The sequence below is a fragment of the Metopolophium dirhodum genome, chromosome 2 (assembly GCF_019925205.1).
Source record: "Metopolophium dirhodum isolate CAU chromosome 2, ASM1992520v1, whole genome shotgun sequence".
Classification (NCBI taxonomy): domain Eukaryota; kingdom Metazoa; phylum Arthropoda; class Insecta; order Hemiptera; family Aphididae; genus Metopolophium; species Metopolophium dirhodum.
In genome coordinates, this window is record NC_083561.1 from 7,491,181 (window position 1) to 7,552,128 (window position 60,948).

Here is a 60,948-nt window from a genome sequence, read left to right on the forward strand (position 1 = left end):
CAACAAATATAAGCCCCGGATTCTAAACGTCTAATATAATATTAAAATTATAATTTTCTGAATTGGGAAATTTTTTTTAAAAAGATTCCTATTACCTATACCTTTTTTTATTTTTATTTTAGCTATACTTTGTATTAAATAATGAATAAAGCTCTGATACTACTTTTAATTATATTTACCGTACATTTTTTTATAAGCCCGTTTAATATGATTGATGTTTAAATTTAAAATAATTTTAACACATTAACTATAGGTACTTATATATTAATCAAATGATGTATACTATGTTTCATTTTTCTTTTTCAAAGAAGAAAACTTAGCAATACACATTTAGATCTCGTGCTGCGTTTTCATTTTAATTTACGACCATTACGAAATTAGATTGATCCAGCCGCGAAGGTTCCTATATCAGTTCCCATCCCTCAACAAAACATAAATTGGATACCTCCCTTGGATAAAATTAACGAAGAAATTATGCATACATAATGGACAAAAATATAATAGATTATATATATGTACAAAACGGTCGTTTTTCCTTAACAAAATTGATTTATAAATTGAAACTCAACTATTATCTTAAATATTAATATAAAACCAATAGTCCTTCGAGATTTAATAATTGTAGATTTGATAAGCATAAATTAATCAGAGTATTGTACTAATGAATAGGCAAACATCTAAATAAATATTATAAGAATCTAACCAGCTACATAAGTATTTATTATTGTTGAGTTTAAAAATTTTAAGTCAACGATTATTAGATTCTGAGTGGAACGATGAATGTATTGATTTTACAATGATGTGTGTTTTTTTTGTGTGTCTGTCTTCACCTTTTAGGACAGTAAAAGTGCTTGGATTTTCTTTAACAGTATCTTTTCTGATAGGAATGTGAATCTAGTTGGTACTTAGGGGGGAGGGGGGGGGGGTCAAAAGTAAAATTTTTCCAGTAGTTTTTCCACTAGAAAAATTAAGGAAAAACGGGAATTATTACACGAAATCTGTTTTTGAAAAAATCGATTTTGGTTTATGGTGCAATTCTTAAATAAATTACCGTAGGTACATGAAATGTTAACTGAATGTTTATATTTATTACATAGTGAAAATTTAATGCAAGGCTCCTGATATATTGTTACAATAGCAGTTGAAAAATATTAAAAATACATAGGCACAATTTTTTTTTATAAGCATTTAAAGTTCAAATTTTGACAAAATTTATCAAATTTAAATAATTATTTTGCAGTTAAAAATTTATAAAATGTTCAACTTTTGTAGCTAAGGATTGAAAATTTAAACAAGGCTCCACGTAAATAGGTTATACATAAATTACTTTATTCACAATAATATCATCAAATATACTTCATAGGCTGACTGACCGTTTTCGTTCAGAATCGTTTTTCTTATACGATGATATTATATCATTGAATTCAAATTTAACACCATCCATTACAGTGAACCACTTGTGACCTACTGTACAGCAGAGCGACATCCACTTACCCACCTTTTTCTTTTTGAATTTAAACAAAATCATATTATTCCAAACTATTTACTAAATAAAATTTGGTATCAGAAACCATCCTCAAAATTGAAGATTGAAACAAATCGTCTGCTCCAAAACGTGATAACAGACACACACATGACACATGATTGTTAAACTGCAATACAATTCTCAGAATTTAAAATAATATTATACTATACATTTATCATTTTGAATATTTTTAAAAGCTTGTGTATAAGTTTCAAAGTTTTTATTCTTCAACAAACAAAAAACAAGAGGTACATAAAAATTGTTCTTTAAGCCATGAATGGTAAATAACTGAGTAAAATATTTTGGACAATATTCAAACGTTCCGTCGACAAAAATTGTGTGTGATTTGCATAGAAAAATTAAATTTGTTTCACAAGAAAATATATTGATATTTGTTTCTTGGTCGTATATTAACAAAAAATCTTCGACATTTGAGGTAGATGTGTCAGTATTATCTATTGCAGAATGTAACTCATCTAATGACGAAGGATTAATTGGAAATGAATACATTGACGAATAGCTGATACATCATTGACCGTAAAGGTTAAAACGCTGTTATTTGATTGAATTTCATTCAAAATTATTTTTTGAGTTCTTTCACTGATATCATTTACTGCTTTTCGCTTACAAGCAGTCGTCAATTTTTGCCTATCGATATTAGAACATGGCCCATTGCATATGTGATCTACAGTACAAGTAATTAATACGTATCTAATTAGTTTTAAAATATTGAAGAAAAAGTAAAATTAAAATAAATAAATTTTTTAACATACCAGTTATACTGATTAACTGATCTAATTGATCAACATAAACAGTTGCGGTACAAGTTTTGATGAAACAGCGATAACTTGAAATATTTGTTTGGACCGATTTGTAAGAAAAATTAAATTTGAACTCATCAATCACAATCATTTTGTTCCCACGTTTACTCGTTATGAATTCCATAATATAATATTCCAATATATTCAATAATTAATATACGTATATTATTCACGCTTCACTCGGACGCGGCTAAATGTTGTAATATTCGGTTAATACTCCCAATTTCGTCGTTGTTACCACAGTACTCACAGATCCGATCACAGAACTCCGATCCCGATAGCACAAACACTGTTGATATATCTACACGTGATATAGGTTAAATCAATTTATATTTATTTATAATATTATGTAGGTATTTCTACGTTTAAAATCAATTATCTCTGTATGATATTTTCAATATTAAATGGTTTATCGACATAGGTACATCGATGGTCGAAACCACTACAGACAGACTAGGGGTTCTCAAACTCCTGCTCAATAATATAGGTAGAAATTGATTTGGTGGAAATTAAAATCGAACCTTTTTCGTTTTGGCGAAAACAAAAATCGAGTTTTTTGGTGGAAACGACTGACGCCCTCGAACACTACAGGTTTATTGTAAAATTGTATAAATGGTTAAAAGCTATTAGTCTAAATATTTTTAAAATTACTACATTGTGTTTAGAAAATGATAATTAAAGTAATTAATGTTTAAAGGAATGTTTCAAGGTTGTATGATTAATCATTTTTAATTACAACAAAATAACAAAAACTGTTTGAGTAAAAGTCGTTATAATACGATTAAATATCAAATTTCGTCAACATTTGAACTTCGAACGTGCACGTTAATACATATATAAAAAAATGTAGGTATGTAATTTTATACTAAACTTTTTATTAATTTCAGTAACACCAACTGAATAGGAATCTTGTATTGTGTTAGTGTTATATATTGTATTATCAACTACAAATTTGAATAACTTTTAAAACGGCTTTTACATAATCCAACAATTAATGCTCAATAAATAACGTCCAATAATATTGATTGTGATTGCTGTGCCAACTTTAAAGGTAAATATTTGTGCTGGATTAATTTGGGAATTTCAAGTATTTTATGCCGTGACGGGGTCGGGGATATTTGTGAATTAGCAAAATAGTTTTTTTAAGCAACTGATAACGATAGGGTTTTGAGACTGATCGTGCAAATACATGATAATAACATGTCAAATATTGGCACAGGAAAAATTTGGAAATAAATATTGTCGATGTAGGTATGTAGGAGGAATTGAGACACATCAGGCTCTTCCATTATTATGATTTAACGGTTTAATAAATAACTATAAGAGCATACAAATTACAAAAAAAAAAATACAAACTAATTGCAAGCTAAATATTTGTAAAAAACTTTTGGATATATTTTTCGTGAGATTTGCTAATTTCTGACTTGCCACTTGCGTCCCTGATTATATGACCAATATGCTATAATATATTTCTTTATTATACCATTCGTAGCGTATTGTTCATAATTTTTAATGACTAGTGACTAATGAGTACAGTATAGGTACCTATATCTTACACGCGCAATTATTGTAATATTATAGGTACGGTGTTAGTGCTTTGAGTATATTGCACAGACGAAACAGTAAAAACTGATCTGCAAGAAAACTTAAATCGCGTATCCACTCACACACACACACACACACACAAAGCATTTCCGTGGACGTCACTGGTAGCGCCACTGCTTTTACTTTCAAGCACGTTGGGCTGGGCGAAAATTTCGCGCGTTCCGCCCAGCGCGCAGATATACGCCGCGATGCGCGCAAACACGCGTTAGCGCATTCGCATTCGTCCACGCGCGCACACGGACGGACGAGTGTTCATCACCTTCTTCGCGGAGCCGCGCAATCAACTCTACCAACGTACTCATACATACATGTATATATAAACGTATTCTCCCGCCACAGCAGCAGCAGCAACCGTCGCGGCCGACAATAACGTCCCGTCGATCACGCACGCCGGTCGTCCACATAATAATAAAATACTACTCTACCACCGCCGTGCGTGTGTGTGCGTGTGCTCATCGCCGCCGCCACCATCGTCGTCGCGGTCGTATCGCCGGACTTTACTCGCTCGACGTCATCCCACCACTACACATCATCCGTTACCGCTATACCACCACAATCGTTGCCGCCGCCACAACAACCACCACCACCACCACCACCACCACCAACCACCACCGCCGCAAACACCACCATCAACACAACCATCGCCACTACCGCCACCATAAATCCTCCGCTGCTGTAACCACCATCATAACCGTCACCACCACCACCGCTGCCTAAACCCATCCTCTCGAGTACCCGTTGGATGGCTAGCGGCCACCAAACGTAATTTAATCGGCTTGATCGTAAATAATAATATAGTGTTTATCCACATGACGTCTTACGTGTGATGTGGATAACCATAATTAAACGTAATACTGTAATTTCGTAGCGATAGGAATTTACATTTTAATACGTCTGTATGCCCGATTAGATAATTATATATTATATTCGTACCTATGTCTGTACTTAGGTAACGGCAGCCAAAATTCTTGTTCCCGTCATATCACTGTAGACGATACTCCCCTGCCGAAGCTCATCGCGACCCAACCGGTTCCAGGACATTTAGGATATATCTGCTGCCGCCACTACCGTCACCACCACTACCACCACTACGATAACCACCTCCTCAACTACCGACACCGGAACCGCTATCACTCGCTTGATCAACCACTACAGAACCACTTAGCGTACACGCAATCGGACGCTGCAAACCAACAGTCAATCAAAGGTAAGTTATTGGACCAATAGAATCTATTTCATTTTTCACGCAAATAATCATTCTACAAAACAGAGTAAGGACATAATTCGGTGTACCTATATAGACGAACAGCGTGTTACGTGTAAGGCAACGCGTGTTATAAGTTATAGAGATTCGCTCATCACGATATTACTTTAGTCACCGTTGTCTTTTATATCGGTTTATTGCATAGTAGTTATGCTATATACCTTATCAGATACATTTAGTTTAAAAATAGAAATAAAAAATAAAAATATTTTACAAAATCACTTTAGATAAATTTGAACGAATCCGTAATTTTTGAGATATAAATGATCCATGAGCGTGTGATATGTTTTAAATATTGATTATTTTTAGATGCATATGATGTTATCTATTTTAATTTAATAAATATTTTTACGTCGATTTATGAGTAGGTATTATTAAATGGGTTCGAATTTGAAATACTATGAAGTAATTTATTTATAATATATTTATCTTCAAAGTATAATATGGTTTATACATTGTAGGTGAATAGTTAAGTACATCAATTGTTATTTACAAATTACAACACTTTAACTTAGCAGATAAACCCAAATCCCGACCAAGTAATATCTAAAATAGGCATTAACATTTTTTTTTACTAAACCCCCGTTCTTTTTGTAGGAAAACTTTGTCTCGATTCTATTTATCTTTTAGAAAAATTTTTAAATATGCAAATACATTTATTTAAATTAGTTACCTCTTGTGAGTTGTTATTCATTATTTAAATGTATTTTATAGTTTTTACTCCAAAAATAGTTTGTATGTTATTTATTATTATTAATAGGTATTTTAAATATTATTTTATTAAAACAAATATTATATTAAAATATATTATTTATTTATTAATAATATTAATTATTATAATATTATTATCATACCAAAATGATTTTATATACAAATAGTGTAATAAAATAATGTATAATATCCACATGTATATAAAAACGAAACAATATACCTAATATGTATGCACTTACCTATATAAAAGTGAAAAAATTGTGAAATATGAAAAAATATTAACTCCTTATATAATGAAAAATATTTGTGATCTTAATTATGTTTTTAACTTCTATATAAAAAGATAATAACTCCTAAGGGCTAGAAGTTCCTAGCCCTGCTACAGGCTACAGTTATAAGATTTCAATGTTAGGTACATTAAGTTTTAAATGGTAATTTTTTTCCTTAATTAAGAGCAAAAATAAACAAATTGTATAACTGAAAATAAATAACTTATATTATTACTGTCGTCTTGAAAGACAATTAAAAGCTCAATTTCTCTTTTTCACGATAAAATCAACACAATAAAATTGAATCTTATTTCTTTGTGTTTCACGTAACCTTTATAGAATCTTATATTAAATTCATTAATATTGTATTTGTATGCATAGACTATTTAAGTCACTTACTAGTTACAAACTTATAGTTGCTACCACATATAGGTACCTATGACTATATGAGTTTGTTATTAACGTCTAAGCGAATAATTTCTAAATCAATTTTATGTGAAAGTTAAAAAATACATGCAGTATAATAACAGTTACAATTTTAAACCTGATTATTGAGGGTTGAGTTCTTCTATTTAGTATTTACTGACTATAAAATGTTGGGTGTTGGAAAAGAGAAACCATACCAGTTACAGTTAATGGGAAGCCGCGTAACTATATTATCAGCTGTATCACCATGAATTAATTGATTTAACTGCCTAAATATATTTTTTTAAAGTGAGTAGGTACATTATATTTGCAGACAACTTTCTTAAATACATATTTTATCATGTGCGTAATAATAATTCATAACGTAGTGAATGCATTTGCGTCTCTTGCACAGGGTTTGTAAAATCCTATTTACCTCCAATTATAATAGTAGGCCCCACATTCAGGTAAATTCAGAGGAACAGTTAGTATTTTTACCATAAAAATAATATAATTCCATCTATAATTAGGTACTTACACCAATAATATATTATTATCAAGGCGTATAGATTTATAGGATTCTATAAAATTAGAAATTATTATCAAATTCAGAAATTACAGTTGAATATAGTTAATATTTAAAACATGCTATCCCTTAATTATGGCCACTTGGAGCTTATTAATGAAGGGCACCATGCCCCCATACAGCGTTAGGTTAGGTTACAGGTTAGTATGTCTACAGGACAGTAGGCTAGTCCAACGCTGAAAAAGTTTTAAAGAAACAACGTTCTTAGAGTATTTATTTTATTTGAGAGAGTTAAAAATAATAAGTAATTTAACGTTGCAAATGCATTTTTCTTTGTATAATGAAATATTAATAAAAAAAAGGTTTATTTGTATTTAATTTTGTTGTTATGCGTTTTTCAATTCGTATTTTAAGATTTTTAATTTGCATATGGATCACAACGGACGTTTGATTACAAAAATACAAAACAATCGAATTTATGGACGACTGTTATTCCTAAAAAGTATTATTCAGCCATCTAGATAAATAAATTTGAACATTTTACTATTATTTTCGATTTGCTGCACGTTGAATTTTTAACGGTTCATGCAACAAGTTACAAGTACAACGCGTTTGTATAATATAACATTAGTAAGTTACTACCTTTACTATAAAAGTATATAGGTATGCCTTATATTCGTGATATATAAGAAATCGTCTTGAGTCTTGCCCATTTAAGGTATTGTAACAAGAAAAACCTAGCCACGAAGAGAAATACCAAAGATTTGGGTTAAATATAACAAGTGCAAAAACTTTATTTGATCAGATTTAAGATTGTGGTACCCCGCAGTGTAGATATTCCCTGGAGGTTTTTAAAAACTTACAGAGCACGTACGACTACGGCACCGTCAACACGTACGTTTAGTTTGGGGTGATTTGAACTAGAAATGTCTCAGAGAAGTGAAATTTGTCATGCATATATATATTATATTCTGTATATTATATGACGAGGGAGGATATACATTATTCGTCTAATATCCCGAAGGAACGGTGTGTGGCATGACACAAAACGTTTGGATTGCTAAATTGCTTTCTGACCCCGTAACTTCTACACCGATCCGTAAAGAGAAAAAGAAAGAGGCCAAGTGTTTTTGTTATTGTTTTTTTGGTCAAGTTCAACTTAGTAGGTGCCTATTTTATTATTGCTTGTTAAAATGTAGCGTATTGTTATATCTTTGTTAGTAAAGGTGTTTAGGGATATCTATTTACATAGTTTACATATTATACTACTGAAGACTGACATAATATTATACTTATATTGATGATATTATTTATCATTTTTATTCGAAAAAACAATATCGCGTGTCATAATTTGCAACAAAAAGAGAAATGTTATTCTATTTTGAAAAAATGTTTATTTAATATTATAAGGTTTTAATTTTGCAAGTTTGAAGCATTCTTTCGTTTTTAGGTTAAATTACCGTTATAATTTAAATAAAATTATTACATTTATACACGATAATCTACGAAACGTGTATTGAAGCACGTATATAATATTTTTTTGAATAAAAAATATGGTCCAAGGACTACGAAAGTTCTTTTGACGACAATAATGTCGGAAACTTTTATTGTTCCTATAATGTGTATTACGTCATACACTCATACGTAATGTATATTATACCTTATCTTCTATAAAGCTGTTATTTTTTCATCCTACGATCATTATTATTACTGTTATTATAAGTGTTGTTTTTCAACGACCCGTGTGTTTGCGGAAGTGCAGCATCGCACTCATATCGGTCGAATGAACCATGAAAACCTAGTCCTGAAGTGTAAGGTATAGTAGTGCGGGAGAGGGGCTGTAGTGAGAAAGAGTAGTTCTAATAATGTGATATTTTCACGTCGTGTGTGCGCGTGCCAGACAAAGGGACGATGGAAAATAATCCCCACGTCCTTGTCCATATACGCCTATATTGCGGAAATTGTGACTTATGCGTAGTTGAATGATTAGTGGGAAGGGAGACTGGTAGTTCACTCCTAACTGTACCTACTATAAACACACGTCAATATATAATAATTTATATAGTGTACAGAAGTTATATAAGCTGATTCAGCCATAGTAACTGTTATATCCTATAATAGCCGCGTTATTGATACTTTATGACTACTTATAAAATATGTATTCCACTATAGCACAATCTCATAATATTATTTCAAATTAACAACAACAACAAAATATCGGATATGTTGCTCTGCAATATGGTAAATTTCGAGAATAGGTGGTCATCATTGATTTGGTCACTGACTACATAATAGACCATGTGTTAAATTTGAACTCGATGATAAATCAATGCATACGAAAAATGATTCCGGGCAGAAACGGTCCACAAACCTATATTTCATTAATATATTTTACTATCTATACATTTATATTGCTATTAGTAATTCATTTTAATATTATTAATACGGTAGGTTGAACTAATTGTTGCCAAAAAAATTGCATATTAGGTAGGTACCTACAATCTACATATTTATTATATCATTGTTATTATTCTATATAATACATTAATACCTAATATACTAGCTACTAACTTGTAAGTCAATACCAACACACTGGTTGATACATTGTGTCAACAATTTAACTTCAAACGCTTATAAAAAATTGAGACTGTATTTTTAATATTTTTTAAATTGCGATAAGAACAGCTTGGACGGTATTATGTTTTTCAAGATTTTTTACCTAGCCTAAAATTGTTCAATAACATTTAAAATAAAACTAAAAACTTATAAAATTCCAAATGCCTATAAATAATATAATCGAATCTAAATTTAGTTGCATAAAAATAATAAAAATTTAAGTAATATTGAAATTTTTTAAATTTCTACTACTTTTATTTTTTTAATAATGTAAAAACAACAAAAAAATCGTTAGATAATAAATCGTTATTACCTATAAACGTTTGAATATCTAAAAACTATCATCAAAACTTGAATTTTAATATCAATCATTAAAAGTGTTTGTGGATTTGCGTAAAACTTTATTTTATTGTCCAGTTATAATTTATAAGAAGAATCATGTATTAAATGTTCAAACCATACCTAGGTGTTAAAATAAAAACATAAAATATAATTAAAGATATAAATTTTCAAATAAAAAAATAATTTGAAAATGTTTATTATTACCTAAGTTTAACTTTATAAAATTTGAACTTTAAACGCTTATAAAAATTGTGACAATATATATTTTTGATATTTTTTAATTTTTGTAAAAAAAACTAAGGAGGAACTCTCTTTATAAAAGATTAAGTTTTTAAGTCCGTTTACTCGTACTAGTAAATTTTAAGGACTATCGTCCTAAGTATTAAAATCTGAATAAATGAAAAACTATTCGTTCAAATTTTGAATTAAGTAAGTACATCAACATTCAACATTTAAAAAGGTGGGTAAATTGATGTCGCTCATTCAGTGAAATTTTCAAGTATTGCAAGTATACAGTCATTCGTTTTTTAATTACAATAAAATAAGAAAATTGTTACATGAGAAATCGAGAGAATATCAAATGTTGTAAAAATATAAATTTCAGACGCTCATAAAAATTAAATTTAAGTTTCTTGTAGACATTTTTTTTTTTGATAAAGTTAGACAAACTTATGAGTAATCTTTTATTACATTTTCAAATCTTAGATTTGAAAAGAAAAAATTTTATGAATTCTCAACTCAAAATAATTTGCTAATTTTCGTGATTTTTCTGTATTTTCTCAAGATTTGAAATTTAAATGCTTATAAATAAAAACTGTGACTAAGGATTTTTAATTGTTTTCATCTGCCTTTGAAAAAATAACCTAGGAGCCTTCTATTAAATTTTCAAGTTTTTTTACTCAACAGATAAAATTGTATTGATATTTATAGAAAAAAAAACTAAAAAAATGGAAATTGACAATGTTCGTAAATAGCTCAAAATAAGTCAAAATATTTGGAAAATGTAATGGTGTATAGGAAATGCAATTATAAACATTCAGTCAAAATTTCATGTCCCTACGGTCATTTATTTTAGAGTTACACCAAAAACCAAAATTTTGTTTTGTTTATACAATGATTCATCTTTCAACAATTGAGAAAACTACGAATAGCAACAAGTCACTAAAATGATTGCTTTGTTTTTTGTAAAATATATTACAGTTCTTTGATGGTTTTATGTTTAAAACTTTGAAACTAAAACCTATTGAATTAAAAATAGTTATAGTTCCTGATCTGAAATTTCCAGTATACAGTATTCAGTATTATAATATAATATTCTGTTTTTTATTTAAAATGGCATTTTTTTTTTTGTGATATAGTGATTACCTATGTATTTAGTTAAAGGTATAGCTTATTATTTACTTAATCATGATTGTCTTTATTTGAGGCATAATGCGTTTCTAGATAGGTACAACTATTTACGACAGTTATTTAATATTAATGTATGAAGATTATCCAATTCTTTATATTTTTGTCCATCCTATTACTTTGGTTCTCTGATATTCATAATATGTTTTAAAAACTTAATTATAATAATACATTTTGTAACTACTAACTGTAATATACTATATATAAATGTTTGTGCATGCATCAAAATGCTTAATTGTTAAATACAATTGTAATTTTATTGTAAATAAAACAAAATTATTTTGATTGATTGTAGTTTTATAAACTAAAAAGATAAATACTTTTGTACCTATGTTGCTTAAAGTGTGAGACAATAAAAATAGAAAACCTAAAAATTATATGATATTATTTTTAATAGTACAATATTATTAAGTAACAGCTACTACTTCCTGATAATATAGTAGGTATTATATAGATACAACTTTTATAGACACCTATTGGCCACTCTACAGTTTTACAGTTTCTGTAACTGTTTTATGGGTTTCTTGTGCAGTATTGAATATGTCATATTATATAGGGATACTATTATACCTACTTGTATTACGCGGTGGAAATCGATTATACAGATAGGTTTTGGCCGTCTGCACAATGGAACATCGCCGACGTTTGTTTGTTTCTACTACTAATGAACTAACATTTTATTCTCTGACATAACAAAAATAGACACATATCTCCGTCTTGCTCATTCCAATTGTGTACGCTCATCTTGTTGCGGCCTAAATAGTTTAATGTTTAAATCGGCGTGCGAATTCGTTGCTATTTCCTATCACTGTTTTGGCACCGTCTGCTGTCGCATCTCTCGATGGTTTTGTCGCTGGAATTCGCCACGTGGCGTGAAGACTGAAGAGTGACTAAATTTAAAATCAAAAATATTCTGATGTTTGATATGTATAATATAATTCGTTTGTAAAAGTACCATAATGTATCTATTATAAAATTGTGTTATAGTCTATAGACGAGTTTTGAAAAACTTAACTCTTTCGGAAACAACAAGATTTTGTTTCCCAAAAAATAATAATAGAAAATATACTAAAACATAATAATTTAATATTAAATATATACAATTAATTTTTGCATTATTATTGTAAGTACTGTTGATCACTGAAATTCGAAATAAGAGGCTTTTCAAAAGTCATGATGATTGTAATGATTCCATTTTGATTTCAACATCGTTATAATTCTCAAAACCAGGATTAAATATTTGAAAATTATTTAATTATAAGTAGGTATGTATCTAATACTCTAATGAATATTCCGTGCACTTATAAATTGATTTTAATATTTGTACAAATCATTGAATTGAAATTCTTGATTTATTAGTATGTTGTACATAGGTATATATAATATAGGTATATTATAAGGAAATAATGTTTTAAATTTTAATCATTATTTTTAACTATTGCCTATCAGATATATACAAGATAATGAAACTTTTACTAGGTACCGGCCTATATATATATATATATATTACGTAGAACATATAATAACTTTTGAAAATATTGGAAAAAATCCAAGAATTTATAATTGTTATATGTCAAATTAAGTATAGGTATGTCACCTTAGAGTTGAGTTGATTGTTCATCTTTGAATTGATAAACAAATTTGCCTTATAGTTTCGAATATTATTTAATTACAAATTAACAAAGTTTAAAATAAAAAGCCGAGGAACGTGCTTCAGCTGCATATTAAGTTTCGACTGTAACTTGTCGTCATCAAGGAGACCACTTTAATGGATGTGTTAACATTGAATTCAATAATAAATCATTGTGTACACAAATATGATTTTGAGCAAAAGAGGAGTTTTTGTTATGCTAAACTAACATTTGACAAAGAAAATTGCAATAAGCTCAACGTACTGAAGACAATTTGATTATGTACAAACAACATAAGTAATGGTGTACATTTCAAGTTTCCACGATTTTTTTTTTTATATAAAACAACATAACTAAATTCTATTAAGGAAAACTCTTTATTTTAACAGAATTAATCCATGAATTTTCTATATTTCAAATATTTGCAAATATTGCTGTATTACCTAACCTAAAAAATAAGATAAATTATAAAAAAAATAAATATAAATGTCTAAAAATAGACAACAATATTTTAACAATTGTAAAATGTTTAAAAAATATCAGTTTAAGTATTTGGTAATATTTCATTGTAGATAAATGGTGATTTCTTTATTAGTCGTGTTGCACAAACAAAAATGTTAAAATGAGGATATTTAACTACTTCCGCAAAAACAAAAACTAACTTAGAATATCTACTTCTTCTAGATAAATTATATTATTGTTTGTTAAAAATAAAATTTTTATACTCAAAGTCTTAAATTTATATTTTAATTTGTATTGAATGTCTTAAACATATAGTAATGCAATCGCAAGAGACAATACCATCGAAAGATAGTCAGAATTCAATTTGGGCCCGATTTATTTATGTATAATTTTGTTTTTAAATCACATGTATATCTTAGTTTTATGCACATTAAACATCATTCATCATTCCCAAAAACTACCTACTAATAAATTAAAAATTATTGAATACAAAAAAAATATAATTCAAGACTCAAGTATTATATAATGTAAACTCATAACTCATATAAGGTAGGTAGGTAATAACTAACAACTAATAAGTAATAACTAACATGATCCCACACATCTTGTATACACATAGTTTATTATAAACTAAAAAGTGTATATTATATATTTTATTTCTCTGAGTTGAGTTTGTTTTTTTTTGTAGCAAATTAATATCATTCTAAAAGCTTAAAAGTATTAGGTACACATTTTGTTGTTGTGTCCGTATTGAAACAAAATTAAATCAATGGTTGAACTTAAAAATAAATTAAAATAATATTAAGAGCTTAGTTATGAAACTAAAATGTATAATGGTAGTGCAGCCGTATTTTTTTTAATTGGAAAAATTTCGTTTGAATGAATAAATCCAGTTTTTAAATAATTTAAATTTCCTTTCTTGTGTTAGAGTAGGTATATGGTATATCATATTATAGGTATACCTTTTATAGATTGTATAAGTACAAAGTACTTAAATAATAATAATGAAAACTTATAAAATATAGGTGATCAAAATAATATCTCTGCAATTTATCAGGCTCCATAATAATTATAACAAATAACGACAGATATATTGAACATATAAATACCCTATTATACTAAATCGAATTACCGCTATATTATATGAAACAAATAAAATTCGTATTTCCATATTATATTATATTCTAAAATAATTAGGTAGGTATACCTAAGTACTGCAGGCTACAACATTATTTAACAATAATGTTATTTGAAAATTGTAATTACAAAACAAACGAGAAAGTACTAAATACATTTTAAGTTATATTTCAAAAAAATCCATGTAAACTTACGTAAAAGGTATTACCTATGTAAAAGAAAGATTAAAGTTGTTATCGTGAAAATTATATTACGTGTTTGAATTTAGTATCTTAAAGTTAGTGTCAAAAGACTGCAGAGTTAGTCTGCATAGCTAGTGATTTATGAACTATTCACATCAGAATAAAATTATTATGAGATTAAATAATAGTATACATTTTATTAATGTGGGACTTTCGAAATATGACAGTTAATCTCTGAAAAGGTTGTTTTGTAAATCTTACGCATGAATTATTTTTTTAAAAAAGCCGAGAAAGTTGCTCTAATGTACTTATAGTTGATTTCGAGTGTTTTCATCTCGTCCTCGTGTTGGTGACTGTAGTTTGTAATAGTGTAATGGATGTGTGAAACTTGAGTTCAATGATAAATCAATTTTCTGTATGAACAGTCTATAAGAAACCAAGTACGATGTACCTCTACATTTCATGTTTCTTGTCTGAAAAACCTTTTTATCAAAATGTATATTAAAAAATACTAAATAATTGTAAACATTGTATTAAATTTTCTGGCTTTCTGACTTAAAAATGAAATGTAACTAACGAAAATTGAAAAAAAAAACTAAAACCTATAGCATAAATAGACAAATATTTTGAAAATTCCATAATTTATGTATTATTAATTTATTAATATACTATATTATGGATTGCGGATAGTGGATACTATAAAGCAGTGCGACTTCCGAGGTTTTATTTTAAAACACAAACCAATGAATGTATATAATATTGTTCATTTTTAAATCATCAAAAATTCACTTTTGATAGATTCATTTTTATTCAATTCGCTTGGAACAGTTGGAACCAATCAAAATGGAGTATTGATATTTTTTATTCAAATGCAATGGGTGGGTTCAGTCAAATTGGTTATTGTGGATGTATCATTGGGGATTTATTTCACGGTTTCAGTACATCTCATTACTTTATACATTTCTAAAATTGATAAAACCTTTTTGGTTCAGCTGTGGACAATAACGCTGTTGTGAGACTTAGATTGGGAATCCAACTTAAGTGAATTGTGTTTCAGAGAAAAATGTAACACAGATATTTTACTGAAGTAGGTACAAGCCTAAATACATTTGTCTTAATTTCACCTGGGAAAACACGAGCCATGTGTCATTTTTAAACGTAATTTAAATTATGAAAATGTAAATAAATTTACCTAAGTGTAATACAGTACCTATCAAGTTTTTTATCGAGCAACAAGTGCAAAATTCATTACAATTTTATAGGAACAATTTATTAATTTGGGCAAACGAAATACGAATGATAAAAATATATATATTTTGAAAGAATCATCATAATTTTCCAAAGTTAATACGCAAGTGCATTTATTTTCAAACTAAAAAAAAAAATATGTTTGAATAATAATATCTATATTTACCATATACATTATATACCAGCATTGATTATAGAATAATTATATTGTTTATTCTATAATGAATGCTACAAAGTACACGCATATTTTACTTGGTATGTTGGGTGTTATATTATAGAAGTTGAATGTTGCTATTTCTAGAAAAATACCTACCTACTTTAACAATATAAAATATAGTGAGTAGCATAAGAAACAAGTTAGCATTTTTTGTATGATATATTTTTCTGATTTTTATTCTATAATTTCACCAGAATCAACTTGAGTTAGTAGTGGTGAAAAACTGTTAGGAATGTGCAGATTAATTTATCGAAGGCATCTAAGAGTTGTGTTTATCATTCAGATAAAGAAGTTTTAAGGAAAAAAAATAGACAATAGTCCTTGACTAAGTGAAAAAAATTTACATATACCGAATGACAAACTTCTGTATAAAATTCAAAATTTAACGTAAGTATTACAGATATAAAATATATAGTTTGCTTACTTGGAATAATCATAAATCATCCAACAAAATGTAGGTATTACGCAATACTTCCGGTTAATTTTAAATATTAATTATAAATTTACAAATAATTCATTTGAACAACTTTATAGGTAAAATAATTTATTTAACAAAAATAACTTTCATTTAAGACATTTAAAGCTGAATATTTTAAATTATCAAGAAAACGACAGTTATAAAGTAAACCCATGTATATATCCATTTGAAGAAAGTAATATTATTTGACTTTTTTTGACATCAAACAATAACGAGTAATCGAATTTGTAAAAAAAAATACTATAGAAGTTACTAAAGAATAAAGATTGTATCATAACATTATTTAAATATATAAATTAAAATACTGCAGATCACCACCAGGCTTAAAATGATATTGGTCTCATTAAAATCGTAGCATAGTTATTCATTCGTTTTTTAATGTACAAATTCCCAAAACATTGAGTATTTTATTCCATACGTGGATAAAACAACTTATTTCAAATAACTTCCTACGAGTATATAACATTTTAACATTTTAAAAATATTCAATTTAAATACTATTTAAAAAAAGTATAATTGCCTTACAAAAATATAGTACGAGGTAGGTTAGGTTAGGTACATTGTAGGTACATTGTTTTATATCATATGTATTATGATTTATAATAGTATGGTGTAGATACCTATACCTAATATTCAGCAGTTTATTTACTGGGGGTGATGTTGGTGATATATTAAACTTTTCAACCCCCCCCCCCCCCCCCCCACTATAGCTTTTTAGATTCAGAACGGAGCGATGATTGTATTTCCAATGATGTGTTTCTTATTTACTGTTTATTTTTATGTTTTGATTATTTTATTTTGGAGGAGTAAAAATTCACGATTTTCAACTTTACTTGTTGTTCTTAGTAACGAATTGGATATAATAAATTGGTTTTTTGGAGATCATATTTACTTTATAATCAAGAAAAAAATAAAAACACTAATTTTTGACAAATTGGATTTTGTAATTTGTTGTAATTCAAAAACTGTAGATATTTCAATTAGTACTAGATGTTTTCTCAATATGAAAATATTTTTATAACACCCTATGAAAAATGGGCACCAAAACAATCAAACCAGTGTCATATTTTAAATTAAGCCAATGGCCTAGTATATTAGTGGTCCTCACATAAATATAAGATAACAATTAAGGGGGAACAGGGGGCTGAATTTTTGTCTGCCCCTCCCCCCCCCTCCTTCACACACACACACACACATATCCAGAAATAAATCTTAAATAGTCCACTGCTAATGGTCGGTATAATAAACTAATGACTTATAATAAATTCAAAAATATTTCGCATAATGGAAAACACAGTACCTCGTAGTTGTTTTATACAATATAGTTTATTATTTTTAATTTAATTATATAACATGTGGCCAACGGGCTACTCTATACTAGTCTGCTCATCATGTATTATTAACTTATATATAGTTATATTATTAACTTTAATAACTTTGGATAGTAATGGAATTTGTGTGATTCAAGTAAATCCTAAACCTGAACGCGCGTTTGATATTATTGCGACCGAGTAAACGCGGAAACAGTTCCACACATTCTGTCTGGGTTAGGTTACTAATTAAATCCAACAGTAGGTAATAATTAATAACATAACGGTACATCGTATAGCGTGTTTATTGATAAACCTATATACATTCAACTATTCAATATACATATATATTTTAATAACGATCTGGTATCTCACCAATCCGACACACACTCCCCCAACCTATCACGATCGTTATATACCATACGGCGTAGGTACGTAATAATGTTTATGTATACCCACGACCACGCGTAGGTACAAAAAGGGTAAACACTGTTGGGTGGGAAGGGTGGCCCACCATCAGTGGTGGTTTGCGACGGTAGCCAGTCCGGAGCCCCCGAAGAGAGCGCGTAATATTATTTTGGTGGAACCGCGCGAGGCTGATGGCGAGCGAGCGAGCGTGCGTGCGTGGGACCGCTGCCACCGAGCTTTTGTGTGTGTAGTACCGTTCACCGTCGTGGCCGTTGCCTTGGCGACCGGCCGTCTGCTGCAGAAGTGGCAGTGGCGGATGTTTACACGGTGGCTGCAGGCAAGCGGGATGGGGGTACAAAAAGGGTAGTATAGCTACGGCACGAGACCGACTGGCGGCGGCGGCTGTGGCTACGACAGTGATGGTGGTGGTGGTGGTGGTGGTGGTGGATTGTTGCAGGCGGTGCGGCGTTCCTGGGGAGTCGTAGCCCGTAGGTGCAAAACTGAAAGGCCCCGAGAGTTTCGCTTATACACACACACACACACACACACACACACACACACACACACACACACACCGCCGCCGCCGCCGCCGTCACTAATGGGACACGCGCGGGCGAGGGCGAGAGTTGCGAGCTTGCACGCGCGAGATGAATCAATGAGAGACCTCCGCTGCCGATGGGACTTTTCGCGCTCGCTATTCTTCCTCGTCCGCCACCGCAGTGGCCGTCGTCAATAGCAACGGCCTAGAGAGCGCGCCGTCGTGCGCGCGAGTGTATGTGCAGTGTGTGTGTGTGTGCACGCGCGGCAGATGACGTAGACGGCTTGACGCCCGGGATTCGCCGCCGTCGCCGCCGCAGCTGACTATCGATAACCGTGGTCCGTGAGTGCGCGCCGCATCGATTCCGCTGCCGCCGGTTCGCTCACCTTTCTCCGTAACCACTCCACACCACTCCACCGACATCACAAATCCCCCCTCCCAAAAAACCACCACATTTTCATCCATGGCCACCCACCCACCCACCCGGCCAGCAGGCGTCTTTCAACCCGCGTGCTGTTTTGCCAGCTTCTATGCTACCGACCACCGGAAGTTTTACCGAGAATTGCCGGTGGTGGTGGTGGTGGTGGTGGTGGTGGTGCCCAGTTCGGAAATGACGTTACAATATATATATATATTAGATCATACGTGTATATATATATTATATATTTTTTGTGAAAATTCAAAATATAGTTTATCACGACGCCTGCGCCAGTGTTTGGAGCTTAGAGACGATTATAAAAATGTGTACGCATGCAGAAACTCGCCAATGCAAAAATTATTATTGTTTTCGTAGTAATTTTGATTTGAATTATAATTGTTGTTAAATGTTTACGTTATATATTATGATAATATAATACGAACGAAAGAACTAAAAAAACGTCGTGGAGCCTAAAGAACAGAAAAAGTTTTTTTCTCACCAACCCAGACATAAACAATTTTTAGCGATTTCTCTACTTGATTTTTGTTTTATTTAAGCAAATTGTTTTATCTTGTTTCACGCCACTTTCACAACTTATTATGACAGCAATTAATAAAAAAAACCACATAACTACTATTTATTTTTTGTTTTTGTACGTGAAGTTTGCGATTTTTCGATTATTTTTAACCGTTTTAACTTTTAACTTTTTTGCTATAACGTTTTGCGAATGTGTTCTTGATATATCATAATGACATAGTGTGGCCTAGTGTACAAACTAACATTAAAGATATGCTTTTGACATGGACTAGTGACTAGGTACTACGAACTATTATTTATTGGCCGTTTGATATTTTACTATCAGGATAAATTATTTATACATATAATATATAATTGTTTTTATAACAATCATAACAATCAAATACTTATTTATGCATCACAAGATGATAAAATATTTTTACATTTGCATGCCCATAGATATTCAATTATTAAAAAGCGGGTAAGTGGGTGTCGCTCTCTTGTACAATAAGTGGTGGGACAATGTATAATGGATTGTATTGAACTTGAATTCAATGATACAATATATTCATTGTATAAGAAAAACGATTTTAAGCGGAGACGGTTTATCAGTCTGGATTTTTAAATTTTTATTATTTATTATAGCCTTTAAGTTGATTTAATATTGTAATATTATAATTTTTTATTCGTTGCTACGGTGATAAACAAATCGTTAGAAATTAAAATCCCATTTTAAACGGTTTTTCGTAATTTATCAGTAGTTATTCCCGTGGCATTAAATAATTATTGAGAAAATGGAAAAATAACCTCTCTAAAATACCATCTTGATCCAATTTGCTTAAAGATAAGGTACTATATGTTGAAATCCAAGCACTCTATCTGGTAGAAATTTTGTATACAGGATATAAAAAAAAAAATAAATAAACACCATTGTAAAACTACTAGCTTCCTCGCTCCGCTCAGAATCTAAAATATTCAAAATCATTAATAATACCTAAATACTAACAATACATTATTTAAAAAACTTACCAGAGGCAATACCTATATTTTTTATTTGGTGAAAGTTTACTGATTATAGTTTTTTAGGTAATCAATCTAATTAGATTTAAATTGTTAAAATATTTTTACTATGTAGGAATCGAACTTTGTAGGTATAATCTTTATTTCATTTTTATATATTAGTATTACATATATAATAAGTTTAAATCGTTTTAAATATTTTGCATAGTACCTACCTATCTAGTAGAATAGTATTATTTGGGAAATTAAATATTATGAACTAATAATACAATTTATAATTGTAAACATTGATGATATTTCAATGTTTGTATTTGAACAATCAATCACATTTATTTACATAGATTCAGTTATAAATTAATTATAATATTATAATATTATACATTAATTAATTATAATTCATATTGAAACATTTTGGTACAACTAACATATTTTAAAAACGTTGTGAATATTGTGATACATAAGATACTCATTAGGTAGCAATACAGAATACAGTTTGATTAAAACTTTTAAAAGCTTACTAAAGTAATTATTTTAAATTTGTCTTACGATAAGATAATTTGTAATAAATCAAACATGAATAGTTGCAATTAAACTAGTAGGTACTTAAAAATAAGTGCATCATCTTAAGATACTGTCTGATCAAATTTAATCAACAGTTATTATATACTTACATTGTATCATAAATTAATTTATGTTGCCAATAGTCTTAGTAAAAATAATATTTTCTTATTTAAGTTGATAATAAATTATATTATTAATTAATGAAGTACTGAAAATATATTTTTTTATTAAAATATGTTTGATCATATTATTATTATGTTTCATTCTTTTATCTTGTATGGATCAGATAAATGAATCAACAAATACAATTTTGTAAATAATCGAATGTAGAGTACTAAAGTATGAAACTATTTGATATATATTTATTAATTATGCACATTATGTTGTTCAATTGCTTGATATTAAGTTATTTAATTTTAATTAAAGACTATTGATGAATAATAATTTTTTAGTAAAAATACTGAAGGATTACATTTAAATGTTATAAGAATATTCAAATATACTCAAAATGTGATTTTCATAAAGGAAAAATGTAACAAATTTAATGTAATTTACTGTCATCATTCATAATGCAAAACGCTTTAAGTTCCATTCAAATTTAAAATGGAAAAGTTTTGTAAAAACATATTATATAGAAGACGAGAAATATAAGATTTATTTTATTAAACATTCTTCTTAAAAAAGGAGATATAAATAAAACAGAAAACATTCTAAAAACTATTTAAAAAACATTATATTTTCTATGAATATTTTGTACAGTACGAATGAGTTATGCAATATTATAGGTAATTTAAGTATTCTTAAGTGAAAAGTTTAGTTTGAAAAATATGATATTCTTTTGGTTTGATGTACGAGTAAATTTAGTTTGCTAATTATTCATATTTATTTAGCTAAAAACAATTATTTATATAGTAAAATATTTATCTAATTTTAACCATCAATATTTATTATTTACTGTTAACTGTTAAGTAGTTGTTTGTTTTGGAAAATAAATAGAATTCTTTGAATAACTATTGTACCTAATATATTTATTAAAACATAAAATCTATGAAACAGATTATTCTTTTTTGAGTTACAAGTTACAACATAAAAACTAAATACATTTTTTTAAAAATGGCTGTTACTTAAATATTCCCGTTTTCTCGCTGTTTTTTAATAGTTTTTCTCAATTATTAAGAAAAGTATTGATAATTCCCTACTTTTGTCTTCTCGTAGTTCGAACTAAATCAAATCTTCTTCCAGAAACCACATTCATCGTTGGAGAACGATAAAAATTTTCTACTTCTAACCGTGATGATGGACACAAAATAAAACTATAATTAAAAAAAAAACACACACACACATTATTGTAAAACTAATACGCACTCCTTCCTATACTCCGTTCAGAATCTAAAAATAATAATAACCTGTTTAATTTTATTTTGTAGGTGTACAAATTTAATATAGTGTACATTTTCTTTGTTTTTATTAATATTTTGTAAAAAGGTATGGTACATGATATTTTATATTAATCATAGTAGAAATTATAATGTTATATTATTAATGCATACATTTCATATAAGTATACATAAATAGATTAATTTTACTAAAATACAATGATGATAATATTATGTAGGATATAAAATAATATTAGGACCGTTATACAAACGTTTGCTTACTGAAAATATGGCACTGCTTAGTGCTTAATTATTATATTATGGTCCTAGGCCCTTCTAAACCTTTGCCTAACCTTTTTCTAAGAATGGTACGTTACAATGTAATTTGAATTCTTAGAATAGTCTGCAGAACCAAGGTTACGTAATTATAATGTTTTACTAAATTCAGTCTACACAGATTTTAGTTGCTTATGAGTTATGAGTTATAATTTATTATCATGATTAAACATATAATGTGTATATTATGTTTTAATTATAATCACAATTCATAAATAATTCAAGTTTAAATTGAAATGTATATTTTCCAACAATTCTATAACTTCTATCAATTACCGACTTTTGAGTACAACTATATTAAAAATAAATTATTATTTACAAAATTTAATATTGTAAATTAACAATTAGAATATAGTTTATCAAATTATAAAAATCTTCTCCTAGGATATATTTTTCCTACTTGATATTTTGTTTTGTTTTGAATTTTTCAAATCATATGAATTTATAATATATTCTGGTTTAATTAATATTGAACGGGACGAAACGGTTAAGAACAAATTTTACTCTCCATAAAGATTTGTAATAATTTGTTTAACATATTTTAATTAATGGTTAGCTTTTTTTATAAGTTTATTCTAAATGTCTAAAAATTGTATTTTGTGGCTAGATACTACATAAATATTAATCAGTATTAGTTATACTGTTAGTAAGTTTTAGTAGGACCTCAACTTAACCTCTTGTAGGTGTTTAATTTTTACTGTTTTTCCTTACTTAAAAAGAAAGGATAAAATTACTGAGGGGATCTAAATGGGAAAATATAAGGGAGAGTTTTATTTTTTGCACGGGAATCAAGTGTGTCTACTATAGGAGCTGGGGTTGTACCTACTCTCTAGAAACTATAAGAGACTCTAAAGAATAGTACTCGACATTTGTATGTATTTTGTTGTTTTGCTTACGCCGTGTTTTATGGAGATTTCCAAGTATTTTTTTATTTTTTTTTTTATTATTATCATTATTATATTTTTATGACAACTGTGTTGTGTAGCCTAAAATAATGATGTCATTATTCCTATGTCGTGTATAATTTTATGCATACTTAATACTTATACTAAAAATAATATTATACTGTAGGTACCTGCGCATCTCACACAAAATACTGCTCTAGATATCCAGATACAAACGTAATTTCGACAATTGACAAAATTACGAAATTCTGTTTTTAATTTTTCTTATATCAGTAATTATTATATATGATACGCTGACGACTTTATTATATTCAAACATCAAACTTCGTTAATAGCAATATTGCCTAACCTTAAGACGATAATATTAATTAATAGTTATATTATATTTTAGTGTGCTTACTACTTATTATTAACTTAACAAGTAGACACCTGACTCACGACGGTGATTGAGAAAACGGGAGAAGTGTGGACGCGTGGGGCTGATCGGAATTTTAAATTAGTTGTTAAAAATCATAACTATATTATGTCCCTGCGATGGCCATGAGATTTATAAAGTGAAAGGGCATAGATAAAATGGTGATATCAGTGTTGTATCAACATATGGATTTCAGATTGTCGATTATTTTTTTATTCCGATTATGTTACTTGTGATGGGTTTGTTTGTTTTTATAATATTAATCATATAATACATTTTAAGTAGATACATCATAGTTTCGGTTTAATTTGGCTTGGACCCATTTAATCTACTGTCAATCGAAACTTGCCATTTTTGGACACTGAGAGTTCGAATACCTTTTCACATTGTTTTGGACTATATCCAGATTGAGCTTAATCTAAGTTCAACAATAAGATCAATGATCAGATTTTATTTTCAACTCTATAGCTAAAATTAAATCGTTTAATGCCAAATTATATTTAACGTAGTTATTTAATAAAATGTAGTAATTTTAGAATTGAACCTTTCATATTTGAATTTTGGAAAATTGGATTATGACCATTTAACATAAACTCTTTTACCAACAATTTCAAAAGTATTAAAACATTCAACAGTATGGCCAAGTTACTTTCTGTAAATTTACCTACTTACTTAAAATAACCATGGGATATATTTCATAAAATATGTAAGCTAATAAAAATCCGTGACTAATACCTATATATTTAAAAAAAAGCTATTTCAGATAACATTATTCAATGCGTTGATCGTTCAAGTAGGTACTATTTTCTCGGGGTAATATACTAATATAGTGAGTTCGATATAAAACGAAGATCTATAAAATCGTTTTTTATAATTTAGTATCAAGTTATAAAATCAAGTTATAATTTGAGTTTCAATCAGGCGTGTATAAAATAAATAATAGATACAATCTATTTTAATACAAACACATTCTATAAAATTGTACATAACACATAATTACCTAAGAACTACCTATTTTTTGTTTACTTTAGTTTAATTTAGTTTAATCATATACCTGTTTACATTCTTACAACCCCGGCAATACGTTTAATAATATCGAATTAGAGGCAGTAGCTCTGCTGTATAGTCTGTTTCAACTTTCAAGTACCTTGTAATTGATTAAATCATTGTATATAATATATGTGTTAATTTTGAATCCAATGAAAATCATTCCAATATAAAACGTTTAAAATGAAACTGAGTGTTATTTGTGAGCCTCAAATTATAGGTACATTTTATAATTTAATTACATTAAATACTACTTTACCTATTAAATTAATACAAGGTTCCTAATTAGTTATTATTGCAGAAATTAAAAATATAAAAATATATGAGACAGTGTTTTACCTGCATCAGCGTTTAAATTTTTGATTAAATTCGCACGTAAATATATAAATTAATTTATTGTTCAAAATCCTAAAAATTTTTATTTTAATACGTAGGTAATACATGGAAATTTAATACATTGTTTCTACTAGAAATTAGATAATATACATCTAAAATCTTACTGCGGCGGAGTCATGAAAAAAAAAACTGTCTGTAAGCAGGTCACATTAATTTTTATAAGCGTTTATAGTTTAAATGATGACATTTGATAATCAATCGTAAAATTATAACGATTTTAGCTATTTTGCTGTAATATTGAAACATTTTTTCATTACTACAGGCATAATAATTTACTATACAGAATAAAACAATAATCAGACTAATATTTTAATCGTTTTTCGCATGTAATGATTTACATCATTGAATTGTTATAATTTAACACCCATTACAATGATCAACCACCAGTAATCAGTATACAGATATACACTAAACCTACACTGTACAGCCAGAGTTGTACGAAGGTTTATCAGCTACATCACTCCTGGTAATTTAACATGTTTTCGCCCTTGCACATTTTTTAACCCCACAACCACACACACACACATACATATGAAAGATTTAAATATAAATTACAAGCTGACCCTGTGCACTTCGTTGCCCTTAAAAAATGACAACCCTTTAAAAAATTGTGATTGTTCAAATCCTTTTGGATGTAACTCGCAGCAGTAAGTGCAATTCAGCCATACTGGCAGACAATCTGACTACGTCGGATCGCGGACAAAGTGCGACAGCATATCAAGTAGATAATATGTATATCTAATATATAAAAATGTCGAGCCACAGTGTTTGTTATTGAACTCCTCAGAAACGGCTTGGCCGAAACTAAATAATGTTCTAATTATTAATAGTTGTATAAATCTCTAATGAAATAGATCAAGTATGATAAAGAAAATAGGAATAAACATTTATCAGACTTAAATACTTAATGTAATACTTTCGGTTACCAATTGTTTCCCATGAATTTTTTTGAGTGAACTGTTAATTAAGAGCTATATAATATTTTTATATTTTATTTTTTATTTTTTCAAAATATATTATGTTGGTGTGTAGAAAATATTTAGATGAAGCTTATGCTGTTTATACAGTCCTTGGTACTGAGTTAGAAGCACCAAATTTTACTTGTTGTAGTATGTTTTAATTATGAGGAAAAGAGTCAACACCATCTTCCTCTTTTGTTTAACATAACCACAAATCAGTGGAAAACTATACCAATAATTATACCACTAAATAGTTATGGTGAAACTTATTTACGATGATGGTTTGAGTCAAAAATATGACCGGATTTAAGAAAATATTGAGAATTACTCTTAATCCCACCAAGATTAAATATGTGACCATCATTGTGTTTGGCTCTTTTTTCGGCACATTTATTCGACTCTTTCAGCAAGCTCATATCGATCATAGTCTTGCTCCCGTTGCAATTCACGATTGAATGCATCATATTCAAACATGACTCATGAGTAGCTGAGAGAATGGTCAAACGACCAATGTTGGCATTGTCTCCTTCAGTGGCGATGGCGTCACGCAAGTAGATGTACTCGTCTGATCGTAACTTCGACTGATTGAAACGAATGAGATTGAGACGCTCCACTAATATTCAAATTAAAAAAAAAATAATAATAAATATTATTCTCAACTCCTATAACCGATAGCAACCATTAATAAACAAAAATTTCTATCGTAAATCTCATAATTCCTGTTTGAGCACCTACCGGGGGTGATCAATTCCCTTTTCAAATTAGCCTATGACACTCACGAAGAATGTGGCTTTCTATTGATGAAAGAATTTTCGAAATCGGTTCAGTAGTTCCAGAGATTACCCTCAACAACGGTAACTAACAACTTCTCTTTATATAATATAGATTTATTTTTATAGAAGTAACATACATTTACATAATGATCAATAACTGTTTTTAATAAAATATATGGTATAACAACATAGTTATAATCTTATGGATTTATTACATTTTCTATAAACACAGTATAAAATCGTCATTTGTTTTGGTTTCTGGAAATATTTGTCTAAGCTAATTTTGTACTAAATATACAAACATTTACTATTTTATAAGACTAAATAATAAATTACATAAAAATCCATAAATATTGAAAAAAAATAAAATATTTAAAAAAAAACGTTATATATTAACTTTTATTGAACTCTACTTTAACTGATTGATATTTTTCTTACTAACCATTAATATAATTAAATTAAATAAGAAATACTTATATTTTTATTATGAAATAAATTTACATTTTCAATATGCTAAAATATTTTTTAGTAAATAAAAATTGATTGAATTTTGATTTGAAAAGGTTGAATTTATCATTTATGTTTAATAAATGGCTTTTATTAAGGCTTGAATATCAAAATATCATATCACTGTCTAGCCAGTTGTCCATATTACTCTACTGATAAATATCTGACCTTTGCTTATTAAACATACCTAGCTGTAGGTATAAAATAAATAAATAAATAAATAAAATAAAATAGGTAGATACTTATGTGAACATAATTTAGACTAATATTATTTCTTTTTACTTAACTTTAAACAAGATGTAGGTATATAATTTTTATTTAATGTTTTTTTTAATGTGTTAATAAACTAAATGTTATTAGGTACCTACATTATTTAGATTCAAATTTGATCGATAAAAAGTAAATATCAACAAATGGTGAACTTCTTGTATATTGATATTATGTACATTCTTACAAATAATTATTTTGTATTAAAACCTAGGTTATAAGCTTACAACTTTTATAAAAAATAGAGTTAAGTAAACTAATTTAATTTTGTATAATTATAATATTAAACAACTCAACGTTGAATTTCTAGAAGTGCTTACTTTCATGAATTTATACAAAATTACTAAATATTGAAATACGAGTATCTACTTACTCATAAATATTAATATATTAACGGAAGTCTTTAAATAAGAAATTTTTAATCCTATTTTTAACTTCAATATGCACCTATTATTTAATAATAATATAAATTAATTTTCAAAACTACTATGTTGACGTGCAGGGTGCTGAGGTGGTGGTATAGCAGCAGTATAAACTTTAAATAAAAAAAGACATTAATGGCTACTAACAGCTCTTATTAGTATCACTTTGGCAGTCTGGCGTAATATTATAACAACGTCATATTATTTTGTAAACACTTTTAAATTGTAATATGTATAAGGTAACTATTTTTCGGATATTCTAAATAAAATATGTATTATTAATAATTACATAGGTATATTTTATTCTGACTTTTGCGCCCATTTTTTCATTGCGCTCTGTAGGCCTTGGCAGAGTGAATTCCTTGGGTTTATTTCTTTAAAAAAAAAAAATAGTTTATTAATATTACTATAGAAATAATTTATTCCTGAAATTTCATCCAAACTCAAAATGTTAACTTCTAACAATAATAAAATAATAGGTGTCTTTTTTCGATATTTCTTAGTTGTACTTTGTAAAATATTTTAATATTTTAATTTTTACTTTCAAAAAAATTGTTTTTTCAATTCATCCCACGCTTTTGTTAATTACTCGATCAGTTATAAAAAAAACTAAAGCACCTATTTATTTTTTTTATTGAATTAATTTCTATATTACTTATATAGTTAGTTACAAGACCATTTTTCCTGAACTATCCACCAAATTGATTGTTGAAGATGAAATATAAAACGAGAATGAATAGCAAATGGAAACACTTCACTTAAATACATTGACAGTTATAATCTTCAGAGCTGAAATTAAGCTGAAATTAAGCTAATTTTGTTGAGTAAATTTACTTAAGTGTAAAAAAAAAGTTGAGCATATAATAAATCTTAATCTCGACCTGTAGTTTATGCATATACTAAAGGCACGACTATCTTCTCATCACTTTCTCTTTTAATGGAACTGTGAACTACAAAAACTTGATTAATTGATTCTGAACATGGTTTGAATCATGACGGGCCCGTATAACTCAATAGGTACTTAAGTCTACCAGCTTTATTCAAATATTGACAATTTTTACTTTAGAAAAGAAGATAATATAATTATCTTTCCCGTTAGATTTCTTACAATTTCTTCATTTAAAGATAATTGAAACCATGATAACTAACAATTTATTCATTCATTAAAAACTATGGTTATTGCGGTATCAATTATTTTTAAATGAAGAAACTGTAAGAAAACAAGACGTTGTCTCCAAATATTAAATTTGGCTGTAGATGATCTGGATCCTTCCATTCCCACTTAACTATAGTTTTAATTACAACTTTAGAAAGCTGCGATACTATTCAGTAGCAATATCAATAGCTTTATGATATAATGGAGTATTTTTTACTTCCATCTTAATGATTTAAGTCATTTTATATTTGCTGTTAGTAGAAATTTGAAATTTTCCACCATTAGGTAGGTACTTATATTATTTGTATCAATGCATAGTAACATTGGGTATTGATTTATACGCGATTTTTTGGTAATAATTAGTTTAACCTACCAAAGATAGAAATTACTAATGGTATAGTAAATTAATAATAGCTAGGGATCCTTAAAAATGGTGTCTAATTTAACGGTTTCCTTTATTCAAAATTGATTTTTTATAAGTACGATTATTCATCGTTGAATTCAAACTTAATACATCCATTACAGTGATTACTTAATGACCAGGGGCTTCTACTATGCAGGTACCTACATAAGATATTTGCCGGTTTTTTGAATAGACATTTTAACATAAATTATTATTATGATTCTTCACCTGAATCGCTTTTATAAATGTCAACATTTTATATAACTTTTAAAATAATAATAATTATCGTCCATCAAAATCTGTCGTGGGACCTGCAAATATAACCTAAATTATAGATGTACCAAAGAGTGTTCAAATAAATCTAAATATTACAAAAAACCAGATAACTCGCTATGACGCTCTTTGGTATAAATAATAGATTTCTACTTTCGAGTGAACCTCACCATTGAGTAAGTTACTGTAATTTATATATTAAACTCGAATTCAATGATAAATCACTGTATACGAAAAACAATTCTGAATGGAGATGGGTTATCAGCATCCATTTGAAAGGATATTTTATAATATATTTATACTACTATTACCTATAGGTAGTTTATTTTTCATTAGTAGATAATCGCTCGGTTGGAATTAACTAATTAACATTCATTATATTATTAGTTATGATAATATTATAATATATTATTGTTATTAACTTAAGGTAGGTAGATAGGTGTTGTAGAATTGTAAATAGGTTCGAAGTATAAACAGATTACCATTAGACAAAATATTTTAAAAATGTCATTGTGCGTAGAAAATAATGGCATACGTAGTACGTACCTAATGGCGAAACGTTTCAAATCTCTACGGTTAATAATTTTTGAATTACAAAAACAAATAACTAAAATGGATTGAAAAAAACTTATCTTAAATTTAAATAACCAATAGGTTTCGTCAAAATTTGAACTTGAAACGTATGATTTTATAGATATTATTAAATTAATTTAAGACAATTTTAAGACGAACGTTGTATTACATTTTAGATTCTGAGCGGAGCGAGGAAACTAGAGGTTTTACAATGGTGTTTAATTTTTTTTTTTTTATATCCTGTATAAAATTTCTACCAGATTTCAACATATAGTACCTTATCTTTTAGTAAATTGGATCAAGATGGTACTTTAAAAAGGTCATTTTTTTATTTTCTCAATAGTTATTTAATGCCACGGGAATAACTACTGACAAATTACAAAAAACCGTTTAAAATGGAATTTTAATTTCTAACGATTTGTTTATCACCATAGCAACGAATAAAAAACTATAATATTATAATATTAAATCAACTTAAAGGCTATAATAAACAATAAAAATTTAAAAAATCCAGACTGATTAACCGTCTCCGCTTAGAATCGTTTTTCTTATACAATGATATTATATCATTGAATTCAAGTTTAATACAATCCATTATACATTGTCCCACTTACTGTACAGCAAAGCGACATCCACTTACCCGTTTTTTTAAGTATTAGGTATTAAAAATTGTTTATATAAATTGCACGAATGAATTTGTAATGAAAATTTAAAGTTTACGGTTTTTGCTTTTTGAATTATAGCAAAAAAAACAATATCGAGGTGAACCTTCCCTGACCTCCTATTTACACTCAAGGTAATAAATAAGCGAGTTATCTGTTGATTTTTGCTGGATAAATCACATAATGTTTCCAATGATAAATTGTAAAAAAAAAAAATAATATACATACTTAATTTATCATACACTCAATGTCTAATCAATCTTGCAGTCTAGTGTGAACCATTTTTCACGGTGTTTGTATATTTTATTTGACTGGCAATTTATAAAGAGTAAAGAGCACGCTTTATTATTAACGCATCGAGTGTTATATTGTATAGTTTCCAATTGTTTTTCGGACTTCAAGCAAACAACGTTCAATTTTATTAATTCTTTCAGATTCGTGAAATGTGTAGGTATAGGAAACACCAAAATACAAAAAAACTAGTATAGAATATACGGTTTTAGATTAAATGTTCCTATAGTAATCTATGTGCGAGTGTGCAGGTGTCTATGTTTCAGGTTGTGAATGTGTACTTATATGTAGGTGTGATATTTAAATAAATATATTAAGTAGGTATTAAGTACTTATTAATCTGATCCTGACTCATATAATATAATATAATATAATATAATATATGTGTGTGTTTTCGGAAAAATACTTAAATGCAACTAAACGCCAATAGCACGCGTCTGTGAGATCCTTTATGGAAATTGGCATTGTTGTATTATTCATTAATCATTTTATTGAAACAAGAGCAGAAAAGAATTTGTTTTTTGGCTCTTTCTGATTCACAGTTATATTATATTCAATGCTATTAAAAAGTATATTATCTTGAATTCGTGTATCAAGGTCCTATACTTTTAAGTATCGTTTCATTGAAATGTAATTTTCACCTTATACAAATATTTTATGTAGAACTACACCTAATATATATTTATGAAATCAGCATGACAGTTAGTTTTAATTTTACTTGGAGAGTATCTTAATTCTTAATCATCATTATTTTTTCCAATTATACCTACTCCTCGTATATTATCATTTACATATAGTTTCCTTAATTAAGGATACTGTATAGTGTATTATATAATATATATTATATATATAATAGCTGTTTATTTATAGTGTAATATTCTGGGGATACAATTTTTAATACCGTTTAATTCTGTTAGAAAATAGGTATCTGTGTAATTTTGAATAACTTATAACATAATATGATAATATATATACAAAGCAATTATTGTTTAATTAACACGCGCTGTTAATTAATATTGTACTATAATAATATTTTATTTTTTACAGTAACTCGAATAATCAAGGATTACAGGGATTTAAACGAAAGGACCAAATGGACGCCAAATCGAAAGATGACTCCAATATCAGCCTCACACTTCGGCTAATAATGCAAGGAAAGGTAAATATTATATTTTGAATTTGTCTTAATTATACATAATATTATTTACTATTTTTAAACAACTATGTGTAGTATAAAAATAACCTGGGTAAAGAATAATTCAATAATGAATATAAAATGTAATAATTAATATTGTAATTTTCGATTTCACCTTCCCCTCTTGGACTTGAAGCCTTAAAAAGAATGTAGTAAATAATCCGTTTAGCGTTATTATTACTTCTACTATTCTAAATAGTTTCATAAGTGAAACCATATTACACTTGTATGTGTTATATTATGTATGTATACATTTAGGTAAATATATAGGTAATGTTATATACAAGGTGATTGAGTGTCTGCTCGTATTTTTTCGAAAAGTTAAAAAAGTTACAACAGGGGTAGGAAGGTATTTCATGTATCCGAATAATGTTGGTCCACTACTCCCCTCATCAAAAATTTTAATTTAAATACTTAAACAAATATAGGTATAATTTAATTATTAACCAATCATTCAAAATTCGTTTTTAATGTATTGAAGTACCTATTCTGAAAATATTCTGCTTTGGAATATGAAATGAAAAATGTATGTTTTTATACTTCAAAAAAGTAAAAAATGAAATAACGATAATGATAAAAATTGTTGTTTTGCAATTACATAGCATTATGTAAGAATGAAATTTTCGGAGTGGAGTCACCGGTTTCAGATATAATTTTTACGTGACGCTACAATAATAATAAACTTATAACTATTGACGTTATGTATATTGTATATCCTGCATAAGTTATTATGCAAATTTACTTCCTTTTAGTGCGATCTACTATTAATATTTTTGTAATCAACTCATTCGATGAATTCAGTTAGAAATTATATTAATATAATCGTTATAGGTATACAACGATTTGGATTTTTTTGTAATATAACGTTAAAACCACTAGGGAGTGTCTAAAAAGGGAGTATAAAATTGTATGATAACATTCTACGGCCGTCTTGTCAAGCAACCCATTCTAATATTACTAATTATATTATACACAACCATGGACAATAGGTTTACACGTCTTAAATTGTTCCCCTGACACCTTATACATATTAATACGTACTATGGTAGTATTATACAAACATATTATATTACTATACTGTACTATATGTCTATATAGTATTTACATGTGGAAATCAGAAAAACAACTTACACGTTTATCATAGTAAATGAAACTTGTATTTAAGTGTTAAGGCATATACTGCAAGTATGAATGGTTCCATCGATAAATTTTTTTTCATTTTTATGAATACAAAGTTTCATACTATAGAAAACAAAACAAATAATCACAAAACCTGGGAATAGTTCTTCTGCTGTATTTTAGGTTTTTAGTAGGTCATGAATACGTACATCGTCATTGAGTAGTTATGTTCAATTTATATTAAATTTGATTCTATGAAAAAATATTGTGAAGAAAAAATTTATTTGAGTGGAAAAAGATTTTTCAGAATCTATTTTCTAAGGATATTTAAATTTATTTATCTTAATATAACTAATCAATTTTTAAAATTATATCATATCTAAAATATTTTCCTTATATATACCAACTTATAAATATTTAGGGAAAATGTCAAGTAATTTAAAATCTGGTATTGAGTAAATATTCCCATTTTTTCTTTAGTTTTTTTCCAATTATTTTTAAAAGTATACTTAGAGTATACCGGGAATTTTTTATTTTTGATTCTCTGAAAGTACCAACTAGAACTACTTTTATAGATTTATGAAAACTATTTTAAAAAGTCTTATAACCCTACTATATTTTTTATTTGATTATAATGGAAGCGATCGACTACCAAATTTAAATCAAACAATATAGCATTTCAGTTCCTATACCTACCTACTATTCATTAAAGTATAATAACAATTATGATGAAACTCTTTTTCTAGGGAATAAAACGCTAGTTTAGAACTTTAAAAAATAGATGATTGTGAAAAAAGATTCTATATTGAATCTCCAAGGGATATAAGGTAAACATTGTACACAAATACGCTAAAGTTTTACTTATCCATAAAAAAACGTCAAAGTTTGATTAAAGTCAAACATGTAATAATTCCTCCTTATATCAACGGAAAAGTTTATATATTTTTTCTGTAAATCAAAGTATAGTATTTTTTTCTTAGCCATACAAACATTAAATTCTCATTTTAGCTTTTCTATTCCAATTCAGTTAGAATAGACTTCCTTAATTTCCCTACCATAATATCCGTATAAGTTAAACATCACGAATTAAACAGAAATAATAAATGGTAAATCTGATTGAATTGTATTATTATATGCTCCCAGAGTCCCAGGTAAGCATGTAGGCTGCCACATTACAAATTGTGTTTTACCTAAGGGATATCTTATCGGTATAACATCCTTTAACCACTTAACACTAGTATAAACTAAAATACACACATCTATTACAGTCCACCCCTAAGGCTTTAATATTATTTTTCTACTTTTAAAATGATATATGATGGTAAAATTGTCCTTTTATACTTTTAGTCTTCACGTCATTCTATATATTTGGTACGGCCCGGCCAGTAATATACACGACTTTTTTTTTTTTTTTGAGGGGGGACAATGGATTAATGATGAACAAAATCAGATTTATGATATAGAGATAGTTAGGTCCCCCACTGATAACACTATTGTAAATTATAGTAACAATTTGTATATTTACTCATATATGTCTGAAAGTTCAAATTTAAATGATTCACAACTTTACAAACAATTACACCTTGTTGCAGGGCTTGCATTTGAAAAAAAAAAATCCGTTTTATGTTACTTACAATTAAAACGTTACACAATTTTTGCGTTTATCGTTATTTAGAATTAAAACGTTATACAAGTCTTGCGTTTATCGTTATTTAGAACTAAAACGTTGTACAAGTTTTGCGTTTATCGTTATTTAAAATAGTGTTATACACTTATACTGAGTTATACGTACTAAATTTAAAAATAATAACTAATTTAGGTAGATAATAGCCCGGATACGGTATATAGTATAATCAATTCTTAGATTCTTAGATTGTTTGCATGAAATAAATGTTTCTTACGAAACCAATAGATCTTTTAAATAAATAAATTTTAAAATATTTCGTTTTGCGTTATTTTTTATTTAATGATATTCTATAAATTACGTTTTGAGTCATGTTTTGTTTAATGATATATAATATATTTTGTAAATCGTCATGTTTTATTTTTCAGTATTTTTCGGTATTTAATTATTTTTTATTATCGCTTTCCGTTATAATTACGTTTTCAATCGTTTTTTATCAAATATTATAACGTATTATAACGTTTACAAGCCCGGCTTTATTGAATTAAACATCTGTTTGACGTTTAAAAACACTTTAGTACCTTAATCTCTAAAAAAATGTACATAAATAATTAATAACTTCTGTTAATAAGGTGATAGAACTCTTTGGATGGCCTGCCTTTCTGTTATTTACACTCTATCCCACTCTCTCTCTTTCTCCCTAGTCCCTCTCTATTCTTATATGTATTAGTCTTACTATTTATAAACCTATTTATATTGTTATGTATATATATTTTTATCAAATGTTTATATTATGCTTTGGCATTGATCATAAGTATACACTATATACAGTTTAAAAAAATATAATTGATCATTTATATTGTCAAAGTTACCACGTTGGCATCAAACTCCGGTTTATTTCAATTACCAATGATTGTTATAATCCAATTGATGTTTTTTACTTGGAGATTGGATTGTGAAGTTATGTTACATACTTACATGTTAACCTAATAAAAATATTTGTATCAAACATATAAGAAACTATACTTATATTCGTTTTAAATTGTAATGCAATTTTTTTTTTTTACAGGAAGTTGGTAGTATAATAGGGAAAAAAGGAGAGATTGTCAAGCGGTTCAGAGAAGAGGTATGTATACAATTTATTTAGCAATATTCTTACCCATGCGTCAGATTAATACGGACCATCCTGGAGGATATTAATCACGGGGTGATTTAGAAATGGGGTAGGATTGAGTCCAGAAAGGTCTCGGAGAATAGTAAAATTATACATTGTGCGAGAAACATTTCCGACAGTTTTATCCTTAGAGAGAAGTATAAATTTCTTTTATGTTGATCGAACTTGACATTTTTCGACTGATGAATCTTAACGAATTACTTAGATACACACTTGAAGATTAATCACAGTTAAAAACAATAAACTTAAAGTAAGCACAAGTACAATGAAACTTTTTTTTTAAATAGTTATAATTAAGAAAACACAGTGAAAATGTACGTCTTTTTTAAAATTAATAATTCATTAGATACCTATTTAATTATATAATATAATAAAATTAGATAATACTATGAATTTTGCTTAAGTCGTACTCTGCACATAATATTCCTAAGTTATTATCTAAACTAATGAATCATGATTATATTTATACAGTCATACACTTATACAATATAAGCTTGTACCGTGACGAGTAAGGAGTATGAGTGTCTGATGGCCAATATTTGGTATCCATCGTTAATATATATACCAGACATGGGCGTACTCATAGAAGAGAGGTTTCCTAAGAACGCCACTGATACCAAATTCCTATATATTTAATATAATATTATAGTTATTATTATTGATTGTTTTGGTCAACATTGTATTACATATTATATTTTTTTTAATGTGGGTTATTAATTTTAAGTTAATAATATATCTGTAAAATGTTTACCTAGTACCTAGTATTTTAAAATTAGTTTAATAGTTAGTTTAACAACGCTTAATTGTGTAGGTACTTGCATTTATTTATTTAAGATGTTGACATTTTAATATTCTCAAAATACTTTATAATTCCACCGTTCTACCCCCCCCCCCCCCCCCCCCCCACACACACACACACACACAGTAAAAAGAAGTATTTCAATATTAATTATATAAAGAAAAAAAAATAACTGTTGTTTGTTAATTGTTATCGTATCACAGTGTTTATAATTTAATTTTTTCACAGTCTGGTGCCAAAATCAATATATCTGATGGCTCTTGTCCTGAAAGAATAGTGACCATATCAGGATCTACTGAAGCCATTTACAAAGCATTTTCTTTAATATGCACAAAAGTTGAAGAGGTAAGTTTTTCGGCGTACTTAATGCTTGCTTGAATATATTTACTTGTATTAAAAGGCATTTGATATAATATGATCATTGACCATACTTTGTACATTTTAATATTAATCATTATTAATTAATGTTATAAATATTAAAGATAATGTAAAATTAGGTTGTAATAAAAAAAAAGTTAAGTTATTTAATTATTAAATAGTGTTCATTTCATATTTTAGTTATATTATTATTCTTAAATATTTCTATTTTTATTTATTTTAGTTTCTTTTTTTTTTTTTTTTTTTTTATTGGGTAACCCGCGGCAACATAGGCCATTGGGTGTGGGGAGGGCACTGTAGGTTTTATATTGGGTAGGTTGGTAGGTTGGGTAGGTTGGTACACGTGTGTGTTGTGTTTGGCAGAATTTCTAATGGGGCACCCGTAGGTTTCTGCCGTGCCCCGGGGTGGGGGGATGGCGGCACTTGTTTCTCCGGACACCGTGACTTGCACGGAGAAAAATGCCGCCCAGTGGTCGAGGATCGAACTCGGACCGGCTGTGCCGAATCCGTCGCGTTAGACCGCTCGGCCACCTCGTCCCCCCTATTTTAGTTTCATTAGGTAATCAAAATAATAATTACAATTATTTATATCAAAATAGGTAGGTCTAGTTTTTCTATAAAATTAAATTGTTGTATATAATAAGTACACTTAACATACTATCTCCAAAATAAATTAGTTACTCAAATTGAAATATAAACTATTTTTTTTAAAGTTGAAAATATTAAACCTATTATAATAAATTTAAAATTTCATAAAATCAATATAAATACATTTTTTACTATAGTTCATTGAAATGCAAAATGGAAAAACTGGAGCAACAGCGATCGGAAAATGTGGTATGACCCTTCGGTTGATTGTTCCAGCATCACAGTGTGGTTCTTTAATTGGGAAGGGTGGTAATAAAATCAAAGAAATTAGAGAAGCTACTGGAGCACAGATACAAGTGGCTTCTGATGTGCTTCCTCAATCTACAGAAAGAGCAGTAACATTAACTGGTACGAGGGACTCAATAACGCAGTGTATATTTCACATTTGTGCTGTTATGGTGGAAGTAAGTATACTAACAAATTCTATAACTACTAAAACAATTCTATATTTAGTTTTATACACAATGGTCAATGAGTATTATTATTATAATAAATCATAACATATCATGACAGATATTGTTTATATGATCATCAATTTTAAAGTACAAAACCAATATAGTTGATAGGAAAAAAATGTGTATTATAAAACAACTAAAACTTTTTAGTTATTTTGAATATTATGTTATTATAATTTATTTAAGAATTTAAATAACCAATGAGCAATTCTATTTCAGTCACCTCCTAAAGGAGTAACAATACCGTATCGTGCTAAACCTCAGATGGGTGCACCAGTTATATTGGCTGGAGGACAAGCATTTACTCTAGCAAGTGCAGGATCCGCAGCTGGTTGTGATGTAGGCACCATGATGGTAGGTGGCGGCCCATATAATGCTCCAATGCTTATGGTTCCTCCATCGCCTGGTGCAGCAGCAAGTCTAGGCTTAATTGATCCACTGGACTATCCTCTGCTTAAAAACGCATTCGGGCCATCACAAGTATAAATTTTTATTTCAAATATACGTATAATAGAATAAAAATGTACAACCGAGTTAATTAATGTATTTTAGTTGGGAAAATTGACTGGAAATCCGTTAGCTGGTCTTGCGGCACTTGGACTTGGAAGTTTGGGAGGACCTGCGAATTCATTTAATCCAGCAGGTAAGTTAATGGTTTGATTTACAATATTATTTGATAAAGTTATAATTTATAAAATACATACTTTTAAGCATTGGCGGCATTAGCTGGCAGCCAGTTGAGATCTAATGGTTCTGGAGCCAATATTAACAATAGATCTGGAGGCGGTCAACAAACACATGAAATGACCGTACCAAATGACTTAATTGGCTGTATCATTGGCAAGGGAGGAACTAAAATCGCTGAAATTAGGTGCGTGTTTAGTTTTGTTGGTTTTTATTTTCAATTTTGTCATTTCGAAAGTGTCATCAATGATTCTTCAATCAAATTATTCATGTTTTCTTTTACTATGTAGCTCATACTCTTATTGCGCCTGCTGGTACAGATTGTGTATACATAAGAAAAAACAATGTTACTTAAGTAATAATCAAAGTTGATTTTATGATTCCAGGCAAATCAGTGGAGCAATGATACGGATCTCAAATTGTGAAGACCGTGAAGGAAGTGCAAGCACAGATAGGACCATAACGATAACTGGAAATCCTGACTCAGTGGCTTTAGCTCAGTACTTAATCAATATGAGGTGAGTACCTAGTGTTTAAATTACAGCATGAATACAACTACTACTCGTTTGCCATACCTTTTGGCAAGGACACACTTTCGCTTTTGCGTTCTCGTTCGGCTTTTTATTTTTTTTTCGGTAGCGATTCTGGGTCAAAATGGACAATAGGGGCTTGCATTAATCTACAGTAGCGTGCACTTGAAAGCTGTCAAGAATTATAAATTTGTTAAATATCAGCAGTTTTCAGCTGACCCAGAATATATAGATGTGGAATACAGAGCCCGGCTTTAAAGCTGGTAGGCGTTCAATTAGAATTGGCTGCACTGTTACTGCGTGGCTATTTGCGGTCGAAATTTTATGCAGCTTGTTAATTGAATCATGTAAGCCATTAATCCGTTTGAGGCATCGTCGCTGTGATTAAATTCCACTGTACCTAACGCAACTTCGCAATGCGGTGAATATATATTAGATGTATAAATGTATAATAGCAGTTGATTGAATTCGTGTATCATTTTAATGAATGCAAAACTTAGATTTAAAATGATAAAAAAATATTATTCGAAATAAATTAATAACTTAAATCTACAAATAAATATTTTATTAACATTTTATATGATACATATAAATACATAATTTTTACATACATTTCCTTTTCACGCATAATATAGTTATTTTTTAACATACAATACATATCCCATCCCGAATTATCCAGTTGTATGCCGTCCCATGACATTAAATTTATATATAGCGAGTTAGTTAATGTTATATAGGTAAACAACTTAATAGCAAAACGAATCACATGCATACATACATTTAATATTATAAATTATCAAAATGTATAATATATAGGTATTTAAGAATTAAGAATTAAACCTATTTATTTTTAATACAAAATAATTTTAAAATATGAATTAACGAATTACAAATTACATAAAAACTTATAATTTACTAATTTTAGTACTTAGGAAAAATTTTGATTTGGCGTAAAGAAGTCAAGCCGTTATTGGTAGAAAAAGGTATTGAACGATTTTGGCTTGAAATAGCACCCAATCGTTATAACTTATTAGTTATTAGGTACTGAGATCACTACGATTGCATAAGTAATAAAGTCTTAACAAAAATGTATTCATCGTAATTTTCTTCAGCTACCCCAACAGGAATCTATAATGTAATATGAGGACCCAATAAAAATTTAGCTTCATGGCCTAAATTATAAATGTATGCTAGTATACCTATTTAACTACATAGTTTATCATTCTTGAAAATTATTTTTTAGTGTCAAAGTCCTATAGTAAAAAAGTACGCACAAAACACATCATAAATCATTATAAAGTTGGTTTTCATTAATATCCAATTGTAGAGTAGGTAATAGATATATCTGTATTTTGAAACATTCTTACTTTACCGGATACCCCTATACATTTTTTGAGGTGGGCTAGGTATTTTGATATGCTTAAAATTATGGTGATGTTAGAATTTGGCATTCGGACACATCTTTTTTACGGTACTGCTTAAATAGCAAATTCCACAATTAATAAATCTGTATATCATAGCAGTTCAAAGGAAAACTTAGTATATGGATACCTTACCTTAAGTAGTTTTTTTTTCGATTTTTCAACTTATTTTTATTAACATTGGATGGTTTAAGTCAACAACTTTTGATTAGTTTAGCAAAACCACCACAGGTATACCATTGTATGAAGACCAATTTTAACAGCACTTATAGAAACAGCGGGGTTACTTGCTTGCTTAGACGGTTTAAATCGAAAACCACCCTTGACTTTATTACAAAACCACCACAGGTGGTAATAACACTGTAACAGTGTAAAAATATAATTTTTTAAAAGCCCATATATAGACCTGGCGAGATTACACAAACGCTTCGCTCTCTGGGATGGTTAAAGCTAGAACATCCCTCGATTGTTTAAACAAAATCACCACTGGAAGGTCACAGATTAATTTTTTTTAACGTTGACCATATACCGCGGATTTGTTCCTTTACTACGCTCGTTCAGGTGGTTTAGATGAAAATAGCCTTTAATTTGCTATGTAAAACCCTCTTGAGTATATCAAATGGTAAAACCCAATTTTCAACTGCACTTATAGACCCGGCGAGGTCTCTGGCATCTGGCTCGGACAGTTTAGTAAAAGTTATATACATTATAGTGTAAAATAATACACGCTATCTTGCACTGTACCACGATATAGTGCTTGGAAATTACGAAGATAACTATTAAGGCAGTACAGTTAAAACTAAAAATGTAAAATCTCTATAAATTCGAAATTAAATCTGACCATAAAAATACTGATTTCACCATGGTTTTCAGTAGGTGCCAAAATACGTGATTTGCAAAAAAAACTAACTATAAAGGGAATCCGGTGAAGTTTAGAAAAATCATTATTATATACAGTAGGTAGTACACCTTGATGTATGTAGTGTCTGAGTTTTGTTTAGAAACGCGAACCAAAAATCACAATCGAATACAGTATTAGTCATATATCTACAGTGGTGCAGCCAGAACCTAGAAGGAGTTACTGGTTATTATATTAAGACTATTTTTTTTTTAAGGTCAGTTGACAAGGCTGGGACTATAAATTGTAATTCTTATACTATATACTATTGATGATAATTTAATAATTTAGTCCAGATTATTATGTAATTGATATAAAATTAACTAGATTCAAATAGTATACACACCTATTTGTGATTTATGTAAAAATTATGCTCTGCAAAAGTTAAATGATACTATTTATTGGTTACCTACTCTAAAAATAAAGTATATACTTGGCGTATATTGTAGTTTTATCAAGAATATAATACATAGAATTGAAATGTATACTTAAGTATTTATAGATTAAAGACAATTAAAATCTAGTTGAAATGTTGCTTCTTCGAGAATCTGTAGTGGTTAATTTATATTAAATTGCATAAAACAAAAATATACATAGAATATATTTTAGAATAAGTACTCCTTCCAAGGTCTGTAAAATTAAAAATCCTTCTCCAAATCGTATCCTGGCTGAACCACTGGTTGTAGGTCTCTGAAATACAATACTACACTGAAATACTTCAAACGGGGACTGGAACTAAACCGAAATCTTTTGAAAATTAAGAAAATTAAATGTTATCAATGTCGTATGGATTGTATCCGTCTTACAAACGTACCTACAACATACCAAATTAGCGTTTAGCAGAACCTATTTTGTGTTGTTAGCTTCAATATTAGAATGAATTTAATCTAATAAATTTTTTTGACGAACTGAAATCTATAAAACCGGTTCCAGTCCCTGATTTACATAATTTTATATCATTCTTAATATATTTTTCTTGTTTTTGTTTTTCTTATATTTACTTACATATTATATCATAATGGTATAACGATTTTTATTTTTTATTCTACCGATATTGTTTTTATTTTTATTTTTTATTACTGCCCCCCACCGCCATTCCTCGACCTCGACCATAGCTTGGACATACAGCGCGCCTCGATGTTGCAATCGGAAATCCAACACCACCACCACCATCACCTCCTTCACCACCACCAACATCACCAGCAGCAGCAGCAGCAGCAGCAGCAGCAGCAACAACAGCAGCAGCATCAACAGCAACAACAGCAACAGCTAGTATTGCCACCGCACCAGTACCCGTTCCCTGTTCACCACATGCTCGTTACGTGCAACACCACGAACACCACCACCACCTCGGCCACGAACGCCCACCAGACCGCCAACCCATTGCCAGCCACCCACCCACACCACCAACAGCAGTACCCCACCGCCGCTGACATATTACCCGTCCAGCACCATTTCCACGGCCCCGCGGTAGCCGCACTGCTATCCCCACAGCCGGCCGTCGCCAAACACAAAACCGACCGCATCAAGTTCACACCATACTGATATAACATTAAAATATACAAGCAAACCCATTTCTGACCACAGTTTTCGGCATATGTATTATAACACTATAGTACACAGTATCAAATAATTAAAATATAGTATATCGTAACAATATATAGTAACTTTTTGTTCGTGAACTGCGACTTCCGTCGAAAGACTGTACCTATACGATAGCGCGGTCCTCGTTTTACAGACTGATCGATGCCAACTGCGAACCACTGAACTTAAAAAGGATATGAGCTATCGAGTCTGCCCGAAAATAATGTACCAGACGATTACGACAACGGCAGCCAATCACGTAACCTCGAAAATCCTAGAACATCCGTGTTTCTATTATGGTTCTCGTATTGCTATAATAGCAATACGATTCAGTATTTACCATACCCTTGTGTAAACACTAGTCGATTTCGTATCAAGGACTGGAAAATAATCGGTTATGGAACGGGAATCCTTTCAAAATATTGAAAATTAAATCTCACTGGAACCCTTTATTTAAATATTTTAGAAACAGGAAAAATCATATAGTTTCCTGCGTCTGTTTTGTACTCAATTCACAAGTCTTTAGGGGCAAGTGGGTGGAACGGGACCAGTTTCTAGAAACAATAGCGACATACTGGCTGCGTATTGTCGCCGTATGTATGCATTGAAAAATCGAGTTTCTAGATGCCTCATAACTTGCGTATCGAATAGTTACGTATCATAGGAATATAATATTATAAAGATATCATGACTATTGATATAAATACCGGGAAGGGTTGTAGAGAACTTATCCCTCAAACATAGATTTATCATAACAATTTTTTTTACTGTTTTTAAAGGCTTGATGTAAAATTGTCTGTGTAAAGTTATTGTTAATGTCAACAACTTTTTTTATTTAACTATGTTACAAAAAAGAGCTTACAAATTTGGCAATCATACATATTTATACGACATGTTAAGAAATTGTTTATTATTATTTTTTTTTGTGTATGTTACAGTGCATTAATTGTATTCATGAAAATGGAGTGTTCATGGGGGAGGGGGTTGGTTGGAATTCGTTACTACATTATAATATTTACTAGTCATTTTTCAATTAATTAAGTTTATATTGAGGTAATCATAATATTAATATCAATCCTTTATATGTCTATTTAATTTAATTTGTTATTATATATTCATAATGGTATGTGCCTTATACTCAACTGTTCATTAAACCGTATTAATTTTGTAAAAACTATATACAGACCAAATTTTTAACCATTCAAATTTATTGTATATTTTTTATCATTTATTTTGTATCAAAATATTTATGTGATATGAATAAAATGCTCACTTAAAGTAATTAATTTTATTAAATATAATATAATTATGTGTATATTATTTAAGTTCAAACAATTTAAAGCCTTCATATTGTTCCGATATCATACAATAATATTAATATTATGTTGTGTTATAATTGTATAGTTTAATACTTCTGTAGACGATAGAAGTAAATATTTATGTTGTTCATGTAATATATATTTTAGATTATTCGTGATAATATAAATTTGAATGAGTTAACAATTACCTACAGGTTTTTTTCTTATTATGAGTCATTATTTATCAACTTTACACTATAGGACATTTGATGTGCATGAAACAATAGCCCTTTTCAATTAAATCAACAAATATATGCATGAGACTATATTATAATATTACATAAATGGTTTTATCATAAAGTTAAGTTGTTTTTTTTTATTCGTTATGTTGATTAGTGTATTACTAAGCATGTGTGTTCAGCAAAAAAATCATTTAATTCTGAAACCAATTGAAACTTGTATTTGAACGCATATCAAGGTCAGTAAACTTGACATTTTATCAAGATATTGTACATATTACTTATATTATATCTTATGCTAAATAATTCGACGTGTCTATTGATCGCCGATCTCGTGTAGACTTTTATTTTATTGAATTTGATTTAATTTGTTATCAGGATATCCATGGAGACTGCTGGACTAGCCTTGCCCGGTTATCATTACGTATCACCGAATCACATTGTCAAGTCACCGATTCATTAAATCAATTTACAAAAGAGGTAAGCAAACGGTTTATAAAAATCAAAGCGATACACAACCAAAAATGCTGTCTTATAGAGTTATGTTTGACAGTAAAAGTCAGTGCATGTATTTTCTTCACCACAGTACCTTATTGTTTTTTCAAATTTTATCCCAACCTTAATAGATTATAGTCAATAAAAATTAAAAACAAATAATATTGTTTTCTAATTTTATAAAATTGTATTATATTTAGTATTTACATATGCAAACAAAAATTAATATATAAATAATAATCATAAAATCAATATTAAAGTTACCTAATTAATTTTACATTTTATAATCAATTAGACGGCACTCTGATTATGCAATTTAAAGGCATTACTTGGAGTTACCATGCCACAAAATATAATATTAGCTTTTAAGAAAACATTTAAAGACAACTATATAATTTGATTCATATAAACTTTTTTAATTAATAATATTATGATTTTTATTTAAGTAGCTTTTAATTATTTTCCTAAATAAATGATAATAATTTCGGGAACTAATCGATCAAATTTCTTTTTACCTATACGAATATTCCCTGCCATATGTATCTTATCACAGGTTTTATACTGTTCTGCATCTAAAAAAAACTCTTCAAACAGAAACAATAAGTGTTTATAAGAGGTTCCATACTCAATACCCCACAAAATATATCACATTTTGGCTTAAAATGAAACAAGTTTATACCTTTTGTTAAAAAGCATATATTGATATATGAGCCATAAATGGAATAATAATACCTATAATAATATAATACTAATATAATATAATAATATCTATAATAATACCTATAATATGATACTTTAATAATAATATTTATTATAATTAATAAGATAAAAATGCAAATTAAATAATTTTTGTCATATTATTTTATTTTATTGATATCGAATTCCATTTATTTTTACAAATTAAATTTATTTAATACCTTCTTTTTCATAAGCATTCCAGTTATTAGTTATTATTATTATTACTAATGTCGATATTATTATGTTATAGTAGAGACTCTTTTCTAATTTAATTTAATTATTTTTTTTACACAGTTTATTTTTAATGCAGTTACTTTCTGAAAGTTAACCGAAACGTTAAGTACGTGGTGTTCACGTATGTTTGGGTGTGAAATGTTAATCATAAATTTGTGCATTATAATATTTATGAAATGATTCAGGTTTGTTGTTTGTCCTGTATCGTTCTTTATTGGTGCTTTCGCCTAAATATTTTACGGAAATTTTTATTCTTCATTAATCATTATTATTCATTATAGTTTTCTAAAATATAGTCATTAAACGTATAGGGTTATGTGTAGGAGTTATATAAATGAGATCAATATAACTATCATTAAAGTTCTCAGGTGGAAAGAAAGCTATGCTGAAAAAATATTTTAGCCATAGTCAAATTATTATTTAACTGTATTTTACAATACCAACTTTGACTCAAATGCAATTGGAACGCAATAATTTCTACACTTGGAAACGATTTTTCTATAGCAATATGGCACTTTTATATAGTGGTCATTGCTCAAACGTGTTGCAGCACGATTGTGCACTTTTTCTTTTTTTGACCCGGCTGATTACTATACGATTGCGCGGGACTTTTCTGCTTGTACCCTTTTTTTATGCAATTTCGTTTGTTTGATCATATGTAGTTAAGCATATTCTACGAAAACAATATTTTGTGAAAAAAACGATTTGGTTTCATTTATTTGAAGCGGTATGCATGAATTTTATAATACGAATATAAGATGTAAACAAAAGTTTATCTTTTATAAGGACCGTGGTATAGATTTCGGTATAAATAATAACTATATTATACTAAAATAAAATAAGAATAAAAAAATGTAATCACTAATCAACGGTGATCACTATTGATCGCGGGAAATTTAATGCACCATGCAGGGATCCACGGTCTTAAAAGACTAAGACTAGACTTAGACTATCTTCTAAGACCGTGCAGGGATCTATGCAATACCCAATGTTTAGCTGTGCAAAGGATACGCGTGATATGCGCGCCCAGCATCTTTGGGGATTCCCACATTACCGCCTACTGGACGGAAAAATGTCGCTTTCCAACGCTTCAACCATCATCAAAAACTAAACTTTCGGTGCAGGCGTGACAAAAATTATATTTAGTATACCTATACGGCCATACATATATTATTTGGTGCGCAATCGCGGTGTGTTTAGTCGAGTAAAAAAATGAAAAAGTGCGGAATCGTGTTGCAGCCAATTAATATAATATAACAGTAGGTAGGGTGTAGGGAATATATATAGTCTGTATTGATTACTCATATAAAATGTTTATTCCATATTTATAGGTACTTGACAAAAAATATTGAACTTATGTTAAATTAATTATTTTTAAGATCTGCTATACAACACTTGGGCATTGGAAAAGTAAAACGATAATGAACATCAAAAATAAGTTATTATATAAATTATTTTATTTATCCAATAATGATGATGATGGTTACAATTTTTGGATTTTCCTATTTTAATAGGTTATGAACTTATGATAATTAATCTTTTGTATTATTATTATTATTATTATTATTATTATGGTTATTATTTATTTAACCATAGTATTCAATGTTTCATTTTATTTTTATTTTTACCTAATATTAGCATTCATGTTTTTTATGTTAATATATAATAATTATTATTAGTTAAGTTAAGTAGGTATGCGCTTTAGTGTTATATCTTATAACTGTTCGTGTTTATTCTTTGAATTGTATTATTTATTTAGTGTTCTATTGGTTAGTTTCTAAGATGTTATTTTTTTCTGTACACACATAATATTGTTGCTAATTGGAAATCGTACCAAATTATTTCACACAATTGAGTATTAGTTAAGGTACAAATAGGCACTAATATTTAAATACTATTCTTGTGTGTCAATAGAATCAGTAATTTTTATTTTTGCAGTCAAAATGCATTTTTGCATTTGTTGTCAGATAAAGCAATACCTACAATAAAATAGGTTAATATAAATGTATACAAAATACAAATATAATATTCTATAGTAATCGTATACAGGGTGAGTCGGATAATAGTTTAGAACGTATCCAATTATAAGGACAGCTATATAGCTAAGTCCAACTGAGTATACATTTATTAATATGGGTTACAAACAGGTACCTAGTTTGGGTTATTTGAGGAATGGTTATTTTGTCGTTCAATCTCAGTCCAGAATAACATTAGTGTTATTCGGGTACCATATTAGTTATACCGTCCCACCCTGTATAATTTCCTATAATATAATTATGTTAACTTCGAAATATTGATTTCTGGTCACTATTAAACTCCTACATATATATTGGTGAACAAACTCCTCAATAATCTTAAAATAAAATAATGTTTTATTCGTAGCTTGTCTAAATTTTTTAATTAAAATGATCGGCAAAACAAATTAATATAGTGCCAAAAAAAATAAAATAAAAAAACAAACCATCTTTGCTGGTTAAAATGTGAAAATATGTGCCAAATAACAAAATTATATATATATTACATACATAATATATATATATAAGATTGTAAGATGTAGCAATAATAAATAATATATTTTATGGAAAATATGAATTAATGGCCTTACTGGCGTTAGTGCATATGTTATATAGGGATAAATTTATAATATTTCCAATAAATCAATTTTGTTTAGAAGCTTTAAACATAAACGCTATTTAAATATCTCTCTTAGATGCACTCTATTCATTAGCATAATAGCATTAGGTACGTTAAATATAAATATAAACATTTTCTTTTTGATATATTATTTTTTAAAACAAGTTTATAGACACCAAAGTCTTACCAATATGAAGTACGTAAATTGTACACTGTGTCAAAACTCAAAGGACAAAGGCGAAAGGGTATGCCACCGGGGGCAAATAAAAGGTTAGTGAAAATAAATACAAACTTATCGTCAATATATTGTTCTTGGCGCGCACAATTTTTTATCTTCAATACAAGTTGTTTTATTTTATTTTTTATTTAAATGATATAAATGTAGTTGAAAATATTTTTTGTAACGTATTCTTGTAGCTTAATGATTTTTTTTTTGTAATAAACTAAAAAAAAAAAATAAAGTGTGATATAATAAATAGTCAGGGATGCATAAATTATTAAACTTTGGTATCTTGACCCATAGTTTGATAAACGAAATGCAGCACATATTATATTTTATTAGAGTTTCATACAGGATTGATTTGGACAACATTGTGGCAAATGTCATGAAACTTCTAATAATCGTAATACACATTTAAAACATTTAAATAATTTTATCTAACTTTTAAAATTTAGAATATTTTAACAATAATAATAATATCGTTTATTATCATAAACATTAGAGACAATCATGAATTTTTATTTTAGATATTACATACATTTTGTAGCCACATAGAAAATTAAAAAAACATATTTAATTCGCAATATTTAATGAAAAAAACCGGTTTACGGTGGATAATATTTTTGGGCGTAAACAATTGTCATCCGAACAGTAACCATTGATAAAGTACGCAAGTGCATGATTTTTTTTAAATGTTTATGTACAAGATAATATATGCATTTTATATTTATAAACATTTATAAACCTATTTAAAGTAAATTAAGCGCGTGCTAAAAAAAAAATAATAATAATAATAAAAATTTTTGTGAAACACAAAAAGGGTAAGAATTTTTTTTATAATATGTATAAATAGATACCTATATACATATTTGTTTTGTTTGATCTCATTAAATTAATTACAAAAAAAAAAAAACAATATTCACACAGATGTAAGAGAAGTTATTATTTTATTATTTTTAGTTTTGTTATTATTAATCTTGATTTCAACAAAATAAAATAAAATCATATTTGAGAATCTAACATATCCCAATCAGAACCTAATTGAGTGATGACGATTATAATAAATAAATAGCATATCGCGTACACCAGCATATCCATTTTCCGCACACGACCATATCATGACGATTCGAGTGAATTTGTTTTTTTTTCAAAATTTTTTGTGTCCTATTCTGATAAACCTGCCTTAGTGGTGTTTGGGAATTGAAAATAAAAATTTGAAAACTCACAGATCACAGTTACTTGATGGCAGCATCTAACAATCCAATGGTATTAGAATTATTGAAAACCCAATAATTTTGTCACCAAAACATTATTTATTGTTGTATTATTTGTATTATATTATTATTATTAGTATTATTATTAGTACTGTTAACCACTTATTAACCATAATTATTAGATTATATTGATTGTATACCTAGTTATTTTAGTTAGACACTTAAGTTTTACTGTTTTAGGGATATTTGCGTTAATCCAGTAGTCTAAATATTATTGTCATTATAACTCCTAGAATTCGGTTTTTTTAACCTTTCATAACACACACACTCTCTCTATCTATCTATCTATTTATCTATCTCTGTCTCTCTCTCTCTATCCCTCATTCTCTCTTATTAATAATGATAGAATATACCTTAAAACTAATTAACACGTCTTACATTAAAAAAATAATATATTATTAAATATTGTGAATTACGATTTCAATATTGTCACTACTATTATATTATAGTATTTAGTCTATAGTCAAGTTTACCATTTAATCCGTAGTATTTTGACAATGCTAAAATATAAGCTATTGTATTTTAACTTTGTTTGTTCGATATTGTATATCGCAGGGTTTAAAAAAATAACAATTATTATGCTTACACAGTTGTATTTAAATACATATTATATATTATATCCTTGATTGTGTTATTAATCATTTACATGTACCTACTACCTACCTACATCACAAAATCACAAAATGTTTTAAACACGTACCATTGTACCTATATTATATATTTATATTACCTGCAAGCTAAAACACAGTAACTTATATCATAAACGTAATTTTAAATGTCGTTACACTTTCTAGTTCAGTAAAACTGAAAACCGTTATCGTTAGTTGTAAGCTATTAAATTATCCAAAAACTATCTATACTTATAATATATCTATACAAAACAATTCACGGCGCTCGCAATTATTGTACCTACACAATTGTTTTAACATAAATATGGTTTTGCGCTGCATACAATTTTTTTTTTCTGACTGATGCCAAATTTTACAAGGTTTTCGCTGTCATGGTTACTTATTGACAAAAACATATTTATGATTCATATATTTTCCTTGTAGAGGAAAAATATCGAATAACGATCTACTGGTATACTGTCCATTGAACATAATATATGACATACTCGTGTAGTCGTGTATATAGATCATCGTACATGGAGAGTTTTCACGATAGTGTTTTACCAAGATAGTGAGACGACGGTACTTAAATATTGTATACAATTTTGATTTTTTTAAATACCTAGATAAACCTACTTAAACTAATTATACAAAATTACGGCATTGACAAACCAGCTAACCAATGGACATTGAACGGTATTTATGCGTAAAGGCGTGTCCAGGATCAACATTTAGGACAGGCCCGGTTGTAAGTAGATACGACTTGTATACAAATGTATTAATTTTTTAATATAGTTTTTTAATTTATTGCATAATATAGTAGCGAACTAATAATAAAAACTAGGTATCTACAATTAAATAATATAGAATGTTTTTTTACAACATTAGTAAAATATCATCCTATGAAATACCGAATGGTAATGAATGTATTACAGAATATATTATACATTTATATCTATGTTTGTATTTTATACCATGGACTTTGGAAACTAAGTATCTATAACTACTACACATTTTACAATGTTTAAAATTAATGACATGGTTGTACAATGTACATCAGAATTTAAACTAATATGTATCAAGTACCTAGGTAGGTACTTACTTTTGCATCGGAGGAAGAAGTAGAATAAACGTTAAAAATTGAGTTCTCAATAGTCCCATGAGGCGGCGGCCCGACCAAAATCGGTTTTTCTGTGAGTCCCACGCGACAGCCTATACGTACCATGCTGTCGGTTTCGACTGCAGGGTAACGCGCGGGGGGGATGCGAAGAACTACGTGTTCTCTAGTGGGACAGAGTACAGTTTATAATACTATATAGGAATCAACATATTCACCATGATAAAACCATTTAATGTCCACGTTGATTTCAGAACAGGTCTGCACAACGAGCTACCTAGAAATTTTTTTGTTTTTATTTATTTTACTTACCTAGTTACCTATAATACAACATTATTAATAATTAGATACAAATAAAATAAACAGTAAATATTATGTATAACAAAACACAAAGGCACAAAGGTACCAAAACGTATTGTTTTGCAGCTCCGGGGAAATTGCAATGCACACTCGGCACATAAATCACCCAAATCGGTAAACTACAGGTACCTACCAACTAAACTATTAAACTTTTCTGTCAATATATTATTACTCAATCATTGTGGTGACTAGTGCTGTCAGCGAATGCCTTATAATTACAATTCACAACTGGCTAACAGGTACATATAAATACCTACATCATGTTCCTACAATATTGGTTTTATATTGATGACCGCTGAACAGTTCATTTTTATAATAATAATAATAATATATCCTATAGAAGAGGTCGACGTGAGATGGTACCTAAGTGGTAACATATGTTGCCAAAACTATAGGCTATACCTAGCCAACATGAACGTAATGACCCAGTTCGAGAATAAACTAAATTTTTAGGCAATGAATGACAAAAAATAAAATAGCAAATATATCGTCCCGTCTCGCTTTTGTTCACGGACATACCTAGTTATATTATATACTATAGCCGTATTATCCGACTCCGCCAGTGTTAAAATGAATCTATGAATCTTAGTTTTTCCGTCTTGCTATTTTATTCTCCGTCACAAACGACAACACTATATTATATACTATACAGTAAACAAAAAATATTGGACTTTTGTAAGCCAATTAGCCAACATCACGTACAATTCAACATTTATAAAAATATGGGTTGACTTCCGGGATGGGAAGTAGACTACGGCCCATACTGGAACCCAGAGAATATGTCTGCAAAATTTGGATCCAATTGGTTAGGTGGTTATGCGGTAACTGGTTTTGCATAAGAAACATAAAATAGGTAAGTACCTAGGTAGGCCTTTTTATACAACAGATTTATATATTACCACTAGCTGTAAAACTCGGCACCTACCTACTCTCTAAAAGTCTAAACTTCCTAAAATCTCCGAAACTTCGTCAAAATATGTTGAGTAGTTTTTATTCTATAAAGTATACAAACGTAAAGGACATTGCCTTTGGTCATAGGCACGAATAGTGTTTGGGATTTGGGGGAAGGCTAAATCATTACTTTGATAATATTGAATAAACTTAAAACAAAATATAGGAAATGTTTGGTGGGGCTATGTTCATTTGGGGGGGGCTTAGCCCCTAAAACACTCCCCCCTATTTGCACCTGTGGTTATGACGTGTATGTTTTAACGTTACCATAGAGTGAGTAGGTAACAGAAAAATAGAACAATAGGTAATGACTAATGTAATTATAATAACCAATGTTATTATCTACATATTATGTAACTACATTTTGTTCTAATCAATATTATTCTATATTTTGTATTCAATTAAAAATTTAAAATAATTAATAATTATAATAATTATACTATGCAAAAAAAATGTCTGTGTATACATGATAAATAGGTAGTGAAATAATGCTTTGATTTTCAACTTTGAAGGGTGGTTCCTACTTTCCTTGTCGCAAATGAAATCAAGTTGGGACTGTTAAGAAGTCAAAATCGAAAATTCTCAGTAGTTTTTGAAAACGTCTAAGAAAAAATAAAATTTAAGAAAAACAGAAATTTTTTACTCAAAACCATTTTTCGACAAAATTGATTTAGTTTTTTTTAGGTAACTCAAAAACAAATAATCGTAGTTACTTTAAATTATCAAATATTTATATAACCATACTCCCCTACATCAAAAAATAATTTTTTTTGAGCTTTAATCATACATTTTTTTTTAAAACTATTGTCGATAAACAAAAACTTGAAAATGTAATATATATTTCTTCATAAATTTAGTTATACCTAATAGAAGTTAAACAATATTAAAGATACATGAGCTCAATTTTCATATAAAGTTTAAATTTTGACAAAATTCATGAAAATCCTTATAGTTCATGTTGTAACCAAAAAATACATGAACATAGTTTTCTTTTACTGATATTTTAAGTTCAAATTTAGATTAAATTTGATATTTAAACAAATAATAACAATTTTAGTTATTTTGATGCAATTTAAGATTATTATTCGTGAAAACTTGAAAGTATATTAAATTGTATACACAAAAAGACATTTTAAAATGCAATGTTTTCGGCAAAAGTTAATTTAACCTACTGCAATTAGTGTAATAGTAAAATAAATTTCTTTAATAGCAAAAATATCATAAAAATGTGTAGTCACTTAGTAATATAGGACGACTCACATTTTTGTTTTGAATCGTTTTTCATATGACGTACCTAACAATATTTATCATTGAATTCAAATTTAGCACATTATTACGACTCAGGTCATACACTCTTGAATAATAGGTACACATCATTATTATTTATTCTATAATCTTAAATATTAGCAGTACCTTAATTAATCGAAAAAGTAGTTTACTAAAATAGTATTTAAATATTATTATTACCAGAAAAAGTATTAACCCTGTTTTTAAATTTGTATATATTATTATATACCTCTGTTAACATCTCATAAGAGTACATAGGTTAACTATTAATACATTCATGTGATCAAATGTCTTAATAAGTACATTATTTTATTGAAATTTGATACGTCACAAAAACATTGTTTTTAACTTTTCATGGGCCCTCCGGAGAGTGCGTTCAGTGGGGCCCATTATTCTGTTGAAATAAATACAAATACAAATAAACAATTAATACGAAAAAAAGAAACAATATTTTGTTTATAATAACAACATAATTTTTTTTTCTTTGAACCGAAAGATAACATGTTTGACACAAAATGGTCTGAAAATTTAGCAAAATTTAACTTGAAAAATAACATATAATTAATGATAATATAAAAAAAAAACCACTAGACAAGACACAAAGGCAGGGGGGTTGATACGTGACGGTGAGGTGCGTTCAGAATCAAAGGCCACTGGTCACCTCCATACGTTTTCGCAGCCGGTCCCTAAGGTGAACGAGTGCGATCACTGGCGAGTTTGCTCGCGGGTGACGGCCATCGTGACGGTGCTGGACCCGACCGCGACAACGGACGACAATTGACGGCGAGTTGCTAGTACGCGATTTCGTGGGCATCGACGATGCGCAAGTGCTGAAGACGACTGTTGTGACGGCGACGACGGAGACGCTAAAGCACTGAGCGAGCGAAGACAGCTTTTTGGTGCTGTGGAACCGGCGACGACCGGAGGCGCGACTAGGTCGGCGGAATTAACACTGGACGAAAAGGGGAGAGAATCGGCAGACTGCAGCACAACGCACTGCGATCCTGAGTCTGTCTGTGATTTTCGTCCTGGCTTTCCAACTCGGTCCGCGGAACCACCACTGGCCGAAAAAGAGAGAAAATCGTTGATCATCTCCGAAATTTTCGTCCTGGGGTCCCGTCGGCACCGTGTTTGCTGCGCCAATGGCCCCGCCGCCGTGGAGTCGCGCACCGCCGAACCACGAAACGTGATCAGTTTCTGCGAGTCGGGCGATGCAGCGACGTCCGTGTTTCCATAGCTTACCTTAGCTCACCCGTCGTGCTCTGAGGTCTCCGCTGCCGCCGTCACGAGTCGTCTTCTTGCACGCTGCAACCGTCGTCGAAGTCCGGGCGGTACGTAACCCGCACTGGTACAGCTAGCCATCGTATGTCGTCGTCGTCCGTCCGTCGCTCCTCGCGCGACCGACGCTGCCGAGCCATCGTCGAGCCGCCTGCAGATGGTCTCGCGACACCATCGACAGCGGCCTCGTCGTTCCGCGGTTGGCCGGAGAACGTACAGGGTGACTTACCACCGGACACCGTAAAGTGCTCTGTCACGTACCAATCCCCCATGTCGCTGCTGTCTTGTCTGGTGCTCCACGGCCCGAGGAGAAGGGAGGGGTGAAATGCAGCTTCATTCTCTTCGGAAGTATCCACAAAGCAGCAGACGTGTCACCCCGCTCACCCGTCTCACTCCCTTCCACGTAGTGGCCATTATTCGCCTGGCCCGTCCACGTGGAGCTGTGTGGTTCGCTGCTTGTGGTTCTTCCGTTCCGTTTGTCCTGGCAGGTTCATCTCCATCCCTCTCTCGGCCCGCGATGTCTCTTCCACCTTATCCGGAACTGTATACACAAAAAACGGCCACAAACGGGCTCGACCATCACACCCAAAAGGGTGTTGACGACGTCATCCCCTTGGTTTTCCTCGTAGTCGATATGCTCTTCGTCTTCCTCGTCGTGGCGATACTTTCGTTAATAAACGTGTTAACTCTCTAAGCATTACGTCGATATCGTCCTTGATCGTGGCCATGTTTTGTGATTTACAGTGTTTTTTGCGGTAGTGGAACAATAACTATCTATTACCGTAGGAGACAAAATTGCAAGTGAATTATAAAAAACAATCTCGGTCTAAACAGTCACCGAAAAATACTAACATTCCGCCGACGACGCCACGACGGGCACGACGTCGTTTATTGCAAGCCAGCGCCAATATACGACCGCGTCGTTCACGGCTTTATTATTTTCCCAAACATGAAACATCATTATTATACATACATTATATTTTAACGAGGATTCGTATTTCGAATTGTATTTATGATCGTCTTTTATACTTTTAGATGAAGTCTTTTATATTCTGGGCGGAACGACGAATGTATCAACTATCAATTATTTTACAATGACGTGTGTGTTTTTGTGTACACGTTTTATAGTAGTAAAAATGCTTCGGTCTTCGAGTTTATGAATGATTTCTAATAGCAATTAGTACTTTTATAAGGTGTCAATATATTCTTTGTTATCATTGCTGGTTTTTTACGAAACTATCGACTATCTATTATATCTGCATTTAGAACTTGTAATAGTTATTAATAATTTCGTGTAGTATAATTATTTTTCATACTTAAATATCATAACTTATAAATCTAAGAAATGGATCCTAGGTTTCCCGATATTTTTTTTCTTTATATCATTACGTCCTTTTGTGCGGCGATCAACAATATGTATATTAATTAGTCCTTAAAGTATTGTTATGAACACCCAAAATAATACACCAATAATACCATAATAATTACGCATATAATAATAATAATAATAATATATAATTTATTTAGCAAATAAATAATTACATACAATGATACAATATATAATAGTTAAATAATGTATAGTGATAACATATTTGCAACTTTCCTTTAAGCAATTAGATTTTTAGCATCACGTTGGGGTACGTTTATACATTTGAGGGAAGTACAATAATATGAAATACAATAGGTACTAGGTATATAGTTTTATGCTAAGCGATATTTACAAAAATAAAAATGTTTAACAACCGAAAATATCATTAAGACTAATATTATATACGTATAATAATTAATTTCTTTCTTTCATATTTATATTTTAACATAATAGAGTTTATTTTTGAAAAATCTATTTTTTTCAAAAATGAATTAAATACATATAAATTGTTAAAATAATTACAAATATTGATATTAGTATTTGTAAGTTGCCTACAAACTATCGGGTTGCGGCAGATATAATAATATGGAGCTCTATTAAGGCCAAGCGGTTTATTTAAATACGTCGGTAGGTACCTATACAAATATTGATATTTTGTACCTATTAATAAGTTCATATAGTATTCACCTCCAAACATTATACTTCAACCTGTACATTAAGCTGTATGATAAATTAATTACACAGTTTGACGGAATCCGAGCTTTAGTTGTACCTATCTACCATTTGAATAACAAACAATATTTAAATATAGGTACGGTTTTATTTTATAAAAGAAAAATCCCATAGTAACGCATGGTAGGCCGGCTATTTCATAGCAACCAATTTTTTTTATTATTTTAACTAAGTTATCAATGGTAGGTAACTATACAGGGTGTATCTTATGTCATTGTACGTGGAGGTTTTTAACAATTATGGATCGATGTCATAGAATTTCGGCAATTTTTTAAAAATAATTTCAAAATTTTTAAACACGCGGGTGTACCAATAGCAAAATAAACTTTATTTTTCCAAATGGTAACCACTATATTTTGGATTCTGGTAAAGCTTTTTTTCTGAACATTTTGATAGTCAAATCATGAATTTTGGCAAAGGTGGGCATTAACTAGTTAGTTTATTTTCTAATCAATTTATAAACTTAACTTGTTTAAATTACAGTTGAAATAACTTAGCTTTTCTCAGTCCATTTAAAAAAAATCCATCAAGTTAAAAACATTTTTAAATTGTTCGTTTATACGTAAATATTACTATTACATATGAAGATCATGTTCATCTTCACGTATTCTGACATTCAATTGCTATACGATATAAAAAAATATATTTGTTAAATTATTAATTTGAGATGAGTATATAGTTTAAATTAATAAATAATAGTAAAGTAAAAGTAAAAGGGTAGGTATATAGTGTACACTGTACATTATGACAAAAGTTCAATAAATTTGTTTTTTATAATTTATAAATTAGAAACTAGAAAGACACATTCACTCTTTATGTGATTTGCATACTAATTAAAAAAAAAATAGATTAACTTTTTTTAAACTGAGTTAAGTTGATATATTTTTCTATATTAACTGTTAACTTATCGATCTTGTATCCTCTTAACTGAACTTGAGTTAATTATTTTCATTAACCCACCTTTGAATGTTGGTTCGCTAGTTTATTAACTATGGTCCTCTAAAGTTAAGTTAAATTTGCATTAATACTTTTAATTGAAATAATTGGTATAGGTTTAATTTATAAGAGCTAAATAATTTTTTCTTAAAACTACTTTTTTATACACTTAAGTAGTTTAATCGGTAATCTAATGACACTCAAAAAAAAAAACATAAACTTAATTGTTGGCAAACATAGTTCATTATTTTCATTTTAACATACAATCATCAAAATCAGTATTATTATTTT

The 60,948-nt window shown here is 29.1% G+C and overlaps 1 protein-coding gene across 6 annotated transcripts; it reads left to right on the plus strand.

Annotated features, from left to right (window-relative positions):
• The first annotated feature begins 4,154 nt into the window (after positions 1-4,154).
• On the plus strand, positions 4,155-52,640 carry LOC132939981 (poly(rC)-binding protein 2). Of its 6 annotated transcripts, none has more exons than XR_009664036.1 (12): positions 4,156-4,713; positions 4,901-5,158; positions 33,426-33,537; positions 37,386-37,442; positions 38,518-38,634; positions 39,453-39,719; positions 39,990-40,250; positions 40,323-40,413; positions 40,482-40,641; positions 40,841-40,972; positions 41,199-41,405; positions 44,419-44,547. XR_009664036.1 is itself a non-coding variant. In XM_061007439.1 (12 exons), the coding sequence occupies exons 3-11, from the start codon at positions 33,472-33,474 to the stop codon at positions 46,885-46,887; spliced, it is 1,236 nt and encodes a 411-aa protein (XP_060863422.1). In that variant the 5' UTR covers positions 4,156-4,713; positions 4,901-5,158; positions 33,426-33,471; the 3' UTR covers positions 46,888-46,904; positions 49,223-52,640. The 6 variants fall into 6 exon arrangements, 5 of the variants coding, with proteins under 5 accessions (XP_060863419.1, XP_060863418.1, XP_060863422.1 ...); XM_061007439.1 differs by lacking the exons at positions 41,199-41,405; positions 44,419-44,547 and adding exons at positions 46,803-46,904; positions 49,223-52,640; XM_061007438.1 differs by lacking the exons at positions 41,199-41,405; positions 44,419-44,547 and adding exons at positions 46,803-46,904; positions 49,271-52,640 and having other exon boundaries at positions 4,157-4,713.
• Positions 52,641-60,948: the final 8,308 nt, after the last annotated feature.

Coding starts and splice junctions, on each gene's coding strand:
- LOC132939981 (XM_061007436.1), top strand. CDS start 33,472: ATGGACGCCAAATCGAAAGATGACTCCAATATCAGCCTCACACTTCGG. Junction 39,720..39,989: donor TTTGTGCTGTTATGGTGGAA/GTAAGTATACTA, acceptor ATTCTATTTCAG/TCACCTCCTAAAGGAGTAAC. Junction 40,251..40,322: donor ACGCATTCGGGCCATCACAA/GTATAAATTTTT, acceptor AATGTATTTTAG/TTGGGAAAATTGACTGGAAA.